Source organism: Borostomias antarcticus (assembly GCF_949987555.1).
Source record: "Borostomias antarcticus genome assembly, chromosome: 7".
NCBI lineage: Eukaryota > Metazoa > Chordata > Actinopteri > Stomiiformes > Stomiidae > Borostomias > Borostomias antarcticus.
Window position 1 is genome coordinate 26,116,758 of NC_140240.1, and position 67,500 is coordinate 26,184,257.

At 44.9% G+C, this 67,500-nt stretch overlaps 6 protein-coding genes across 6 annotated transcripts; 3 read left to right on the forward strand and 3 right to left on the reverse strand.

Annotated features, from left to right (window-relative positions):
• Positions 1–9,961: 9,961 nt before the first annotated feature.
• Positions 9,962–16,715, forward strand: ldlrb (low density lipoprotein receptor b; the record flags this gene model as incomplete). Its single annotated transcript, XM_084441410.1, has 18 exons — positions 9,962–9,989; positions 10,087–10,209; positions 10,396–10,518; positions 10,764–11,150; positions 11,324–11,446; positions 11,987–12,109; positions 12,450–12,572; positions 12,768–12,896; positions 13,108–13,279; positions 13,511–13,738; positions 13,844–13,962; positions 14,068–14,207; positions 14,694–14,835; positions 14,970–15,122; positions 15,225–15,428; positions 15,545–15,625; positions 15,741–15,913; positions 16,173–16,715. The coding sequence occupies 18 exons, from the start codon at positions 9,962–9,964 to the stop codon at positions 16,206–16,208; spliced, it is 2,607 nt and encodes an 868-aa protein (XP_084297536.1). The 3' UTR covers positions 16,209–16,715.
• Positions 16,716–23,708: 6,993 nt separating this feature from the next.
• Positions 23,709–31,773, forward strand: ap1m2 (adaptor related protein complex 1 subunit mu 2). The gene is made up of 12 exons (XM_084440549.1): positions 23,709–23,871; positions 24,824–24,980; positions 25,198–25,265; positions 25,431–25,561; positions 26,042–26,189; positions 28,473–28,599; positions 29,610–29,752; positions 30,014–30,085; positions 30,486–30,644; positions 30,819–30,944; positions 31,274–31,349; positions 31,541–31,773. The coding sequence occupies exons 1-12, from the start codon at positions 23,830–23,832 to the stop codon at positions 31,564–31,566; spliced, it is 1,275 nt and encodes a 424-aa protein (XP_084296675.1). The 5' UTR covers positions 23,709–23,829; the 3' UTR covers positions 31,567–31,773.
• A 1,204-nt stretch (positions 31,774–32,977) lies between these two features.
• On the forward strand, positions 32,978–34,907 carry cdkn2d (cyclin-dependent kinase inhibitor 2D (p19, inhibits CDK4); the record flags this gene model as incomplete). Its single annotated transcript, XM_084440586.1, has 2 exons — positions 32,978–33,118; positions 34,518–34,907. 2 exons carry the CDS (start codon positions 32,978–32,980, stop codon positions 34,905–34,907), a joined length of 531 nt encoding a protein of 176 aa, XP_084296712.1.
• Positions 34,908–40,091: 5,184 nt separating this feature from the next.
• On the reverse strand, positions 40,092–43,198 carry LOC311310919 (volume-regulated anion channel subunit LRRC8C; the record flags this gene model as incomplete). Its single annotated transcript, XM_084440515.1, has 2 exons — positions 40,092–42,383; positions 43,058–43,198. The coding sequence occupies 2 exons, from the start codon at positions 43,196–43,198 to the stop codon at positions 40,092–40,094; spliced, it is 2,433 nt and encodes an 810-aa protein (XP_084296641.1).
• A 2,109-nt stretch (positions 43,199–45,307) lies between these two features.
• On the reverse strand, positions 45,308–60,376 carry keap1b (kelch-like ECH-associated protein 1b). Its single transcript, XM_084440537.1, has 7 exons — positions 60,339–60,376; positions 56,397–57,914; positions 54,638–54,883; positions 52,269–52,945; positions 51,656–51,861; positions 48,885–49,061; positions 45,308–47,070 (listed from the first exon to the last, which is right to left on the reverse strand). Exons 2-7 carry the CDS (start codon positions 56,700–56,702, stop codon positions 46,805–46,807), a joined length of 1,878 nt encoding a protein of 625 aa, XP_084296663.1. The 5' UTR covers positions 56,703–57,914; positions 60,339–60,376; the 3' UTR covers positions 45,308–46,804.
• A 4,891-nt stretch (positions 60,377–65,267) lies between these two features.
• s1pr5b (sphingosine-1-phosphate receptor 5b) lies at positions 65,268–66,482 on the reverse strand (the record flags this gene model as incomplete). Its single annotated transcript, XM_084440523.1, has 1 exon — positions 65,268–66,482. The coding sequence occupies one exon, from the start codon at positions 66,480–66,482 to the stop codon at positions 65,268–65,270; it is 1,215 nt and encodes a 404-aa protein (XP_084296649.1).
• Positions 66,483–67,500: the final 1,018 nt, after the last annotated feature.

The window sequence follows — 67,500 nt, forward strand, 5'->3', positions numbered from 1 at the left end:
AGGGAGGAGAGAGAGGGGGGAGGGGGAGGGAGGAGGGAGGAGAGAGAGGGGGGAGGGGCAGGGAGGAGAGAGAGGGGGGAGGGTGTTTCCGGTCTTCTAGGAACCCACTAACTCTTCCCCGAGTTTCTGAACTAGATGCTGAGATCTTTCAGGGAGGAGGGGCCCCCGTTCTACACCCTGAAAAAAACAGTAACACAACACGGGGTGGTGTTAGTCTCGTTCACTAGACATGTGCCTAGTGAGTAGGGGCTAGTAGTGTTAAGTTTGTGTATGTGTGTGTGTGTGTGTCTGCGCGCGTTTTTGTGTACAGTATTTGTGTTTGTAGGCATAGTGACCTGGTGGCTATTGGTGCTGATTGTTTATAGATGCAGGAGGGCAATCCTACTCACACTCAGCCATAAACACACTCACATAGAGTTTGTGTGAGTGAGTGCTGCAGCTGTCAGATTCAGCTCTAATCTTATCTAGAGCTCTGGTAGGGTTATCTTACCGTTGTTGTTACCGTGTGAGCTTCTTGTCTTTGAAATCGAGAGTTTAACATGTTTTTGAAAGATTTTTCAAGGTGCCCACCCACATCCATTGTATGACCAAAACAGTGGTAGAACAATTATCAGACTTTCTCAAAAGTGCTAGTTTTGTCAACGTTTTGATCTGAACCATTGTATATGATCATAAGTAACCTTAAAACATTTTCCCTTTACTAATCCTTTAAGCACAATGTAGGCCTAATGGGTAGTAAGGCATTCTGATAGACATTTCCTACCTGAACACACTTGGCCTTCCGGTATCGCTGCCTGCAGCATTCCTGGCACAGCGTGCCTCTTCTCAATTGAGGCCCACGCTTCGTTGTGTGGGCCTATGTGACGCCGTAAAGGTTCATCCGTTGAGTCAACGCGCGATGCAGGTAGAAGATGGCAGAAGAGAAGATGAAAGGTAGAATCGGGAATGTTTATCATCAGTGAAGAGTACTGCGTAAATATAGGCTACTGCAGGAAAGTAGCAGCAACTTTTATTTTGATCTTTCCTGAAGCCTCTATGTGTGTGTGTGTGTGTGTGTGTGTGTGTGTGTGTGTGTGTGGGTGTGTGTGTGTGTGTGTGTGTGTTTGCTGCATATAGTACGCTTAAACAATTGTCAGAAATCGACTTCCTGTGCGACCGTGTTGCAGTGGGCGTCGTCACACACAGGTAAAGGAAGTCCCAAATGCAATAAAAACCATGTTCTGGTATCAGCTGTTAATGTGCAGGCTTCCATACTAGCATTACATGGATGTGTCACCATTCACGTCCTGCCTGCCGCACACAACAACTCTGATCGGAGGTTTCTTTGTATGTTGATGTAGTGTAAGAAGGGCTACGTGTCAGAAGGTTGGGTTTCGAATACTATAGACATGATCCACTGCTGACAGACAGAGAGCTGTATACACACACACACACGTGCATGCACACATGGATAGATAAGAGAGGTGTGGTGTCACTGGGGGCGTTTTAGAGTATGTAATCCATCCGGCGTGTCGACATTCCAGCAACACCTCCCACAGCCGACTCCCTGCTCCGCCAGGGACCTGGTGGTGCTAGTAGTCCTCCTCCCACACTCCACTCGAATGCACACACACACTATCTCTCTCTCTCTTTCTTTCTCACACACCACACACACGCACACACAGACACATGCGTGCGCACACGCAGAGAATCACCCCATGGAAACCTTTCCTCTGATTCACTGCATAAACATTAACAAACCATCCCCCTATTCAAACACACTCATTCTCCATACCACTGGACCAGATCACTGATGTGAGAGACTCTTTCCAACCTCACTGAACAGATTTACTCAGTGTTCCCCTCACGATCACCAGATATCTAGAATATAGCATGTAAGCAAAAAACTCTTCAACCCAAACAAGTTTAGATCATGTGCTCCTTCTCATATTTCTTCGTGCTGGCCTACTGTATAGTCTCATGTTCCACAAAGTACGATGATTAATAAATGAACAACATATGTAGCCAGTACTGTAATATGAGCAGGTTTTGCCCATATGGAATGAATAGCATCATTCACACTGTCATCTCCCTCAATGATTGGTAGGTGAAGTCCAGAAAACATCTCATTCCTTGGGAGGAATGCTACAGTAGTTCCCATGGAAACTTAAATTGAAACTGATGTCCAGCTGATGTCCAGTCCAATCAGGGGGGTTTCAACCAGACAGGGGACCACCTGTTAGCGGCAGCACTGGACCTCTACAGGGATCAGGGGGATCTCTGTTCTGAAGTCCACTGGCCTTTCATCTTTTTGTAACTGTATGAATGTCAATAAACAATGTTTGGGTCAACAAAAGTATGTAAGTCACTGACACCAATAGTTTGTCATCAAGCAAGTTAAGATACATTCCTTCATGCAAAGTGCAAAGAAAACTTCGTTAAAACGATCTAAACCTAATATAATATTATCTAAACCTTAATGAAAGTAACAGAATAGGGGAACAATTCCCAAATGCAAAAGCTCATTCATAAACGAGTCAAAGTTTCATTATCAGTTAAAGTGTGTGCTCTTCTTTTCCAATAATACTATAGCATAACATGCTTGTTCTGGCACATGCAAACACACGCACACACACACACAAATACACACACACACACACACTGGACCTAAGTGCCCTCCCTCTCACCCTCTGAGCCCAAAAAAGTCCTGGGAGATCCAAGTCAAGACTAAGAAGAATTTATTCTGAGTTATAATGCTCGGGTTGTCCCTCCTCTCTGTGTTTACTGTGGTTTATGTATGACCTTAGCATGTTCTTATGGTTTATGTATGACCTTAGCATGTTCTTATGGTTTATGTATGACCTTAGCATGTTCTTATGGTTTATGTATGACCTTAGCATGTTCTTATGGTTTATTTATGACCTTAGCATGTTCTTATGGTTTATGTATGACCTTAGCATGTTCTTATGGTTTATGTATGACCTTAACATGTTCTTATAGTTTATGTATGACCTTAGCATGTTCTTATGGCCCAATTGGCAGTCTATATCCCACCGGTGTCCAGATTCTCGCCTAGGCTGTATGTCGATGTCATCACTGACCTACTGCCTCAAAGGAGGCACATGTGAGTGGACTGGTAACATCTGCTGTCCACACACACGTGCTCTCTCACACACACACACGTGTACACATGCAGTACCAGTCAAAAGTTTGGACACACCTCATTCAATTGAATGAGAAAGTGTGTCCAAACTTTTGACAGATACTGTAAGTAGTAGTGGCAGTTTATTCATCCCTGGGGAACACACAAATTATGCTGTCGCTCCGTAGCGTGTGTGTGGTTGTAGGTCTCTCTCTCTCTCTCGCACACACACACGCACAAATACACTGTCGCCCCTTCTGTGTGTGTGTGTAGTTCTCTTTCTCACTCTCTCAAACACACACATGCTCCCTCTCACACACTCCCCCTCTCTCTGTCTCTCTCTGTCTCTCTCTCTCTCTCTCTCACACACACACACACACACACACACACACACACACACACACACACACACACACACACACACACAGTGGAATTGGGTGAAGCAAGGACGCCCAAGCGAGAGAGTGATAACAGGAGCGTTGCGGCTTTACTCTGGCTCCACCCCCATGGTGCTCGTTTCAAACATCACACCACTCTGCCGGTCCCGCCCATTCTAGGACCACATAGAAATGGTCAGATGTGACTCAGAAATCGAATATTACCCTGGCACCCGTCCTGGAAGGCATAGCTACTGTGCTGTACGTGTCCCTGAAGACCGAAACAACACCGAATTTTTTCTTGCTTCCATCAATTCTAGCATCCCTCAAGAGGCGCCTACCTGTCAACTGAGTGATAGCTCATAGCTGTCAATAGGACAGTTGTGTCAATTATTGATAAGAAACACTTCAAAATTGCGTGAAAGCTCAAAGATGCTTCTGACTCGGAGAGAAATCACTGGACTGACATCATGTTGCCTGTTAATGCTGATTCACAGCCTCGCATCAGGTAAGCGGAATATGCAGCAAATGTCTTCTCGATAGGATGCAAGAAATAGATGCGCGGTTTAGAGAATGGGAGTTGGATTTTGCCTCGGACTTAATGCTATACCGTTGAACGATAACAGCTACATTGATAACCATAATGTTTAACATAGCCTATAAGCAGTAGGCTATATACATTTGTTTTATCTGCACTGATTCATTTGTTTAGTTGTAGCTTTATCGGTAATTTTCTTTAAGCTATATTATCCTTTATTAGCCGTACCACAATTCTTTGAATTGAGGCTCGATGTTTAGTCTACATCCCTCTATGTGTCCCAAACTGAACTTGAGAAAGTGGTTTACGGGAACCTAGGCTATCTGTGTGTTGACATTGGCAATCTAACGAGGCGAAGGGAAACCCTCCGCCGCCTAAATCGGTGCGAATGAATGAATCAGCAGGCTATCTTGTCAACGCTTTTTCGCAATTCCCTTTTGTTCTATATCCCCCTTCCATTATGATAATGATAGTTTGTATGATTACAATGGTGTAGCTCGACGAAAGTAAGAGTAGCCTAGCCTGTATATTTTTCACTGGTTTGCAATGTATGGAATCTACGCTCGGGAACTTGATTGGCTGCTCTTCAAGTGGCATGTAGCGGGAGAACCAATCAGGAACAGATCTGGGTTTCGTCACAGAGGCCTGCGAGCGTGGGCGGGACATGAGGAGAGAAGCCGGCCGGTTGTCAAAAGACGAAGGGTGTGGCAGATCCCGGCATCGGGTATCTACTGTATCTGGTCCACGCTACACTGTCTGGAGGAACAGGATTTATGACTTCCTTTTTAGCTTATTTCCGCGGCTTGCGTAGGCCTAGAGCAATAGTTAGCTTGGAGCAGTTTCACGTTGGCATTTGAATTTGCGAGCTGCTCCACAACCCCAGGCAAAAATAAATAAATAAAATGCCACAGAATTTGCAATAACTGTTCGGATGAACACCTTTTGTAAATGAATGCATTTATTAGGCTATGTAGGCTACTCTGGTATGTCCACAATCAATTAGCCCATCAAACGTTAATTAATTGAAAATTATAGATGATGAAACTGTATGAATTATTGTCCGTGATGCGAAAATGTGAGCTTAATGCCCTTTAGGCTCTGTGCAGTTCAGTTCTAGTCTCGCGACTGACTCGTAGGCTACTTAGTACCAAGTCTAGTTCAGTTCTGTCCCAATTCTGTCCAATATAACAATATAATCCTTTGAGGGATTTTAAGATTTAGAAACTTCTGGTCCAGTTTTTCCTTTCCAGGGTATTTAGCCAGCCAGTAAATCGGCTTTTGTGTGTGCACAGTCTCCAGGCTGTGTGTGTGTGTGTGTGTGTGTGTGTGTGTGTGTGTAGAACGATAAGACATGAATCCAGCTTGTCTACTACACTGTACATTCCCACGGCACTGAGCCCCTTGAACATACCTGAAGTCTTGTATTAGCTCTCTGAGCTAAAGCCTATGAACTAGTGAAGAGGGGTTGAATCCCGCCGGTTGTACTCCCAGCACCCAACCTTTCTCACAATAACACACCAAGTGTACTCATTGACCTCATACAGATATTGTGGTATTTGTGGATGCATACCTCACACAGATGGAAGTGAGTGCAGCTGGACCAGCTAATATAAACAGAGTCTCATAGATGAAGGAGTATTAACCAGAGGTGTCAAGTTGAGCTGAAGGCAGAAGCCGGCGCTGGAGCCTGAGTTGCACATGTGTGCTGGTTGTACATTAACCCCTTGGCTGTGGAAACCAAGCCTGACCTTTCTGAAGATTAGCATAAATAATCACACACCTCTAGCCTGGCTCCAGCCCAACACACCCCTGCATGTGGGCGTGTGCTTTTTGTATATGTGTGTGTGTCTGCCTTAGTATGTGGGCTCTTGTGCGTGATGTGTAGGTGTGCAAGACTATAAAAAGAGCCTTGTCACAATGGGCTAATCGTCAAGGGCATCGTACTGACAATTCCGGCCTTGCGTTTCACATGCACAGGCCCTTGGATGAACTGTTTGTTTTTTTTTGCTTCCCTCTGGAAAATGTACTGGTAGGATCTATGTCCATCCCCCTATTGCTCTCTGTAAAGCGCATTGTGTACGAAATGCGCTATGCAAATAAAGTTTGATTTGATTTGATGCACGGGCGCCTGGTTTGGTATCTTAGACACTGTCACACATCGAACCCTTCCATACGCAGGCCTATGAACCAGAGCTAGTGTGTACATTCTTCTCTCCCATCCATGGCAGGAATACCGAACGATGGCCTTACATGGTTAGGTTACCATGATGAGGCGGGTGGGGCCGGTCGTTTTCAGGCGCTGTAAAAATAGCACCAGAGAGAGCCTGTCTCCTAGCAGCCAGCCTTGGTTGTGTAATCAATCGAAAAGGTTCCTGCCTGTAGCACATTTTATAGTTGTCCAGGATCTGGATTTGTATCTCGGGAGCCAGTTCTAACCCACACACCGTGAGAAGTGGAACATATTGACAATATGTAGATTGGACCAAAGGCAGTAGCAAGCAAACATATGAGTACATTGTTTATTGTTTATTGAATGGATCCCTATTACAACGCTCTGTCCAGCAGATTTGGTCAGCGGGGGCCTCAGATTTGGAAGGGTGAGGGAAATGTCAATCAGATGAGTTACGTTTCCCTAACGACCAATAATTTGCTGAACAGCAGTGCTCAGGGTTGCTTGTGCCTTTTTGGTGAAATGGGATTAGAAAGTAGGCTACAGTAGCTTTATTTGGTGCGAAAGATAGTTTCCAATGGAACCTTGGAACCTATGAACAACCTTTCAGAACAGAGTACAGCTTTGTTGGGGAAGCAAGCGAACTAACAGATGGATGATTCTCTCTGCTATCTAAATGATCTTTGGTTGGATCCGTCACCACCTGAAAGACAAACAGAAATTGGCATAGAGTGAATCACCAATGTACATACACTATACCTTCCTCATAGATAAGAATGAGGAAGGCTTGTCTTCAGTTCTACAAAGCGGGCCTTCATACGATGGATGTTGGACAATTAGAGGAACCAAGCCAACAGTATGTCATGGCTATCAATGATAATCAATCTCTAAACCAAGAGAGAGAACCACCAACACACCTCTCCCCTCTCGTCCATGCTTGGTCACCATGCAAAACAGATGGGTTGCAGATCAATAAAACGCATGAGATAAGCACAGACAACAGGACACACACCCATAGTGACAGAAGGATGTTTGCGATGCCGTATTTCGACTTTCCCTGCCAGGCCTTCAGTTAGACTAATATTAGCCCAGCCGGAGCTGACTCTGGTGCCTCATGTTCAAAGCTAGACTGTGGGAGGAAGGTGGTTTCCACGCAGAAATGGCGGGGTTGTTTTTTTCTCAAAGAAGGTAGGTTTCTGAGAAACAAGGCCTACTTTACGCGAACGACAATGGAAGAACTCTGAACCACAACTATGACACCACGGTTTCACAGCATAGAAATGAGAATGTGAAAAGTTGAAATGAAAGTTCTGGGGTTCGTCATACTGTAGACCATTGCCTTTCCTGGGAGGCTTGTGACCCATTTGAAGAGGGTGACTATAGATTTTGAGTTAATAAAAACGTTGCCTTTAGAGTGTCCAGTTTCCTGTCCTTTGAGAGAAAGAGAGCAGTGGGTGTGTGTGTGTGGGGGGGGGTTCGAGAGTTTGGAAGTCAGCCAGGTCGGCACTTGACCCACTTTTACATCTCCCTCTGGAAGTAATGAATGAGTTTCACAGATAGGCCTTTTCCACCAAGAGGGAACCGGTTCGGTGCCGGTTCGCGAACCTAATTTTGAATGGTTCCTAGAATTTCGACCAAAAAGAAATGAGTTTGGGAACCCGAAAGCTGGTTCCGAACCGGCACCACAAAATAGTAGGTTTTTTCAGTGCGAACCGTGACGTCATCATGGGCGTGGGCTGACGTACAACGGTTCGGCTCAAAACTGGTTGAAACGCGGGCCCGTTCTCTGGACAGAACCAAGGTTCCAGGAATTTTGAAACGAACCGGTTCACAAACCAGAGTTCCTTTGGTGGAAAAGGGCTAAGAGAGATAAACCATGAGAGAGACACACACACACAGAAATCCAAAGAGGGCCAGGTGCAGAGACAGAGGGCGAGAGATGGAGAGGGAGACAGAGAGAAACAGATTGCGTACAGAGGGAAACTTCTTGATTTTCACTCTCCCTTCACACTTTATGTCTGGTGGGAGGGGGGGGGGGGGCACGTCTCGTACAATCCCAATTCTCCCGAATCGTCCCAATTCTCCCGAAGAACAGCTGGAGGATGGAGGAGAAACTGTTCCTGGAAAGCCCGCTGGCTGCACAAGTGTGTATAGATTCATTGGAAAAGTGATATATTAGCCAGTAGTGTGGGGGACACAGAGATGAGGAGGAGAGTATACCTTCTTCTTAATCACTGCGGCCTTGTTATGATCAGAACCTGGCCGGGCTCGGCCGACGATGTCCAGAGACAAGATACGGTACACTGCAGGCCTCACACTTTTGTTCTCTTTCTTCAAGGGCATGTTAACATTGGTAGCCTGCCAGTGATTGAGAAAAAAAACAGCATCCTCATCCACTCTTGTCCACTCTTTTGAAATCCATTCCGACAAGGATGTGTGGATGTGGTTACTATTACAACTGTCAGGTCGGTTCAGACTTCCTGCTGCTGCTCCTCCCCAGCCTCCTTCTGTCATTTCAGGATATGAGGAATGTCACTCAGGGGCCAATCAGCAACTGGTGGTGTGATTGTTTGACTCCTCCCCTCCCCATTGTCTTAAAGGCACAGTTGACTGACTTTTCCTTTTGGCATACAGCCGGAGGGTGCCGAGGACTATGACAGGATATTCTTGTCACCCGAGAGGAGGGTCATAGTGCCATAGCCCTGAAAGAATGGGCGGTTTCTGTGTTTTCTGCTCATCATTTGCCTATCTGCTCTCACTTCGGTGTGAATGGCCTCTTCCCTTGTACAGTTGAGGTCAAACCGCTTTGGCCACATAGGGACCCAAAATAAACCGGGGTCATTTTGAGGTCATATCCCTTTTAAGTGTTAAATGACATACAGAAAAGTGCCATTGCAGTGTTGGCATACTGACCCAGTGTTGGCATACCGTCCCAAACTGTGGAAAAGTTGGGTTTTGCGTTATTCCTCATTCCTCACTCCTTCCCTTCCTCTATGTGCATCTCATACCCTTGCCTCTGGGTATGAGATGCACTATACAAATAAGATTTGATTTGATTATCAGTTTAATGAACGGCGTCCTGACCCATATGCCAAACACTCATATAAGTTGATGAGATCCAGCAAGAGATCCAGGAAATGCCTATCCCTTCCTGTGGTGAAATACTCGACATTGTAATCTTACCTCATATCCGTTTTCCTCAACGCGGAGGTCTCACATCTGGGAAACACTCTGTGTCATCATAACTACTCCTAGAGGGAGCAAAGCACTGAAAGGGGTGTGCTTTCCACACCCACAGTCCTTCTGTAATCTTTATGGACTTCTAGACAATCAGTAGTTGGTGTTGAATATTTAACCTCCATTACCGTGTCACCTCGTTAAATGGTCATTGACTGTAACACCTTTTCCGTAGTAGCCTACTGTACTTACTGTACGCTTGCTGTCGTCAGCAGGAGGCTTTTCCATAGTAGACTTGCTGTGTCATGTGGTAGAGTAGGCGTAAGTGGTATTATATTTCCCTATTGTAAAAGAATACTCCTAGTGTACTCTACGGATAACTGGAATATGAAGTGTCTTTAGTTGTTCTAATTGAACAACAAATCCAACACCTAGGTGGGAAGGTAAGCGGCACAGGTTTATGAGCAATCTATGCTCTCTGCTGGTATTGGCTACTTCTGATCGGTCTAAATCTCATGCTACAAACACACACACACACACACACACACACACACACACGGACAGACAGATGGACAAACATGTCGCGTATAGAAGTGGCTACAACCCGTAAAAATGCCTCATTTCATTATTAACCATATATTACATTCTATAATTAATTACTGTTGATTAAATACTGTATCTTTTTTGTTGTTGTTGCACCCAGACGCAGCGGAGTGCAGCTCGAGGCAGTTCAAGTGCGGCAACGGGAAGTGCATCACCAGCCGGTGGATCTGTGATGGCGGTGACGACTGCGGCGACGGTACCGACGAGCTACCGGCCTCCTGCGGTGAGTCGCCCAACGCCCCCCCCCCCCCCGTATCCATGACTACAGTACCGACCGCCAACTGTTGTGCCTGGCGGTCGATAGCACCTTACACATTGGTCAGCCTGTGGATGACCGGTCACTCTAGCTATAATTCTCTCTCTTTCTCTCTCTCTCTCTCTCTCTCTCTCCATCTCTCTCTCTCTCCAGAGGCCAAGACCTGTCTGCCGTCAGAGTTCAGCTGTGGCGGAGCTCTGAACCAGTGCATCCCCGGCGGCTGGCACTGCGACGGCAAGGCGGACTGCGGCAACGGTGCCGACGAACTCGGCTGTTGTACGTCTGACATTGATGTGACAGTACTGATAACTTGGAAGGAGGAGAAAAAAATCCCATGATCCTTTTCGTTTGCTTTCTCTTGAATACTCGGGCAGAAGCATGAGTGTGAAAGCAGCAAGTAGTAGCTTAATATCTCTCAACAGTCAAACTTTCGGATCCAATGTCTAGATACTGTTTGATGCGTGTGTATCACCTGCCCCCCCCGATAGTCCATAATCTAAAATCCCTCTCCTTTCCCCCAGTTGCTAAGAACTGCACTAGCAGCGAGTTCCGCTGCGCCAACGGCCAGTGCGTCTCCACCGCCTTCGTGTGCGACGAGGACGACGACTGCTCCGACGGCTCCGACGAGGCCGCCTGCCCCGCCCCCACCTGCAGCGTTGGCTCCTTCCAATGCAACAACACGGTGTGCGTGCCGGCCCTGTGGGCGTGCGACGGCGACGCGGACTGCGCCGACGGCTCGGACGAGTGGCCGGAGATCTGTGCGGCGCGCGGCGGCGGCCGGGAGGCGAAGGCGCCGGTGGCGTGCGGCGCCCACGAGTTCCACTGCGGCAGCGGGGAGTGCATCCACGGCAGCTGGAGGTGCGACCTGGGCATGGACTGTCTGGACCACTCGGACGAGCTCAACTGCAGTAAGGGTCTCTCTCTCTCTCTCTCTCTCTCTCTCTCTCTCTCTTCTTTTTAATCTTTGCTGTACTGCTCATTGCTCACACTTTTTTTGGACTCGTTCACCTTTTCTCTCTTTATTCATCCTCATTTACAATTGTATCTCTCTCTCTCTCTCTCTCTCTCTCTCTCTCTGTAGGTCAGCCCACTTGCAGTCCAGACCAGTTCCAGTGTAACGACGGTTCCTGTATCCATGGTAGCCTCCAGTGTAACCAGGAGTACAACTGTAGGGACCTGAGTGACGAGATTGACTGTATCCAAGGTGAGTCCCACATCCAGACTGTTCCCTCCAGTCAAATCAAGGTTCTGTGTGTTTATACTGTACAGCGTCTATATAGCCTATGTAATATATATAGAACTACTGAATGTCATATCATGCATTTTCATCCACACAACATCTTCCTGATTTCTGACCTATACTAGTGTGTAACGTTTGTGCTACAACCTAGCTATGTGCTCGCAGTGAGTGAAAATTCTGTGTCGGGAAAAATTTAGTCTGCTTCACATTCATGGTTTGTGGGTTTGTGTACGCCTACACGCCCAAATAAGGCCGAACCGGCACCAAATTATAATAATTATTATAATTGCTGTATCAGAGCCAACCAGCGGTCTACAAAGATGCCGTTTTCACAGAGGAGCTCAAATACTCATCCCTCTCGATTTATCATAGCAATATATAGCAATATTTAAGTGTTTAAAATCTTAAATACTGCAGCTTTATGCATTAAGTGTTCAATATCTGTTTTTCGTGTTTTCACGCAGGAAATTCCTGAATGCAGTACTGTCTTTTTCTTTCCCCCAGTTAACAAGTGTGAGGGCCCAAGCATGTTCAAGTGTCGCAACGGGGAGTGTATCAGCATGGACAAAGTCTGCAACAGGCAGAGGGACTGCCGAGACTGGTCCGATGAACCTGTCAAAGAATGTGGTGGGTTGAAGCTCGATACCGATATTCTTTTCTTGCTGTAATACTGTAACACTTTGATACTTGCTCTTATCTCTCTATAAGCAATACTATTAGCTGTTGAGGCTAGATACTGTACAAGACCTATGTACTCTTTTCTGTAGCTACCAACCAGTATGCACAAGGGGAAAAAGACTGTATCCTATCTAGGAAAATATTACACGCACAGCTGGCGAAGTAGCCCCAGTCTGGCTGGGCACGATGGTTAGTGGTTTTGGAGAGTGAGGTCACCGGTTTGCTACTTCTCAAGGAAAAAGACAGTAATGGACGCCGAACATGACGTCTTTTTGTCTTAACTCTGCAGGCAACAACGAGTGCATGAAACAAAATGGCGGCTGCTCCCACATCTGTAAGGACCTGAAGGTGGGCTTCCAGTGTATATGCCGTCCAGGATACAGCCTGATGGCTGACAAGAAAAGCTGCGAAGGTGAGAGGGCTTGAATGACGTCCATGCAATGTCGGCGTGACGTTGAACGCCACTCTAATCACTGGAATTGACCTAAAAATTGTTAGAAACATCAAAATGTGCTCTTAAAATGTCAACTGTTCCTCAAAATTGACCTCGAACGACGGAAACTAGAATGAAAATACTAACCTTTGACCTATTCTCTCCCATCTGCAGACATTGACGAGTGTGCCACCCCTGACATCTGCAGCCAGGCGTGTGTGAACATCCCAGGCAGCTACAAGTGTGTGTGTGAGAAGGGCTACGAGATGGACCCCAGGACGAAAGTCTGCAAGGCCGCCTCAGGTACTATACGCATATGGGACATAACTCCTCTTGATTTAGGCATTAGTCTGACCAACGCATCCCATCCTAGCTCTTTTTGACCTCTGCTGTACTAACTCCGACCTCATCATCCTCACTACTACACTAAACTGCGCTAGCATTACAGGAGATGTAACACTCAATGGTCATGTCACGTGATGTCATGTGACGCCATAAACTTGTGCTCTCCCAGGCACCGTCCCCTATCTGTTCTTCACCAACCGCCATGACGTGAGGATGATGACCCTGGACAAGAAGGAGTACACACTGCTCATCCCTGGGCTGAAGAGACCGGCCGCCCTGGACATGGACATGCCTGGCAAGATCATCTTCTGGTCCGACCTGTCCCAGAACAAGATCTACAGGTGAGAGAGAGAGAGAGAGCGGTTGGAGGTGTGTGCGTGCGTGCGTGTGTGGTGTGCACGATATGTAAACACAAACTCTTTGTTTTGTTTTGTGTGTTGGTGTGTGTTTGTCTATGGGTATATATTTGTTGTGTGTGTGTGTGTGTGTGCATGAAGTGTGTAAGATGAACTCTTCAATCACCTTTGTTTACCCAACAACGCCGGCTCATCTTTGCTCCTCCCCCTCTCCAGCACCCACTTGGACGGCGCCAGTAGCCCCTCCCACCACAGCGTTGTGATTGACAGCCGGGACGGGGCCCCGGAGGGCATCGCCGTGGACTGGATCCATGCCAACATCTACTGGACCGACAGCGTCCACAAGACCATCTCCGTGGCAACCACGGATGGCTCAAAGAGGAAGACGCTGATCACGGAAGGCCTGGAAAAGCCCAGAGGCATCGTAGTGGACCCTGCCAAAAAGTAAAAGCATTAACATTCGCCTACTACAGGGCCTACTATGCTATAGACGGTGAAGTCTAACTGTGTGTGTGTGTGTGTGTGTGTGTGTGCGCGCGTGCTCTCCAGTTTCATGTATTGGACTGACTGGGGCACAGAGGCCAAGATTGAGAAGAGCGGTTTGAACGGAGCGGGCCGCGTCGCCTTGGTAACGGACAACATTGCATGGCCAAACGGCATTACTCTCGGTAAGAGTAACATTCAGCATCCGACAACCAATATTAAACATATCTTTATACAATACATATGTAATCTAACCCTCTCTCCTTCTCTCTCTCTCTCTCTCTCTCTAGACATAGTGAGCCAGCGGTTATACTGGGTGGACTCTAAGATGCACACCCTCTCCAGCATTGACGTCAACGGAGGGGGGCGCCACACCCTCATCAGCGACGCCAACAAGCTGAAACACCCCCTCGCTCTCGCCGTCTTTGAGGTGGGTGGCGTCAAAATGGGGCGGAGGGTTGGAGGTAGCTCCGCGTCAAACATTTTGTCAGTGGCGTGAGCCGTGGAACGGGAAATGAGATTTGAAGGTAGCGAAGGAAGAAACAAAGTGTGAATTTTGGGCGAACTGTCCCTTTAATCAGAGCGCGTGCACAGACCCCAGATTGCCGGGTCAGTCCAACCTGACTGCGAAGGCTTGAGGGGTATTAACAGGGGTCACCGTCTCACGTACACCTGCTCTACTTACGAGTTTAGCGTTGCTGGCTCTGGGCCATAATACTCCCAACAATCCAGCCCATGTCTGGTGCTCCAAGGACAACAAGCTTAACCGATCCAGGCCAAAGAGTACTTCTATGAACCCAAAAGTGGTTGAGTGGTTCTTCTTTGAGTTAAGAAAAAGTACGTTCTGACAGTATTTTAGCTATTTGCTTGTATAGTTTTATTTATTTATTTATTTATTTGTCACTTCGCTTTCTAGGAGAGCGTTTTCTGGACCGACGTCAGCAACAACGCCATCATGAGCGCCAACCGTCTGACAGGAAATGACATCACGGAACTGGAGAAGAATCTGTCCCAGCCCGAGGATGTCGTTCTGTACCACAACTCCCAGCAGCCGATCGGTACAGCGACTAGCTGCGTGTTTTTACAGCAAACTACAACGTCCGACTGCTCTTTATTGAGTTGAAACGCTGTGCCGTGAGGTTTAATGCTCTCTATCTCTCTCTCTCTTCCTCTCTCTCTCTTTTTCTTGCAGGAAAGAACTGGTGTAGAGAGGGTAACAGTATGAACGGGGGTTGCGAGTTCCTGTGTCTCCCCGCCCCCCAGATCAGCCAGCACTCCCCCAAATACACCTGCGCCTGCCCCGATCACATGGCCCTGGCCTCGGACATGAGGAAGTGCCAGTCGGGTAGGTGTTTTCAGCCAATGGTGCCGATGTCCACAATAGCCAAGGATGGTCAGATTAACCGTTGGATCTTTGGTGACTTTGACCCTGTTTTAACCCTAACAGCTTCAGCGACCTCAGCTGCTACCGGAAAGGAAGCGCCGGTCCCTGAGTCTGTGCCCCAAAAGCTTACCACCAGCACCACAACTACAACTACCACAACCAGAGCTGCCGCCAAGACTACAACTACCACCACTACCTCCACCACCACACTGTCTGCGCAGCGCGACCAGCCTCAGAGCACAGTGAAGTCTGACATCAACGCTCAAGGTAGGCGGCTACATCGGTGCTGGGCTGCGAACAGTTGATTGATACGCACGTATCTTGAGGATACTTACTGTACATAGAAAGTAAACAAAGTTGTTTTTTTTGCTCCGCTCTTTCAGGACGGTTTGGAGACTATGTTGCGATGCCGACAGAAGCTCAGTCATCTCACCCTACTGCTCTCTACATCGTGCTGCCACTGAGTAAGGAAACGCTTATGTACTTCTCTCTATCTAATGACAACATGACACCGTTAGTGTAGGAAAGCATACCGATCTCAGCAACTGACATTCGGACCTCCTTCCTTTCTCGCGGCAGTGGCGTTGTGCTTGGTGGTGCTCGGCGCCATGTTCCTGTGGAGACACTGGCGGCTGAAGAACACCAACACCATCCACTTTGACAACCCGGTGTACCAGAAGACCACGGAGGTCCACGAGGATGAGGTCCACATCTGCCGGAACACCAGCCTGGACGGCTACGTCTACCCGCAGGTACGTTCCACCCAAATACACATGCAGGGCAGTACTTACCAGTGTTGTTCATTGGTTCTGCGTTCTAGCATAACACGAGTTAACCTCGCTTTTGTGACTGATGAGGCAGCTTATTGTGGACTTGTGTTATAATGCTACGATTTTATCGTAGCGCTTAGCAGTGGGAATTGTTAGGAGCTAAGGTGAACGGGTTACACTGGTGCCGTGACCACAATTACGAAAGAGTTTTGACCCGTATGACTGTCTGCTCCTTCTGCAGAGACAGATGGTGAGCCTGGATGAAGACATGGCCTGACCTTGAAATGAAGAAGGCTACTGTACTTAAAGAGATTTTTTTTTGTGTGAAAAAGGTGACAAAACGAGTTTTTTTTGTGCGTCCCTGGTGATGCTGCTGCTGCTGCTCATTCTTTTCCCGCTCCTGTGACCTCATCGCGTGGCTTCTGCTCTGACCTCACCACTGTGCCGTCCGACACACGGGCAGACCAACGAAAGAAAGAAATATACCCCGTTTCTGTGGAAACGAATGTAAATGAACGGAAAAAAAAAACAGGATCCGCGACAGCTTGAAGAAAAAGGCCATCCTTTTGTAGCATTCGTTGCGCGCGGTCTCGTGCAAGAATGGAGGGCCATGACTCCGCAGAAACCTCTGATTTGAGAATGAGACTTTTTCGACTTGAAGGATAAATGCACAGTTGAAGTTTAGTCCTCAATATTTTCCCTTAAGTTGCTCCTTTTTTTGACTGAAGTTCAAAGACAACGGAGGCAGTCTAGGATCCTTTGACATGTTGACGTTGACTTTCTTACCAGAGTGACTTTCTTACCAGAAGACAACTATTCTTACACAGCTGAAATTCACCTTTTTTGTTTTTATGTTACATATCAAGTACTAGTCCGTTTATGAACATGCATCTATAACCGTGTCAAACATCTAACTTGGCACAATCATGATTGTGCACAGCACTATAATCTACTGTATTCAGCACTATAATGTAGACTAGTGTCAAGCGCATGACAACAACATTGTAATGTCATGTATGGTACAGTAGCTGTATGTACTGTATGTGGACTTGCCCTACTTCCATGCTAAGGGACATTTAACTATGGCTGTGGGGCTGTCATCGTTACTGTGCCTTTCCCATCAATGCAAGCATTACTAACCAAACATTAGTAACGTTGCCTTACTTTAGCTGAAGAGATTCAATGTATGTGGCTGCCTCATGACTTCCGCCATCTGTGAACTGTTATGACACCAACTTCCGAGGTCGTTCTTGCCTTAGCGCTTTTAACGCACACAAAAGTTGAAATGCCTTGTATGGTACCTGTTGCCTGCTCTCACTCACACTGTGGGTGGGCTCTAGTCTAGCTACAGTAGGTTTGTTATATTTTCATCAGTTTCTCAACAGTTTACGTGCACTAAACAATATTGTAACATCAAAAGCGAAATACTTATCTTGTGCAGCACTCTACAAGCTGCATCCAAATCAGTCAAATTTGGGTGGGTGGTTTTGAAGCTATTATGCAGATGTTATAGAATTTCTGCTCAATTTTCTCGAAGAGTGAATCAATGAAGAACGCATTTTTCTTTTGTAGTGTCCTTGGGTGGATTGCTTTGGACAAAAGAAATTACTGGCTGTGTGGGTGTGTGCATGTGTCATTGCATTGAATGACATACTGGAGATATGACACGATGAATGATTTTTGTAAATAGTTTATGTAAATATTCTGTAAATACCCTCCCACCATTGTTGTGTTGCTTTGTACATGGTACTGTGAAGCTAAATGTTTTGTATATATTACAGATTCATTTATTTATTTCTACATATTAGAACATACAGTATGTGGAGAGCTTATGGTCACATATGTTATTGTGAATTGTTGATGTGAAATTATCAATGTTGATGACAATCATTCATGAAAATCAATTTTAGTTATTTTCAATCAAAGCTGATTTGAAACATTTTCTTTTTAGCCTAGGCTCCAGTATATGATGTCCTCAGACACCTGTGCAGGTAATTATGATAGATACGCTGATAAACTCATTTTTGGGGAATATATTGGTTAAAATAAATGAATAATTATATATATATAATATATGGATTGTAGCTTTGATGTGGCACACATTGTAAGAATAATGTCAAGCATTAATGGGATAGCATTGTACCTTTTGCTCTACAGTATGATCATTTTATTATGTTCAAAACTGACTGGGCAGTTGTACAAGAGTGTACGATGTGTGAAACTCAATTGACTTACAGTCATGTCAGTTTAAGTTGTAAGAGTCTGTAGGACTGAACACGAAAGCAGTCTGCCTATACAGTATGTACATGCACATTGCAATGTTAGCTAGGCTTCCCTGTTCTCGTCCAAACTGACCATTGGTTTGTTCCTGTTGTCTGTGTGTTTTTTGATAATAAAAGACCAATACCTAATTATACATTTTCCAAGTATCAGTCTCTTTGCTTTCACTTATCAGAAGTGACACCATGAAGACTTGTACTGTACATACTGTATTTCACAACAAAATGTTCTTATCCCTGACTACAGCCCTCTGATAACATGGCCTCTGATTTCATTAGTTTGTTGTTGTTGTTTGTTGTTTTGTAAGTTGCGGGCTGTTAGATTGATTCTTGCTCCTCTTCCCGTCATTCTCTGCAGTGCAGCTCTGTTGTACTCACGTCGCCTGCCAGGGTCTCACAGCGGGGAGTACAACGTGTTTGTGCCTGAGACAACTTAAACACAAAATGTTATTCCTCTCACCGGACGAATTCCACTTTCACTTTTAGTGGTGGAACTACAGTATGAGCTGAAGAGTTGGACTGTGGCGTTCAAGTATGCGTAAATCCACGCTTCGATTGACTGGCACAGTACCTCAGCCTATTGAACAGGTCAGGGTCAAACTATAAGGTCAATGACCTCTTCATTCATTCTCAGTGGGACTCTGTGTCAGTTGAGAGAACAAGGACAAAGCAGGAGCTCCAGACCTCTGGAACCAACTAGATGGATAACCACCACATATTAGTCTTGTAGCATTACAGGGCAGCAGGGGGGGTAAGTAGGCCAATTACAGTGCAGATTGATTGAACATTCTGTGGTCTCTTTTAAGTGGTGCGCTGTGCACTGCCCACAAGCCCTCCTGCACTTAACACTGTTCAAAAGGACATGAAACTCTATACCAAAACCATGTCATGAATAATGGGTTAGGTATGTCCATGATGTGTCATTACTCTGGGGACGGGTTCCAGATAAAGAGTTTATTTAAATGTAACTCAGGAACACCCCTAAACACAAAAATAAAATAATCTTCAAAACTGCATAATGTTGGGGGGAGTTGGGGGAAGAAGAAAGCATATCGGTTAGACATTCACTGTATTCTCCACTGCGAAAACATGAAAGCCAACAAATGACATGAACAAGCTGTGGGATGCCTCTGCCCTGTCTGCCGGCCAGATGGCCTAGTGGCCAGCCACACCCTAGGGACCCCCCCCTCCCACCTAACCTCCCCCAACCACCAACCACTACCAGCCATCCCCCAATCATCATCCATAATTCATTGCTAATGATCGTCTCTGTCCATTCAGGATACGACGCATCGGCACTCTGATTTGCATAATTCCTCTGAGAGGGAGGTCAGGATGAGAGGGAATGGATGAGTGCTGTCGATAGTCTCTGTTGGTGGGGGTGGGGGCCACTTCTTTCCTTTCTTCCTTCCTTCCTTCCTTCCTTCCTTCCTTCCTTCCTTCCTTCCTTCCTTCCTTCCTTCCTTCCTTCCTTCCTTCCTTCCTTCCTTCCTTCCTTCCTTCCTGTCAGTGTAAGAAGTATTGGTTAAAACATGACACCCCTTCCAGTAAGCAGAGGGAGAATACACTAAAGCACCTGTCAGCTTCACACAAAGCTAAAGCCTTGGATATCAGCTCTCCCCCCCGCGTCTCATATTACAGAATGCAAAATGTGTTCTCAAAGCAAAACATTTCCCTCCTGCTATCACTAAACACAGGTTCTTTCTGGGAACAGTACTGCAATGCTATATCTGTAGGGCAAGAAATACTACTTTTCAACCATTAACAATAGAACATTATCCTGGGTTCTCTTTTATTTCTGTACTATTGTGCAAATAAACTAAATTAACACAAGTGTGTAAACTGAATTCTTCTGGAAGTACAGAAAATCAAGGCCGTTGGTTTCTGACGTAATTCGTCAAGGACAAGCACTGCTTTCCATTAACAGCATGAGGAATGCAGCGTTACCTGTTATGTCGCTTGACCTGAACAGGGAGCTACATTCTTTAAAAGGAGCGCTCTGCAGGGCTGACACTCACATCCGGTAGTACTGTAAGTCACTAGTATCGCCTCTCTGCGTCATTCTACAGGTATTTCTCTTGAGGGGAATATCTGGGGGGAAAATCATGTTTGAGCAACTATACAGTATACAGTGACATTGTGGTGTTGGTGATGGGCGTACATTTCAATGTTTTCTGTATGCTTGATGTGTGCTAAACAAATTCCCCTCTGGGGCAATAAAGGTTTCAATTCAATTCAATTCAGTAGATCAATTATTGTTTCTCTGTTGAATAAAGCCATGGAAGCTACACTGATGGGAATCTCACAGGCCTGTTCATATGACACCTGTGTTCGTACCCGTTCAAATCAGCAATGCCACCCTATGAGGCGTGCCCTACCCCCCACAGGCTAGATACACACACCTGAAACCCAGGTGATGAATTACAACTGAGACAACATCACTAACTTCTCATTTACACCACCTCACTATTTACATAAGAGCCTTCCGCCGCCTCCCATTGGCCGGCGGCGGCCCAGAGGGGAGGGGTTTAAGCTCACACCACTCGTGTGAGTCGTAGGCGATGGGGAGTGGCCTGGGACGAGACAATGGGAAGGGGATGAGACGGCTAGAGTTCCCCCGGCCTGGTAACCAAACAGAGCACTCACTGGGCTGGGTTACAGGGTGGGCGGTGATAAGGAACAACAAAAGACAGTCTCATCTCCCATCTCCCCACGTCAAACTCGCCAAACCACCGATGTCTCACACTCTGCGGCAGGTGCACTTGACACGCCACATTGCAGAGCCAAATCAAACATCATTGTTTCTCTATCTAGAATGTTCTATGGGGGGCTGAAATATAATAGTGGTCCGCATAGCCTGGACCTGTTGAACTTGAATTAGTCTTGAAGTTAAAGCAGCTTTTTGAAAGAAACTAACAAGATGGTTTGACCGTGGAGATACAGTGCCTACATTGCGATTTGACCCATAGGCTCTCTTCTATGATTGGCTGATGAGGGTCCAGCTGGTGTTTGGTGTTTACAACATGTAGGACACCTCAACATCACCTGGGTCCACATGTATACATAAAACTGAGTCCTCTTGAATCCCGAGTAGACAGTGAGTTGTTGGTTAAACTCACTCCCCCAGTATAAATAGGGTAAGCTAGCTTGTCATCGGCGTAGCAAATTAAAACGGTGTCTGTCCGACGAGAGACCTGGGATCGAATTCTACCCTGGGCATGCCGAAACTGGTTACACACATACAGTATCAACTTGATCTTGCAATCTGTCTGCGTATCGATCGAACTATAGAAGTCTATGACAAGTCTCAAATACCTCCATCCGACCCCCGACCCCTGCCTCTACCTGGACCCAGGCACACACACAGACATACACCAGTCCTGGGCTCAGATCCCCTTCCCCTCACCCTAACCCGGGTCCGTATCCTTTTCCTACCCCCTCCCTACCACAACCCCTGCCTCTATCTGGGCCCAGGCACATTCACGCACACACAGACATACACCAGTGTTTGCCATGTCTGTCCTATGATGTTTTTAGCCTGTCTTACTGGGAAAATGTAATTTAATGTAATTTATTGCTTTATAAATGTTCTTAGATGGTCGACAAACATACTCCAGGAGCTTGCTCAATCGCCTTGTTGAGAGGGGTCAGGGAAGAATTTTTCCAGCTCACTTTTCTGGCCCCCGGGTGATACTGGTTTTTTGCTTCCCTCTGGAATATGTACGGGTGGGACGTATGCCCACCTCCCTTGTTCTCTGTAAAGCGCATTGTGTTGCCTCTGGGTATGCAATGCGCTATACAAAGCTTTGATTGATTGAAATATGCACATGCAGTAGCAACAAGCTACTGTTTACAGTAACAGCCGTGGACGCCGTAGAGGGAAGAAGTCTTTTGTTTCCCCCATGCCAGTCTGACCTATGAAAAGTTCCATTTTGTATTGGACCTCAGGGACATATGGAAAAGCTGCAGACTACAGTCATGCTATTTCCTTTCCAGTCAATTCCAGGCCACTCGGAGAGAGAGATAGAGAGAGAGAGAGAGGGAGAGAGAGGGAGAGAGAGAGAGCGAGGGGGGTCTGAAATAGTGGTAGTTAAAGGGAGGGATTTTAATGTTTACATTTTTTCCCCTTGCCTTCCCCTCGTCCTGATGGTAGGCCAACTTTTTAAGTCTAGGTCGAGCAGTGTGAGATGCTAACTTTCACCTGGGCGAATAATATACAGTACTTCAAGCAGGGTGAAATTTAGTGTAAATGTGGGATATTGTGAATGGGTAAAGTAAACAATAAGTTGGCTTAAGGGGAACGCATACCTCATCTTGGGTTCGACATAGCTTATGCCTCATAACTGATACAATGCAACACTTTATGACTTAAAGATAAAACCTTTGTGAACGAAGCATATGTTTCACTAAGGCATCGACTTTATGGCTCAGAAAACCTCGTTTGTAGAGGAAGGGTTATGGCTTAAGAGCTAAACTCCAAGATCACATGACATTCACGTTTTTTACACTACAGATCAGCCTATCTATAAAGAGAAAGATGTGGAGATAAATGAGTCAGTCTCAAAGGCCAATGTCTTAGAAGGAATTCAATTAGACAAAATCAGGCGCAGGTCTGACAACGATGACACATCAACAAAATGTCTACAGACATTTTCAAAATGTCTAGAGACAAAAAAACAAAATAGCGGTTTATAATCGTTCTTAAACACTTACCGAATGAATTACAGGGGGAGGCACCCCAAAAAAGTAAGTAGGCCTATGTCATAAAGAATACATGTAGGCCTATTTAAGCTTTCACTCACTACATCATAGTGCAGTTTAATTTGTAAATTAGATATAGCCTACAGTACAGCACATCACTGCACCCTGTGAGCCGTTTCGGGGAGTTTAGCCCACTTGAGATAATCTCTCTCTCTCTCTCTCTCTCTCTCTCTCTCTCTCTCTCTCTCTCTCTCTCTCTCTGTATATAAATATATATATAGCCTATAGGCTAATGCACGCTTTCTTGTTTGTTTTTCTTTTAATGTTCCTCGTTCCCCGTTTAAATAAACAATACATGCAAATATGTTAAGTTAAAGTTCAAAGTCACATGCCACATCACAATGAGCAGTGATATTTTTTCCCGACTCCTAAAATGTGCACAACAAGGTAAAAAAAAAAAAAAAAAGGACAAACAAATACGACATCGTATAAACCAAATAAAAAAAATATATACATAAAAGTATATATGTATTGCTTAATTCGTGTTTTATTTAATTTAAAACAACAAACAATGTATAACTTTTATTACTGAATAATAGTTTTATTGACACAATAGTTCAATAGCCATGGTAAATTATGAATATGTGCCGCCCTCTCGTGGGTGATTTGAGCAGCGCAGCCTCTCTCCTTCACAGGTGAGTTCAACGCTGGTAAATGTTTTATCTAGAACCCAGTGACGTTACGTTGGCTCACGACATCTTCAGGAAAAGGAACTGTGGAATCCGTTTACCAATAGCATACACTAGTCTGGAAAAATACCCTAATGGCAAAACGAAAAGAGTGAAGTTTTAAACATTTATAAGATTAAGTTTTTGGAGACTATAAGACTCCTGGGCTGAACTTTTAAATACAGGAATCATGTCGGCGTCAGCTATATTTGTGCTGGACCTGAAAGGAAAGGTAAGAGCATTTCTAATGTTGATGTCATTGATTGATAACGTTTTTACATGGACAGTTTAGTATGAACTGGCTGTCGCACTCTCTTTTGATAGGGATTTTGGTCGACAGTTTTCAACTGTTAGCCTAGCTGCTGCTGTAAAGCATTAATAGATAACCAAGAGTCGTTAAAAAATTAATAAGTAGCTTGTTGTTACAGCTCCATCGTCAAGGAGAGTCACTTCCGTAGGTCAATGGAAATTCTCAGGCCTACCTGAACAGTTTTAATCAAGCAGTGAAAAGGCAGCCTCAGCCTCAAAAAGGATTGCAAATGATAGTTAATAAGTGTGTTGTTGCAAGTGCTGACTGTCTGTCATTTTGTTCCCCGCATTTTGTTCCCCGACAGTGACACATAGTGTAGCCTATGGTAGACGGATGTAAATGATAGGCTACTGGACCCCTAGATATTTGCTAACTTTTATTTTGTTTACTGTAAGTTAGTAAAACCTGCTTTGTCCAAACAGGGCATGTCATTCGAGACACTTCCACAAAAGAAAGGGAGGGGATGGAGAGCGTGGTTTCAAATGACCAAAATGTGCCATTTTAGTCATGACTTTAAACCCTTCAGTGCTGCTTAATACACCTTTTTTGCACAGTAGCCTATGGGCATTCACTAAAAGTCCTGGTCTCGGCCAAGAAAGCATCAGGTTTGACTCGCTTTGAAACCAATCTTGGTGTCTTATCTGGCAAGGCATTGTCAAGCCTGTGCGTGTTTTCTCTTGTTAAGAGATAGCGTGGATAGAATTGAATACTCCACATAACTGCATAGAATGTAACAGTCTGGGCGCATGATCCTATGATATCCAAAGTCGGTTGAAAGCAGGGTTCTAATTGGTTAGTAGTCTTCTGTGTTCTAATGCTTCAGTTCATGACTCTGTTCATATGTGTCACCCTCCTCATCATCCTCGCCTCTCAGGTTCTGATCTGCCGGAACTACAAGGGCGACGTGGACATGGCCGAGATCGACCACTTCCTGCCCTTGCTCATGCAACAGGAGGAGGACGGGCTAATCTGCCCCATCATGTCGCACGGCAGCGTCCACTTCATGTGGATCAAACACAGCAACCTGTACCGTATCCTTTTCACCAAGCAGTTCAAAGTAGAAAATTCATTCTCTATGAAGGCACCAGCTGTCAAAATAGATCCCTTATTACTCTCTTTCAGCTCCTATGAAGGTCAAAGTCCCCCAAACAAAACAGGACCTATGCAAAGTCAAACTTTTAGCAAAAGATTGAATGATTTGCATGAGTGTGTGCTGTGTTACTTCCTCCCCTTGACATGTTTCCCCAGTGGTGGCGACTACCAACAAGAACTCCAACGCCTCCCTGGTCTACGCCTTTCTCTATAAAATAGTCGAGGTGAGATGTGTGTTACCATCGTGAGATATGACAGGAGTCTGACACACCTGCCTGTAACGCTCATGCTATGGTACAGTAATATGACCCAGCATGCTATTTGGGGATTTGGATGTTATCCAGTATTTATCGTGAGGTGTGTGTGTGTGTGTGGGCGCATGTATCCAGGTGTTCACAGAGTACTTCAAGGAGCTGGAGGAGGAGAGCATTCAGGACAACTTTGTGGTGGTCTACGAGCTACTGGACGAGCTGATGGACTTTGGTTTCCCCCAGACCACTGATAGCAAGATTCTGCAAGAGTGAGACTCAACACACACACACACACACACACACACACACACACACCAGGGCTGGGTATTGGCAAGGGCCTCACGACATGATACGTATCACGATACATGGGTCACGAGACACACGATACATTGCGATACAATATGATACAATACATATTGCGATACATTGTGATATAATTTACAGAAAATGTAAAAATACAGCTGAAAATACAGCTCCATCTCCTGCACCCGAGAGGGAATATTACAAGGGCATTTTAAATTAATTTAAAACATGAATAATGTATCTATGATTTAATTATATCCTTCATTGTACTGTATATATCTATATCTATTGCATGTCTTGTTCTGTATATTTTCCTTGTGCTATATATATACATAATTATGTATATCATGTATTAATACTATACCGTGGAAAATCGATATTCCACACCCACACACACGCACACACAGTTCAAAATCAGGTCTCATGCATCTAATGTGGTTTTGCAGGTACATCACTCAGGAGGGCGCCAAGCTGGAGGTGACCAAGACCAAGGTTCCCACCACCGTCACCAACGCCGTGTCCTGGAGGTCCGAGGGCATCAAGTACAAGAAGAATGAGGTTTTCATCGATGTCATCGAGTCCATTAACGTGCTGGTGAGTGACACTATGATATCTGGATGAAACAATTCTCAGTTTTTGTTTTTTCCCCCAATTATTTATTCATGCAGTTTTCTCATTTTAACAATAGAGGATAACTCAAGGAAAACACAGGACGCCAAAATATAGTCAGAGGTCCATGAGGCGTTCCCATATTTTCAGAAAGTCATCCCCCTTATTTCTCAAAATATAAGTGCACTGTTCCAGTCGTAATGTTTCATTCAGAATAGTCTTAAAGTCACACAGAAATGAAAAAAGCATTCTGTCCCATTTTGGTTCACATAATTGGTCATAGTGTTCACCTATTCTATGATGTATGCCAAAAAAATTACAAAATTCTACTTTTGTTGTAATCTTATATCAAAGTATATCATTTCTTACTTCCTAGAAAACGGTAGGTCATGTGCAATGACGACAACAGGTTCCTTAGATTTTAGGCCAATAATCTCACGACATCCACCCGTCAATCAACATTATCCTTCCATCGAATCTGTCTAAAGTTCTTAAAACCCGTCCACTTGTCAATGTTCCAATCAAATTCCTCTAAACATATGTCCCACCCTCATAGCTTGTTTGCGTCGGAAATATGTCAAACTACGGAAGTTAGATGATCTCAAACATCCGTTTCTGTGCGACTTTAAACAAGCTAAATGCTGGAGGACCTTGTTGTTTCCAGTTGAGCAGGATGCATTTCTTCGTTATGTAAGATATTAAGCCAATCCTCTTGGTAAATGTAGGGTCTAGTGACCTGTCCAGATCCATACCAAAAAGGTACCGTACAGGTGTAATGTCCAGTGAAAATTCCAGAACACTAAGGGCATATTCACATATGATAGTGTCAATGCGCATCATTGATGCGCACCAAAAGCGAAAGTGATACATTGTTTTAATTTCTCAGCTACTGCGGTTCGCTTTCACACAGCACTTTCTTTACTTTGGTCCAAATGCAGCACCACAAGTCACATGAAAATGCACACCTGAGTGTGATTGCTGTGTTCACACAGGCCTAAACGAAGCGCTCTCGGGCCCAAAGCTCATTTGGTGCACACTAACTAGTGTCTGTGTGAATACACATGTGAGTCTGATCAAGTACCGGTTTCCAAAAGTGTTTTAACTTTCTACAGTCCCAAAAGACATGCATAATTGACCCTTTACATGATTTACAACGTTGACAATTAGGGGATGAATTAAGATACATTCTACATAACCGGACTGGGGTAAGGTACACCATGTACATAAATGTATAATTCTGTTCAGTTGTCTTGAAGTAAAGTAAACACATTCTTAGAAATAGTATTTAACTGCTCGTCACTAAGATCACATCCCCGATCCTCCTGCCATACTGTCTTAAGTGGGATAAACGAGGAAGTGATTATGATCTAACAAAGTATTATAAATGAAAGAGATTTTTCCTTTAAGTGGTGTGGAGCTTTCCAGAATCTCCTCAATACTAGACAACCCCAAAGAGAGTTGTCCCGTCCTTTCCAATGTGATAATTAAATGGCGAATTTGTAAGTATTTATAAAAATCCTTTTTTGGAATTGCAAACACTGATCTTAGATCCAAAAAAGATTTCAAGGAAGTTTCATTGAACAGATTCTGAAACGTGTAAACCGTATTCTTTCCATTCGGTGAACAGGGACTTTCCAATTGAAGGTGGCAAATCTCAATTGGAGGATAGAGGAGCTAACATGGAGATTCTGGTAGATTCTCGCAGCTTTGATTCAATTACCACCACTGAGCATTTGTATATTATTTAGGGATGAATTGTCCATGATGGTCAGAGGGGCGTAGCCTACGTATTAGTCTACCTTTCAAATCCAGCTGCATTTGAACATTATTTAGCGTATAGTCGTAGCTAAATGAAAAACTAATTTAGGTAATACAGTTTGCCGTTTGTGTAATAAAAACTTCTGTGAAGGGAGAGTTAACGTTGAAGAAAGTGCCACCAACAGCTCGCTAGAGTGCAGGACTCTACTCTCTACACAATACTTGAAAAGTGGAAATCTGCAGTCAGTGACCAATCAGAGGCCAAATCAGCCTCTCCACACAGCCCACTATCTGCACGGGCCAATCAGCATCCGGTTGAAAATCTGACCGGATTCTCATTGATGTCCACGAATATCATACTGTAGCTTGTTCCAGAAGTTCTTGCCGTAGCGAGAGCTTCTGGGTGCTCCGAACAGTGATACGGTGGCTCCGAACAGTGATACGGTGACCAACAGCGTTATGATCTTGAGGACTCAGATGACTGATACTGAGTCTGTGTTGGTCCTGTAGGTGAACGCCAACGGCAGTGTGATGAGCAGTGACATCGTGGGCAGCATCAAGCTGAAGACCATGTTGTCTGGCATGCCTGAGCTGAGACTGGGGCTCAACGACAGGGTGCTCTTCGCCCTCACTGGCCGTACGTACACCACACACACACACACACACACACACATCCACACATATAGTACTGTATATATTGATTTGATTTGTTTATTATAGTATAATAATACAGATAAACAATATTCAGCATATCTTGGAGGTCATCTTCTGTTTCGGCTAGAAGCACTATGTCATCTGCGTATAGGAGGATACCAAGCAATATACCTGCCACTTTAACACCAAGTTTAGCATCCTTAATTTGTTGGGTTAAATCATTAATATATATAGCAAATAGAGTAGGTGAGAGAATATCTCCTTGCTTCATGCCAAATGGGGTAGGGAACCAGCCAGTCCGAAGATCATGAACCTGTACACAGGCTACTGGATCCTGGTAGAGGGCTTTAATAGCTCCATAGAATCTACCATCAATTCCCATGTTGATTAGTTTAAAAGCAAGGAGATCTCTATTCACCCAATCAAACGGCATCTGAAAATCGATAAAGCAGCCAAAAGTTGGTTTTCTCTCCTGGATTCTAGCCCGGACCACTGTAGAGACCGTGTAGATGTGATCTATACAAGCTCTGGCTTTCCTAAAGCCATTTTTTTCATCTGCCAGCTGACCAGACAATTCTAGATGGTGGGTAAGGCTGTTGTTTAAGATACAGGAATACAACGTACATACAGTGCTAATTAGACTAATCCCTCTATAATTCAATGGGATTTTGGGATCAAATTTGGAGGATTTGGGGATGGGCTCGATTATAGATTTGTACCATACAGAAGGAATAATACTATTTTCATAAGTGGAAGTGAATGCATATACAGTACAGATTGTGTGTGTGTGTGTGTGTGTGTGTGTGTGTGTGTGTGTGTGTGTGTGTGTGCGCGCATTGCGTTGCCTCTGTGTATGAAATGCGCTATACGAATAAAGTCTGATTTGATGTGATTTGTGTGTAAATGTGTGTGTATGTGTGCGTGTGTGCCTGTGTGTGTGTGTGTGTGTGTGTGTGTGTGTGTATGTGTGCGCGTGTGTGTGCCTGTGTCCAGGGGACAAGGGGAAGACCGTGGTCATGGAGGATGTCAAGTTCCACCAGTGTGTGCGTCTCTCTCGCTTCGAGAGCGATCGCACCATCTCCTTCATCCCTCCAGACGGGGAGTCTGAACTCATGTCCTACAGAATCAACACTCACGTGAGTGGTCGCATTCCGATCCTCCGATGTTCACACACCTCTCAAAATACATTCGTATCGCTCTCATGTCTGTATGTGAGGTCGTCCGTTACCGTCCATCCCCTCGTCGATAAATCCAACTATAACATTTTGACCTCTGACCTTTATTACCTCAGCCGGCTTATCCCAACAAAGTGGCGGAGCTGCCTGCTGGCCGAATTGTTCGCCTTCGCCTGTCCCCTCTTTCCCTATCCAGAACTAACTGATATATTTTTTTCACAGGTGAAGCCCCTGATATGGATCGAGTCTGTTATTGAGAAGTTCTCACACAGCAGAGTTGAGATCATGGTTAAGGTACGTATAGTATATACATGCCATTATGGTTGGCTACGCACAGTAGTGTGGTCAAGGGTAGGCCTATAAGTATACGGAGTATCTCTGCTTCTTTATCCACAAACACACAGTATACCCACTTCTTATCCTCCACTAATGTAAAAGCGGAACAATTTCACAATGTTTGCGGTTATAGTATACCCACTTCTCCAGTCACCACTGGCTACACATCATGTAGGCCTAGGCGTAATACACAATGTACACTTGACACGCCAAGACATACTGTACAGTGTAACCAATCAAATGACTCATTGTTTACACTCTTAAGTAGAATTTTTTGAAAACCATATGAATTCATTGTGTAAGCTTTATCGATTCTCTACTGTTCTTCAGCTGATAACAGTTGACTTGTGTTCCATAGGCGAAGGGCCAGTTTAAGAAGCAGTCTGTAGCTAACAACGTGGAGGTGAGGGTGCCAGTACCAAGCGACGCGGACTCCCCTAAGTTCAAGACCAGCACAGGCCACGCCAAGTACGTCCCCGAGAAGAACCTGGTGGTCTGGACCATCAAATCATTCCCTGTGAGTAACTCTCAAGAACACTTCTTAAATAGTGTATAGATCAGTGTAGTATATAAGTACTGTCTTTCTTCTCTCTTGTGAGGCACGTTGTATTATAATCTTTGTATGACTATGCGCTACTGTACTGTATGTCAATAAGGTTTGTTTGAGTGTTTGATGTAATTCTGGTTCCAGGGAGGGAAGGAGTTCCTGATGAGGGCTCATTTTGGCCTTCCCAGTGTGGAGAACGATGAGATGGAGGGCAGGCCTCCAATCACTGTCAACTTTGAGATCCCCTACTTCACGGTGTCAGGGATACAGGTGTGTGTGTGTGTGCATGTGTGCACGTGTGCTTGCGTGCGTGCGTGCATGCACACTGTTCATTACTGCACCCTGCACAAGTTCTGCAGCAGTACTGTAGAACTTGTATGACAACTTTCACAGTGCAAGGCTCAAGCTAATTTGGTTAGGCAAAGCATAATTGTCCAGAGCCATTCAGACATATTAAGTTACATTGACCTCATGCCTCTCTCTCTCTCTCTCCTTCTCCCTCTCCCTCTCCCTCTCCCTCTCCCTCTCCCTCTCCCTCTCCCTCTCCCTCTCCCTCCCTCTTTCTGTCTCTCTCTCTCTCTCTCTCTCTCTGATACCAGGTTCGGTACATGAAGATTATAGAGAAGAGTGGCTACCAGGCGTTACCCTGGGTTAGATATATCACACAGAGCGGAGGTAGGCCTATTACACATTTAGAGACCTTTCATTTGGAATGTATATTTAAAAGATGTATATATAGGTTATATACTATGTCATAATGTAATAGTAATAATACTATGCCTAATAATAATGATAATAATAATAACATTTTTATAGAATCCATATTTTTCAACATTACTTTTCTTCCTTCTTTTGTTTCATTTTAGATTATCAGCTGAGGACTAACACCTAAACCAAAGGATGGCCCCTTTCTTGCTTCCAGAGATCATAGCTCTACGATCAATTTAATTCCACTCTTAGAAAAGAGTTTGCCATCTTGTTTAATCATTGCTTCTTCTTTTTTTTTTTAAACAACAACATGGCGACTTTTCAGAATAATTTATTTCTCATCATACAGTGACACACAGCACACTTGTGCCGAATAGGCGGTGACACAGAACACACACCCGATGAAAACGTCCTCTGCATTTCTTTCATCCAAGCTATCCTCCATGGGCAGCCAGGGGCAGTGGGCAGCCTCATCAGTGATGTCTGGGGAATGTGCTATTACTGTATTATAAATGTGAAAATAAGTTTCAGCTCTATATTTTAATGCTTTTAGGTTAATAAAACTGTTTATATTAAATTATGGATTCTTTTTTCCAAATACTATATTTAATTCAAGTACTGATGGTATTGGTCTTTAAAAACGATTTAATTGTATTCTATTCTTTTAATTTGGTGACTTGACATTGATATTTTTAATCTATAGTAAGGCTAGTTGCCTCAGCCTCAAACACTACATTAATAACCCGCCTTTTTACACGCTTTCACTCGATTTACTATGAAAAGTCAGATATGAATGAACTTTTCTCAAATCGCCCGCCTTCTGCGCTCTTTGTTCTTATTAGTTAACGGTAGTTCTGACACCACGGTGACGGTGTAGCAACCGGGGTGTAGCTCCGCCTTGTTTGCCATATATGGAGTGCTAGCACTCATAACACAAGCGCTGATTGGTGGAGATATTTTCTGTCTGAATGTTTGGAAATGTTGGTTGGGCAAACTGTACTAGCGTAGTCTCAGCGCGCAAATTAAAGGTCCTGCCGCCTTGGAAATTATTAAACATTACCCAGCTATTTATTTGTTGTGATTTATTTGAAAGTCATTGTTGAGCAGCAGAAGGACAGGAAAGTAACGTCCGGGAGCTCATGATTGACAGGTAACCAAATCTCAAGTGAGTTTAATTTTCCTTTTAGACTGCCTTGCAAGCTAACGTTAGCGCATAATTAGCTCTACTGTCATTAGCGAACGTTAGCTAGTCTAGCATTATAGCCAGGTACGCAATAAAGACAGTAAAGTTACAGTGGGTAAGCATAACTGAAATACTTAAAGATACATATTGTTCACGCCTTGCTTCATCAAGTTATCTACTTTGTTGAACCTCACAAATTAGCCAGTTGTGTCAGTATAAATGCTAGTTAGCTAGCGCTAGCTACGTTAGCTACCTAGCTAGCCAGGCTGCTACACAACCAGCTCATACTTTAGCTAGCCTAACGTTATCCACATTGCTTAACAGTTGATGTAATTTAACTACTTAACAAGTTATATAATGTCCTTCTTCTTTTTTTTCTTTTTTTTACAGGGAAAACAGAACGCCTTCCACCATGGTCCTGAGTCAGACCGACGCGGGCAGGAGTTTGACGGCTGCCGCAGCCAAGGGGGATACGAGCGAGGTCCGGAGGATGCTGGAGGAATGCAGGGTGCATGCCGACACTGTCAACGAGTTCGGGAAGACGGCTTTACAGGTCATTTCACCAGTTCAAAAACCAACACACACAGAATCAGAATAATTGTTTGTTTTTTTATTGCCATGCGATTTTTCAACATACTAGGAATTTGCTTTCGGTCGTGGTGCTTACGGAGACAACATGATTGGAGGGACGAGGCAGGACAGTGCAGTGCAAAGACAGGACAAGGAAGTTTACTGGAATGATGAACAGAATGAATTGATTTATGAGCTGAGGGAAAGTTATCCTGGCAGGAGACTCTGGGTGTGGCAGAGTCTCTCCCAGAGCTCAGCAGGCCCCCACATGGTACCTGGATAGTAGATGGAGGAGCTGGAGAGCAGAAGTGGAGATGGGGAGGGAGTGGTATACAAAAGCAAGCGAGAACAGGTAGGTTTGGTGGCTTTATAAACTGGATAATTGTCTGGAAGCTACCTTGTAGGCATGGTGGTAACCGGTGCGTCTAGTTGAATTGATTGTCTCGGTGTTCTCTCTCTCCTCCCGAACTCCATTTGTCTTCGCTTCAAAAAGCTAGCTAGCTCACATTCAAACTGGTTTGAATTTGTAGAAAATAAACACCATCCTGCCCACGGATTAGTTTAGTTTATTCGGACAGATTGCTCACATCATGTTCTGTCTCTTATTTCCTCTTGAGGACAACCAGGTTACCAAAGTAATATCCACTCAATCATTCTTCTATCAGTCTCAGTGTCTTCCTGTATGGGTCTTGTTACAGTGTCTTGGTTCGCTGTTTCTCCCTTGAGGTATAGTGTACAGGACGAGTGTACATGGAGTATGTTGTGTCTTCCTACTTCACCCCAGGGTTCCCACGGTCATGGAAGTCCTGAAAAAGTCATGGAATTAGAAATTTCATTTTTCAGGGCAGGCCTGATAAAATATCCCAAATATTTCTGGAAAAGTCAGAAATGTGAAATTTGATGGTTCTAGCAATGAATTTGGTTTGTAAGCTTATCACATTAATGTATATTTGTAATTCTTCAAGTTGTAGTCCACATTTATGTTCTCAATTTCACAAACAACAAACGAATCTCAAGTTTACATCATTATATAGTAGTTTTAATATTAAAATTCTGAAATATAGTAATTGAAATTGGTTAAGTATTAAGAAAAAATAATTGAAAAGTTTTGTAGTGTGACAGGTGTGTCGGAGAAAGCCAATGGCCAACTTTAGTAGGGTGAAAGAACTCCCCTACACTGCCTTCTTCACTTACAATGAATCAATTTAATATGTACAATGTTTTGGTCGTCTTTATAGATTAAAATTAGTGGGATCCCAATGTCTTTCCCCCTCTCTCTTTCTCTCTCTCTCTCTCTCTCTCTCTCTCTCTCTCTCTCTCTCTCTCTCTCTCTCTCTCTCTCTCTCTCTCTCTCTCTCTCTCTCTCTCTCTCTCTCCCTCAGGTGATGATGATGGGCAACTCCAACGTGGCTACTTTGCTCCTGGAGCATGGGGCTGACCCCAACATCCAGGACCGGCGAGGAGTGACGCCAGCACACGATGCGGCACGCACCGGCTTCCTGGACACTCTCCGGGTCCTGGTGGAGTTCGGTGCCTCCGTCAACACGCCGGACCAGAGCGGCGCCCTGCCCATCCACGCCGCCGTCCAAGAGGGCTTCCGGGATGTGGTGGAGTTCCTGGCTCCGAGCTCCGACCTCAAACACCGCAACACCAGGGGGCATACGGCAGTGGACGTCGCCCGGGAGTCGTGTACGCCCGACGTGGTGGAACTGCTGGAGAGGCAGCTGGACACCTGTGTGTTTCAGTCTCACTCCACACCCACACCTTTATAGTTTGGCAATTGAGTTTCTATGAGACTGGAGCAGGACATATCCCCTACCCATCCCCCTCTCACCTCAACCCAGCCCATATACAGTGTCCTCTCAATCCTGGTGACTTGAATTTATTACTGTGAGGGATGATTTTAGTAACGGGGAGAGTTTGGCTTTGGTAAAGTTACCAACCGACCGACCATTTCTGTCTTGGCAGCTTACCAGAATCAGTAATGGGTGGACTTGCGGACACCTGTTTTTGCACAGAACAATTTAGGCACCTTAAATGGTAGACATGTTCCCTGTGGATGGGGAGTGCACACTTGTAAATAGATTTTTTCTGAGTTTCTTACCGATTGCATTATATTCTTCCTGATTTGTTTAGGAAATGTAACAGTTGATATTTGGGGATTTAAAAAACAAAAACAGAAATTTGAAACAAGAAATTTGACATGGCGTACCATGATGATTGCGCTTTGCATAGTTGTTTGTCTTTATTGCATTTTCTTGTTGTATTCACATCTATTTATTTATTGAAATACTCTTATGAACTATTATATATAGCTAGATTTATTGTGGAATGTTTTAAAATGTTATTTATACAAATACTTACTTTTCTATTGAAGGACGGACGCACAAAATAAAGTGTTTAACTTTACCTTTTGTTTTAATTCTTCTTTTTTGGAAACTTTAGGCTACAGCCAGACAGCAATACGGTTTGAACTGAATCTGCTTTGCTGTTCATAGCATCTTCAAGAGAAATTTTGTTCTAATCTATGACCACAAGGGGTCAGCGGTCAACTAAAGAGCAAAACACTTTGAATTGCAGGTGTCATTTGAACACCCATTATATATACTTTTCTGTAACATATTCTCACAGGATGTACTCAAAAGGTAATCATATCCATATCATAGACACATCATAAATTTGCTTTCATTAAGAATGTGTCAAATCTAATATAAATCACACCTACTGCGTTTTTATGGCAACACAGACTGTTAGCTACTGGGTACAGTTGCTAACCAGAGCTAGCAATGTTCATTGTATCCTTCATTCGACACAACATGCACACAGTGTTCAGCTCCAAGGTGAGTCAACAAGGACATTTTAAAATTGCTCTACAAAGGAATGCGCTGAAGAGGGAAAACACAGAGGTCAGATACTGTATCTGGAATGAAACAGGACTGAATGAAAAAAAAAGTTTGGTACATGTTGGTCTGATGTTAGTCTTGTTTGTTTGGCACAGTATACTAGAAGCACAATGGGGAGTTTTGTTTGCCTTAGGCACTACATGCCAAATTTCACCTGCCGCATAGGCTACTGAAAGAGTTGTGACTCTACTTTTGTCCCCTTCATCCTCTTGGCATGAATCACATGTCATTAAATTACAGCCTTAATGAAGCCCACTTGGCTCAATCAGAGAAGAGTATCAAGTATTGATTTAATAGGCAGAGACAAATACCATTTACAGGGTTACAATTACATACAGTCACCAGGCAGACTACTGAGAACAAACAAAGGCTACTATAGGCGTGGCACCACTAACACTATACTCACCCTAGGCAAACATTGTTATGGTCTGATAACAGAATAGATCAGAATGGGCACACCCAAAAATATGCTTCATGTACTGGCCAAGAAGGGAATATTGCCTTTCACAGACACACACACACACACACACACACACACACACACACACACACACACACACACACACACACACATAGATACCTCATTACATTACATTACAGTCATTTAGCAGACGCTTTTATCCAAAGCGACTAACAATAATTGCATTTAACGTAGGAAGAGCCAATGTACTACTACTTGCCAGAACTCACAAGTGCATCTTCTTTCTAAAACAAACAAGTGACTAAGAGCATAATCTAGTGCTGAAGGAAAAGTGCAAGAATCACAATCTAAAGTACAGTGCAATATAATATAATAAGTGCTTAGGTGGGAGGATTGTTGTAGTACTTCTTGAAGAGATGAGTTTTGAGCCTGCGACGAAAGATGGGCAGCGACTCTGCTGTCCTGACATCAGTGGGCAGCTCATTCCACCACTGCGGGGCCAGGACAGAGAAGAGCCGTGACCGTGTCGATCGACCGCAGGAGCCTCGGAGTGACGGGGCAGCCAGTCGCCCTTATGTTATGCTTATGCACTTATGTTAGTTTGCTTTGAGTCATGAAGGGAAATCTATACTGCCATTGTACTGAACAACATGCTCTATTAAAGTCATTTGAGTGAATTGTATTGTACCTGTGTTATAAAATATGACTGGGACCATTAACCACACAACAGCACACTCATCTTTCTCACTCTGCCAGGATTGTTGCGCCAGGGCCAGTGACTGAGACTATTGATTTACATATTTGGCCTCCCTCCATGAGAAAGTATTCACATCAGTCTCCAATCAATAGTGGAAGGAGAAAGAGTCTAAAAGGGGAAGCTGAAAGTTTTCTCTCAACATGAATTGTGCAGATATCAAGCTTCTACTCTTGACAGTATTTTAGGCTATCTATTGGGTTTGTATGAGATAGGCCTAGTGGTTCAAAAGTATGACATGATAATGTGATACAAGGTTATTAACTGACGTAGGATTTTCCACCATAGGGTTAGGGTTAGGGTACCTGCACATAACATTCCATTACATCTGTGTTTGGGTGGTGATGCCATCTGATAAGACAATCAATCATGTGCAAACCAACACCAAATCAGTTCTGTTACAAAGTAACTTAAACACTACACTGTTGGTGAACATTAATGTAACATTGACCTCCTTGATAATATAGGGCACCTTTTATGTTCAGAGTCATGGGATAAGAGCCCATCGACACTGGGACAAAATGAACTAGCCTTCACACAGGCATAAGAAGTATCTTTAGAGTGACAAGACCGGCCTGTCTCTGTTTTGCATTAGGATGACCAGACATTCTGGAACACACCACCAACATGACACCCCAGTTGAAACAATAGACTTGTCAACCCGTCGCAAACACACCTCAAACTGCGTGGTATCGACACCACTCTCTTTGGTTCGTCTAAAGGCCTTTGTGTCAGGGTCATGAAGGTCATAATAGTAATTGTGTCTCACCCAACCGGGTCAAAGGTCACTCCTGTGTGTCATTCCTAAACTAACTAGTAAGTTGCATCAGAGAGCCCAGGAAAATGTTGCATAGTAAATGCTTCACTTCTAAAGTAAATTATTGAATTTAGATTTAGACTGGGTGTACATTGACTTTAAAGCAAGAGGCTCTGGGCGCTTATAAAGCAATACATGGACAGTTTATGAAGAGAACCCCCCCTCCAGTATACCAAAATCCCTTTGAGGAATAATGGTAAAGTGCTATGGTATGTATAAAGCTACAGTATGGATAAAACTATGTACTGTATAAAGCTATGTATAAAGTAAATGGAGTCCATTCATTCATCATTATCACTTCCTGATTCAGCAGTGCAGAATCCTACTGTATGTATGTCAGGCCTTGTAAGAGCTCAACTCCCTGTTCTCCCAGTGACTCTGTCACTAAGGCAGACTAAACGTGAGAGGAGGCGGCCTGATTGGCATGATAACTGCAGGCACACACACACACACACACACACACACGCGCACACACACACACACACACACACACACACACACACACACACACACACACACACACACACACCAGCCCGTGTGACCAACCCGGCTGTGCACCTTAGGAAATTTCCACTGGGTGCTTTCTCTCTCTCCACCCCCTGTCAGCCCCCCATCCTCCCGTCTCAATTCTAATAGGGGACAGGTTTACCAATGGCTGAGTGTTTGGGAGTGTGGGCAGGGCAAGCCTGGGTGTATTTGAGTATTACTGAGGTATGTCCCAGGATCCACTGATACCATCCCCTGTCATGGAGACGCAAGTCAGGACAAGACTCCACTCAGGTTCAACTTACAGCTGCAGCTTGGGAAGAAGCTGAAGTATAGCAGCAAATTACTACCACAAAATGATGGGATATATATTTCAACAACACCCCAATTAGCAAGATGATAATAAAAAAAAAAAATATATTTTTATTTTTAACCAGTGATTTGAGTTAATATTTGTGTAATGTGTATAACATCTCCAAGTCTCAATGTCTCCAACTACAATACTTACTGTCTACTAAGTGATGTTGTCAACAACCTCATGCAAACGTAGGGCTGCACACACAGGTAGTAAAACACAATGTCGCAACAAAAAGAAAGGAATAAGGACATCTGCCCTGTTCAAAGTGCATTGTTACGTACTGAACCACAAACCACAGTCATCGGTGCAAAACAGTACTACTGCATTGACATTTGGAGACCTTTCATTTGTGTATAGTACTACTTGCAGTATGCAGTTCAAATTCACATCATCAAAAATAACATGGAGTCTAGTAACCACCCTGGTGTGAAGAGGTGGAACTCCCAAGATACTAACATTGAAAGCATTTCACACGGGTTTTGTCTCATCTCCAAAGAGAAGAAACACAAGCCTCTGTGCTGTATCAGACAACACTTACAGTAGTACTGCAGGCTATTCATGCAGCTGAAACCTGTTGAGCAAGATTCCTTGCCCATCCCTTTGTGCCCTGTGGTAGGAAGCAGTTGAGGTAAACAGCAGAAAAATTATAAGACTAATCCCAAAACACTCTTTTCCGATTATACAAATTCAGCTGAAAAGACAAAGACATAGGGTACTTTTATTTGTATGCCTCGCTCTGAACCATATCCAGGTCTTTACATATTTGCTATTGAATAAAAGTGTAAGTTTACCACAAAATACCTTCATTTTCTCAATTTCCCTGTAAGGTGTCATCTGTGAGTCATTCAACAACATCATACTGTACACATAACAAAATCTGTTACAATAGTATCAATTTATGTGCAGTCCTCAATACCTGTCGAAAGTATCTGCATTCAAAACTGAGACAGTATTGGTATTCAGAAATGTATAAAAAATGTTTAGTTATGAGATGTTTGAGATTAACTTAACCAAAGTATGTTACACTTTCTAATGATTATTCTGCTCGGATATTAAGGCATCCCCTTTTAGAGTTGCATCCTTGTTTTCTCATAGATCTCATGGATTAAGCTTTCTCTTTGTGTCCTTCCAATCCAGAAACAGGCACTTAAGGTTATTTTCCACAAAATACCTGTTTCAACCACTCTGTTGTTTGCCACGAATAAGCCGTCTACTCCTCAACTCTCAGTCATCCTGCTTCGTATGTCCGACGGTATTTGATCCAGAAGGTTCTCCTCAACTAGCATAGCACTGAGCTTCAGTAAGGGACAGTCCCCAAGCTCTGAGGGCAAATACTCCAGGCGGTTCCCTTTCAGTTCCAAGCGAACCAGCTGGGCCAAGTTACCCACCCTGGGGTTAAGGGATGACAGGCAGTTGTTCTCCAAAGACAGTGTCTTAAGCCTCTTGCAGGAGAATAGTTCCTCCGGAAGAGATTCCAACAAGTTAAAGGCAGCTGAGAAGTACTGGAGACTCTGGAGAATGCCGACTTCAGGGGGTAAGGATGTGAGCTGGTTGTGGGAGAGGTCCAGGTGCCTGAGCTTAGTGCAATAAAAGAGTCTAGAGGGCACCTTGCGAAGTTTGTTCCAGCTGACGTCCAGTGTCTCCAGCGAGCGCAGCTTGCTGACATGCTCCGGGATGTAGGTGATGGAGTTGTGCCACAGGCGAAGCGTCACCAGACGCCGGCAGTGCTGCAGGCTGAGGATCTCCTCCACCGTGGCCAGCTTGTTTTCCCTCAGGTCCAGCTCCTGCAGGCTGGCCAGGCTGAAGACGGCGCTGGGGATGCGCTCCAACCCGCAGGCCACCAGCTCCAAGGAGGCCAGGTTGGTGAGTTTCTTCAGGCTGCTGAAGGCCTGGAGTTTCACCCCTTCATTGTAGATCGCTAGCCTATGGAGCTGCGAAGCCACGTCCCCCACGCTCTGAGGTATCTTAGTGAGCTGGCTGCGGAGAGTGAGGACCCGTAGAGCCTTGAGCTCTCGGAAGGAGTCCAGAGAGGCACTGCGGGAAACCTCGTGAGTCAGGGGTCCGCTCAGGTGCAGCTCCTCCAGGTTCTGCAGGGTGTACATCCACATGGGCACCTGCTCCAGACCCTCGAAGGTGAGCCGGAGAACCTTCAGTCGCTCCTTCAGGTGGTTCAGGGCAGCTACCTGAAGCTTAGCGGGACAGTGGATCAGCACAAGTTCCTGGAGAGACCCTAGCTGGGCCACACTGGGGGATATGGTGACGTTCGTCAAGAGTTCTAACTTGAGGGACTCCGTCTCTGGAACCTCGAAGACGGTGTCGGGAAGCCCTGGCAGCATGAAGAGGTGGAGCTCCAGCCGGTTGCTGGCATTCCGGGCGACACGGGCGCGGAGCTTCTTGACTGTCCACTCGTGGTTGAGGTTGACCTGGCGAAGGCGGCTCTCGCTGACTTCTGAGAGAAAGACAGCGAAGCGTTTGGAATAGAGGGCATCGTACCTGTCGCAGAGGTGCAGCAGGAACGCAAAGTCATTCTTGACATCCGGAATATCATTGATACCGGTCTCCAATCGGACCTGTTCAAAGGAGTACTCCTTGAGAGGCCGATGGAACAGCCAATAGAGCGAGTAGATGCATAGAAGTCCATAGACCCCAACAAAGCAGATATAGCAGTAGGCCAGCTTAGAGAAGAGATGAGCTTTATTGTGGTTACAGCAATAGATATCAAAGCCAGTCAGATCCGGAGGAACCAAGCACCGAACTACAATCTCAATGTTGGGCACTAGGGCGGCGCTGTAGATAGTGATCAGGAGGAACTTGAAGACCTTGAGGGACGTCTGCAGCACATACATCAGATAGAGGAGGTCAGCCTCCTCCACGTGAGTCCTGAACTTCTTGACCTTCTCAAACAGAGCCTTAGCCTGCTCTCCTTCCTTCTTGTCCAGCAGGGAGGCAGCTGGCTGTAGCTCTGGGCTCTTCTTTTCTGTGTTAGACTTGACCGAGGAGGATCGCAGTAGCCCGACCGTCTCCTCCTCCGCCGGCGGCCCCGTCTCCGGGGCGTGCTTCGACATCGTGTTCTTCCGCCAGATGACCATCTTCTCCTCGCCGCGCTCCTCCGACACCTCACTGAGCGCCCGTGTGGTCCAGGGCGAGTCGAAGCACTGCCCCAGGATGATGACGAAGAGTTCGATCTTGCTCGACGTCCCGGGGAACTTGAACCAGAAACTGCTGGCCACCATGAAGATCATGGTGTGGATGACCACCAGGTAGGGGAAGTACTTGCCGTACCAGTGGACGGCTCGCTCATAGCAGTAGTGGTTGACGAACACGTACTGGTGGATGTCCAGGTTGTTCTTCCGTCCGGTCACCTCGCGGATAACGGGGCTGTGGGACTTGGCCAGGGAGTGCTCCCGTGTCTCGTTCTCGCCATAGCCGCGGATGTAGCTGCAGTCGATGGCCTCGGGGGTGGGGCTGGATAAGTGGCTAGGAAGGCAGGAGATCTTGTCTTGTGTGAGCTGAGGGGAAGAAGCAAGAAAAGCAGAATGTGTGTTATTGAGAAAGACAGATAATGGAATATATCGCTATTTACCCTAGGATTTTTTTTTTTCTCCATTTCTGCTCTAGTTGATACCAAACTGTAATAAAAATCAGGAGGCAAGATGCCACATTAAAGACAGAGTTAGTGATTCGATCTCATGCTTAACTGGGCCAGACAGGCCAGAGGGTGGATGCAGAGTTACACTTTCACTGTTTACTTTAACTTAGAGGTCAGATTCAAATGTTTCGGTAAGTGGCACTACATTTAGACAAAGACCTACTTATAATGGTTTTCAGAATAAGAATTCGCTTTCCTCAGGGAAGTTTCTACTTTCATTTTGAAATGCCACATTTTAAGGTATTAGGCTTATGTAGGTCATTTGACTTGTTGATTCCTCACATTTGAGTTTTTTAACTAGGCTCTTTTTTTAACGAAGCACATTAAAGGCTTTGACATTGTGGAAATGAAACAGAGGGTATTATGTGCTCTATGCATGAATAATCACAAACATGTTAATCTGCAACACAAATACTGCTTTGCTATCTATTTGCTTACACCTAATGACATATTGACTGAGAGCCGCTCCCCCAACCAAATGTTACAATGTAGTAAAACTGGTCAGTGCATGTGGTTGGTGTGTGTGAGCCCCACCTGTAAGGTGCATCCGAAGACTCCGATCATGAGCATGGCAATGCACAGGTACTCAGAGAACACATCCCACCAGGGCTTAAGAACCCTGAAGCGGGGATTCTGTTCTGAGGCAAAATTCCGGAACTCGCCAACTGGGATCATCTTGACTACTGTTGTCAAAGCAAGGAAAGAAGGGACATTATTAGTCACTGGTAAAAGATGAACCCAAACAGAACAGCTCCATTGTACAGTCAAAGATTTGCCACCATTATGACAAGCTCATTATAGATCAAAGCTAATGTACCTTAAAGCATCTGCATCTAAAGACGAAGGACATCGGCGGTCAAAGACCCTACTTTGTGCTGTATTTAAAACTGTATCAATGAACCATGCATAGGAAATGATAGGCCAGCCTGCCTTTCAAATACTGTAGAACAAAGTGGAAGAACTGGTTTGACAACAATGGCTGACCAACAAAAAGGACAGGGTTTTAGGGTAGGGATTGCCTACAGTAATCTGAGAGGTATTGAAACATTGATCAAAATACTTTTGCCTACTGTAGTAATTTAGTCTTCTTCCTGTCATGTTTATTTCTCTGTCAGTGTTTGTCTGAATTTGAGGAGGACATCTGTGTAGGCCTACTGAACAAATTAGGCTACAGTGGTCCATTGCATTTTGTATTGACAGAACACAATTGGGACAGACAGAATTTAAGTGAAAATGTAGGCTATGTGAATTACTTACTATATGTTTCTGTGAAAACCTCTGGAGGAATTGTTTTTGCTAAAAAAAACTAAAAAAACAACCTAATTGTACACAGTATGACTTCCTCATGACACATTGATTCCTGTGTGTGTGTGTGTGTGTGTGTGTGTTATAAAACAATTTAGCCTATATCTGACAAGACATGAGTCAATAAATTGCTAGTATCAGATTATAGAGTGCCAAACCTTGTGAGACAACTATTCGGATATATTAGGATATTTAGGATATTAAATCCAGACAAGGCGTTTACATTATACAGTATGATATTTTTCCCAAACTGTACATCCATGAATATAATATGGTAGCTCATTATAGCCTATACAATCAATGAGTAGCATACAGGCTAATTGAAAGAATCAAAAAGTAATTCAACATGCGCCTGAGCTTACCTGCGCTCGCGCTGGATCCACAGGTGGTGAGTCAGCGAGCTCTCCCAACGGTATCATGAGTGCAAAGCCATCTCTCTGAGGGATGTTTGGGGGAGACTGACTGGGGCGGGGGGTATAATCTCCTTCTCTTTCTTCTGTCCGCCCGATTATTGTCCGTGATTCGGTCCAAAGAAATTCACGAGGCGTCGAGCGAGCTTCTCAGTCTTTTCTAAAGACCACGCTGCTACCCACGATTTGTCCACAGGTAGGAGAAGCACCCTTACCTTCCCAAAACAAAATCAAGCCTGACGAACTAAGCTACTGAGTTTACAATTAAAGACAAATAAGCACGCAAGGTGATTTATAATAATGAGATTATTGTATCCTGTCAAGGGGTTCAGGCTTTGCACACAAGGAAGGAAGAAGGATTCTGTACGAGCAAGCCTCAACAAACCACTTCACATTCCACTACCAGATTCAGCAAGGCTATGCCAGTGTCAACAGTTATCAGGAATGGCCTTTAATATGACTTAGCCTACATGTTGACAAGACTTGTAGTTACACAAGAAATGTGAATATATATATATATATATATATATATATATATATATATATATAATGCACATACAATGTGTGTGTATATAGACTATATACATATGTAGGCTATATAAATGTTTCATACTTTCTTGTGTAGGCCTAACTAGGCTACATAAACATTCATATTAAAGGCCAAGATAGCTGTTGACAAACTGGCATAGCCTTGCTGAATCTGGTAGCGGAATGTGACACTTGCATATGCCTGTACAGTGTGTACTAGGCTATCCTGATATTTCAAAGTCAGAATAGGGCCAGCTTCATGGACCTGATCATGTCTTTATACACGTTTGGGGCGAGTTTGAATACTTATAAAAAAGACCTCGGCGCCATCTAGTGGGCAGATGTGTGCATAACACTCCACAACGTCAACTTAATTATGAAACCCAATAAACTAAAATGAAAAGGTGAAGGCTGGCCAACTTAAAACATCTGGTAATGATTGAGTGTCTTTTTGTTTCACTGGATAAAAGAAACCTACAGCATAGTGGTACAATAAACATATACCTTTATTCATATACAATGTGTATTTTGTACAGGGCATTGTTTGCTGAAAAATGTACAAAGCAGTCTTTAAATATTCTATTATTTTTCATTTCCAACTACTGACAAAAGGAAAAAAGTCCCTTTCAAACTGAAGCAAATTTTACAAACGTTCAAATTTAGCATTCACAGGCATCTCTAAATACAATGCATGCTCATTAGCAAGACACAATATATCAAGAGTCCAATTTCGATACAAAGGTGGAGTCAGTTGAAGCAAATGACAAAAAAGGACTGGAACAAAATAAATAGAAAACTGAGCTCTTGAATTCTGTACAAGACTCCTGAAGAATATCAATGTACAAAAAATCACTTAAAAAAACCATTGTAGCTTAAACCGCTGTTTACAAATACATTTGCTTAAGCAGATCTTTTTTTCTCCTCCGCGTCATTATTCAAATACTCCTATAGGACAAAAATGGTCACTTCTGTTCTAGGGTAAGGCTGAATGGACTGAGTAGTGTTCTCATACTCATCCACACATTGTCCTGATGGTGAAGGTCATTAGAAGTCTCCCAAGATTCTAAGTACTACAGTTCCTCCCTTACCCATGGTCATCCTAGCTCCTTATCCCCTTAGGCCATTTCAAAGTGGACCTGAACGAGTTAATTAGTCATAAGAGACCTTGCCTAACCATAGGCCATCATTCTGCCATACTGCTTACACCAATCAAAACACATTGAGATCTGCTTAAGTGAAAAGTGGCTAGAGGGATAAGCACTAGTAGAGGATGTGTCAACACGGGGTCCATGCTTTCTCCCTATTGGTTTCTGATGCTACAGAGTAGACTACAACCAATATAGCATAGGCTCCTTCTTGGGGGTGTCCTGGCCCAGGGCTATACACCCCACCGACCCTCAGAAGTGCCACCATTGTGTCCCTTCACCCTTACTGTACCTTACCGTACAGGCACCTTGGGGAGTTGAGTTCAACGATGACAATAATCATGCCCTAAAGACATGGTAATGGCACTTGGCATTGTGGAACCACTCCCAGTTCCTCCTACATTATGACATTCTCGTAACTCAATTTTCTACCCCTTTTTCAAAACAATGCGTTTCTAAATTGCCCCCCACCCTTTTTTGATTTGGTTTGTCTGCACAGGCTGGTCTTGAAGTAGAAAAAGAGCCTCTGGCTGCTAGTCCTGCAGCCCAATAGGCCAGCAGCGTTTTTATATGTTCAGCCCTTTCCTCCCATTGGTTTAGAACAGAGAGACATTGGTCCAACAGGGGGCGCTACAGTCAGTCCGTAGAAACAGATTGAACGCAACAAGTTCTATGACCAAACAACTCCAGGTCTATGACCAAACATGTGAGTCAGAACACAAAGTGAATCAACGTCCTGAATCAGACAACGAACAAACTTATAAATCACACATTTATCAGTCTTCACTCAAATGACAGGTAAGGATGAAGCAGAGCAGATGGGGCCTCGTAGACTTGTGTTGTCGTCTAGAGCCACTCCTCCATGGAAGACTGTCGGGGGTTCGTTGCCAGACTCAGGTCCCCTTGCCAAAGGACCCACAGTGCCGCGTCATGTGATGGGAGCCAGAGTCCCTCGATTGGTAGGACAGCGGCGGCGGTGGCGCCCCGCACTCCCTCATGGGGATTTGAGACGGAGCCAGTTCCTTTTGGCAGGGCTCCATGGTGACGGCCACGCCCACGCCACTCCGGCCCGACGTCATGCGCGTCACCTCCGACCACGTGTCCGTCTCCGGCTCGTAGCATTCCACGCTGTCCAGGAAGGTGTTCCCGTCATAGCCTCCTGTGGAGGCCAAAATATATATACGAGTTTATAATTGAAATTAATCAAGGTTGTTGTTGTTGTTTCAGGGGACAGATACAATAGAAAAATGAAATAAAAGAGAAAAATGAAATATGAGAATGGGGATTTCGCACGAGGACAAACTGTAATTTAAGGGCCAAGACGGAAAGTCCCCCACTCCCACCAGTCTGTGATGACAGGCTCAAAACTTCTTCAAGAAGTACCGGTACTACCAGGATCCTACCTCTTAAAGCACCTATTGTATTTATATTTTGCTACTCATGCACTTTGGCTTTATCTCTAGATTATGCTCTTAGAGATGGGACCGATCCAGTCCAGACGTGGTTCATGGATCAGGTATCTGCCTGACGTCGCCGATCCACATACAGACCCAGATGAAGTGAAAGGGATCCGGTATTCATTCATTCAATCATAGGCTAAAGTTCACGTTTTCCTCAGTCTAGCGTCTAGTTCACCAAACTAGCCTTTGCTTACGTTTGCGAATGTTTGGTGCGAAAACAAATGTTATGCTGAAAAAAAGTTTTAAATAGTTTGCAAAGAACGTTCGCGAGTCAAAGTGAAAGTCTTGAGATGCAAGCGCTGGTCCAGATGGCTACACTAGACGGTGGCGGAGGATTTCCAAAAGCAAAAGCGCATATTTGGCAATATTTTGTATTTAAACCCAATGCTAATAGGGAACCTGATAACATTATTGAGGCAATCTGTAAACTAGAGCAATTTCTCCCTCTCCTTAATCTTGTCGTGTCATAGTGAAATATGACACCGTTGCTCCCTACTGAGGCTGAGACCCACTCGGTTGCACATCATCCCAAGCTTATATTTTATTATTAAATTGTATATTTTACAATTGACTTTTTATTTGATGAAAGTGGGTGCTGATATGAGAAAACGATTATACTGTATAGACTAAGTAGGATTATTTTTTCATTGTTAGGCCTACATCCAATATACAAGTAGCCATATATTGGGTAAAATTGATGTGTAAAATTATAATGTTTTGGCTCCTCAACAACAGGATATCCTAATAATAACTAGAAAGGGTGCTAAGAGAGCACAGGGCTCCACGCATTAATGCATTTTGTTGGTGTAACTCATCATTTTGTTAACTGTAAATGGTTAAAATCACACCTCTGTTTATATGTAATAGCTTACCACAGGATCCAGGCTAAGAAAATGTGTTTTTTCCTAACAGTGAATGAAAACCAGATACTATTTTGTTTTACATGCATAGAAAGATGTTTTCTTAAACAGCAAATATATTAAGTTGATCCAGGATCCAGGCTAAAAACTGTAACTTTTCCTAATACAGTGTTTATCTGATTTGTTTCTCATGAATCAGATATTATTTTACATGCATAGAAACAAAAAATTATATTGGTTGCTTAAACAGCAAATGAGGTTGATATGTAAATTAATATCTAAAGCTGATTTGACATATGTAACGAAGAGCCAACGTTCTCTCTAATTTAAAAAAAAACAAAAAAAAACCCGGCCAACAGGCAGTAAAGTAGACGTACAGATGAAGTGAAAGGAATGGTCCAAGTACGAGCAGATTTTGTTTTCTTTTAATTCGTGTATCCGCCCAGTGATTTAGATCCGCTCCAAAATTGGATAAAAGCGTCTGCTAAATGACTGTTATGTTGATCAGGCTAGACGTGTGTGTTCTCCCAGGCCACGGCGTCGACACCAGCCTCCCTTCAGAATACCGCAGTCGGACACCCAGCCGACGCAAAGACATTTTCAAGAGTTTAAAGAACCTCCCTGGAAGAGAGACCCTGGTCGGAAACACCCACCGAGCACATAGATGCGTCCGTGATGCGTGGTGACGCCCAGGGCGCTGCGCCGGTGTCTCATGGAGGCGGTGAAGCTCCAGGTGTCCATCTCCACATCGTAGCACTCCACCGTGTTCAGCTGGTTGGTCCCGTCGTAGCCGCCCATCACATAGATGCGGTTCCCCAGGGCGCACACACCTGGCGGATGGTCAGAGGGAGGTCAAGGGTCATTACGGACACGGCATCAATGAACAGTGCCGTTCATTGTTATCAAAAACACTGATACATTGATGTCTAATTAAGCAATATCACATGAGAGGGAGTGTTATACTGAATATGAGCACGGCTGTGATTTGTGGCCACAGGCAGGGTGATATTCAGTAGAACAGCACGAAGTGTGATATCGCTTTTATACAACAGTTCTACACGGGTCATTTACTGTCCATTATACAACGGTATAGATCCGGTCCATTGTCTCTATTGGTCAGTTTGCATTCCAGCCGTGGCGATAACCACGATATCCCCACACTAAAATGGAATGTTTGCACAATATCAATCCACCTCGTATTAGTAGCCGTGGCAGTGTCCAGATCAACGTTTACAAAGATGTGCTGTAGCATTGTCGTTGCCTGGCAACGTTCCCTTTTTCAGCGGAAGTATCCGCAAATGATTAACAAATAGTTCCATTAAAAATACATTTTAAAGTTCGTATTGTCTTTCTTTTTGAAATATTGACGGATAAATGTGGCAACCGTTGTATAAAAGCATAATGGAACTCGAAGCCGCGCGATGTCCCGGATATGGCCACGGCTAGCGGGGCTAGCGGGGTGTAGCGAGGTGGATTGATGTTAACCACTCCCGCTAGCCGTGGCGATATCCGATATCCGCCCACTGCTTCTCGTTCCATAATGCCTTATTAATTAACAGTAATAAACAACAGCAGGTTATTAATCGTTTCTTTAATCATCTTTTTGGCTCCGCCAACACAAAGAGTTCCCCAACTGGACTGTTGCCAAGCAACCTGAACACGTAGACATGTACAGACACTTTCCTGCACGCTAGCTTGCTACTCTGCATTCGGCTGATGTCATATTAGCACACCAAGGTTTGCTTTGAAGTATTCCCTCCCTTTATCGTCTTCTGACAAACATTCAACATTTAACTCAAATGTTATTGGAAATATGTTCGTCTTTGTGGTGCAAAGTTTGTTACAATCTAAGATAGATAACAACCGACCTTTAATGTAATTGATTATAGAGCACCAGGGGAGCGGAGTGATACATCCTATAGTTAAAGGTCCCAGTGTTTATGTATTATACTCAATATTAGCACTCATGGAATGCCTCTTGTCCAATCAAATTACTTGGTCGGAACTAACTGTTGGATAATTTATAATGGTATGTTTGAAATGCTTTGTGTGACATTGACATGTGAAGTGACCTCTATCATAGTTGACTGAAGCCTGGTTTAGGGTCAAAGCTGCGCCATGGCATAACCACCACCGTGTTATTCCCCCGACTGTCTGTTCAGGCGCCATACTTTTGATACATCAATGATTTTACAGAAAACTGAAAAGATATGTGTTTGTTATTTGTTTTAAATCAATGAATCAAACAATTTCTTGAACAAAAAGGCCAGTTATTAAAGGATTGAAACTTTTTCTTAGAACAAAATAGCCTGTACAATGTGTGTAGTGCTGGCTGCACAGTCAAATGATTTTCTAATTAAATTTTCCACAGATGTCCACGCATCAGACAGGCTGTTGTGTCGGCAAATATGTCCATTCTCCAATGACTCACAGCAATAGCCTACCGTAAAATGCAAAAAATCAGGTGCTTTCACGTATATTGATTCTATCTAAGATTAGATTAATATTTAATCTAACAATTAAAAGTACTTAATATAAGTAAAACAGAATAATAATTATTTTTTTGCCTCTGGCAATGGAAGCCCATTTACAGCATCTGTTTATGAAAATAAAACAGTCTGTTCTGACTCAGAACCCCAAAACATGTTCTAAAGTAGAAGAAGAATTAAACTTTTTATGATGGGACAGAGAAATAGGTCTAAACGAAAGAATTGTGAGTGCAAACTTTATCGTCACTCAGCAGCAAACCGTCAAAAAGTTGGTCAGACAGAAATAGTATAATAGTTGTGGGTGTGAATTGTATTGGAGAAACAACCACCAAGGGAAACTGCTGGAATCGCTCTCATGACTTTAGTGAAAGTGCACAGATCATCAAAATATAGCCTACATGCTGCAGAAAATACGCATTCCCTATATTCCTTCAAATATTCTTGACTCTTACAATAGGAAACAAAGTGGCACATTGCGTTGTATGAAGGCACATTGTGTTATTACAGTCAATGTGGTTTTTCAGCATGAGGTAGGCTACTCAATGCTGCATGTTGAAGGGATAAGCAATTTACAGGCCTATCCAACGTTCATTTGATATGAACTCAACGTTGGAATGGCCGGATTCCTATGATCAATTAAAAGGTATTAACGCTCCCTATAAACTATTAAAGACGTGGCTATTTCAATGGCATTAACACATATTTAAAGTAGTATTTACAGGACAATATGACCGATTATAATCTATCCAATGTATCAAAGGTGCCAAGCAATCGAATAGAACTGCGACAATAGCCTGGTGCGGCTCTGGACTGGCGCGGTTTTGGGGGGAGGGACCCTCAAGCCTCTTATGCTGGAGTCGCTAGACTTTCCTATGGTGTGTGTATTTCTGGGTAGGTCTATTAAAGCGCAGTCCGTTTTTTTCCTTTTTACGCACCTGCCCCCGAGCGTACGGTGTTCATGGCGGCCATCGTCTTCCACTCGTCCCTCTCGGGGTTGTAGCACTCGGAGGAGCTGAGGCGGTGGGTGCCGTCGAACCCGCCCACCGCGTACAGCAGCCGGTTGATGACGGCCACGCCCACACCGATGCGCCGCGTCAGCATAGGGGCCACCAGCTGCCACTGGTCCCTGTCTGGGTCGTACCTGTGGATCAGGATGGACACACACACACACACACACACACACAGACAGATTATAAGTGACTGGCAGGAGGGATGAGATACTGCCAAACAATCGTCTTGTGTTTTTGTTTGTGCTGGCTGGAGACATTGATACCATGTAATTTAGATAACTTCTTCCTTGTCTATTTTTGGCTCACAGAAAATTGTACTTCCCTTCCCTGACCTTTTAAAAACTTAATAGGAGTGCGTCTTTTTGATACTTTGCTAACGTAGAATGTAACTACAACTACAACCAAGCAAACAATGCACTTTAATTAAATAGGATGGCTTCATCAACTAAGCTCAACTAGAAATTCAATTAAGATCATACAGTAGCAGTCCCCGCCTCCCTCACCAGAGTCAGCCAATCAGATCCCCACCACCACTCACCTCTCCACGCTGTTGTGATGGATACACCCGTGGGACCCCCCCACCGCGTAGATCATCCCGTCGATCACGCCCACGCCGATCCGGTTCCGGGGCACGCTCATGGGCGCGCACGGCAGCCAGAAGTTGTTCATGGGGTTGTAGCAGTCCAGCGTGTTGGAGTCCATGTTGCCGTCGGGGGCGTTGTTCCTCCCGCCGACCGCATAGAAGAGCCCGCTGATGACGCACGCCGCCAGGCCGCTCCGGGGCACCTGGAGGTCGGCCAGCCGCAGCCAGGCGCCCGTGCAGGGGTTGTACGCCTCCAGGTAGCTGAGCGACTGGCGGAAGTAGCCCCCGGCGGTATAGATGAGCTGGGGCACCTTGGGGGTCCGGCAGGAGATGACCTTAGTGGGCTTGTGGAGGGTGAGGTCCTGGAAGATCTGGGCCAGGTAGTCCTTGCACTGGGGGTCCCACTCCAGCGACTGCAGCTGGGCCTGGAGGAAGTGCGGCGTCAGCGAGTGGCAGCGCACGGCCTGGAGCAGCGCCTGGACGTAGGGCCGGCGGTTCTCGCGGTCGTAGCGCACCCACGCCACACAGGCCTGGAAGACCTCGGACTCGCAGCGGACGTTGAGCTCGTCGCGGCTGATGAGGGTCACCAGCTGGCAGTGAGAGAGGTTGAAGAACTCCTCTTGTGTCGCCACCTGGGGGGGGGGGGGGGGGGGCGGGACTTGATTTAGACCTGGGCCGCGTTCCGAATCGCATACTTCTACTACTTACTACCAGTACCTACTACAGCTGCCCTTAGAAAGTACATACTTTGCAAGCAGTAGTCATCCAATTGGGACAAACTACCTTGTCATAACAACATTGCCCCTTGAAATTTGCCCACATCCGTCGCTGTCAATAACGCGACATTCGTCTACAGCTGTCGCGACTCGCACATTTCCGCTGCGCACAGGATTGTGGGTCAGAATAGCCAGAAAAGCCTGCTGGCTTGCATACTGCAAAATACGACCGGATGTAGTAGGACATCCTGGTATTTTTGCCATTCTGCATGTGGCATACTATGTATTGGGACATACTACATCCTGTTTTGGCATACTATATAGTAGGGTAGTATGCGATTCGGAACGCAGCCCTGGTGGTCGCCCGTGTAAAAGAGGTCTCGGAGATGCATTGGGTTGATTAATTCTAAAGAAACTTGAGGATTGTGAAGGACTTGAGAGCGGAGATTGACTGGTATTTTCTGAGGAAGTGCTTCGGCACGAAACGTCACGGAATAAATCTACTAGCTATACGGGAGCTACAGTGTGCAGATTCCTTCCTGTTTTGCGTATTTTCTGTTTCATTTCATAACCTTATGTTACATTCCTCTGCCGTTCATTGTAATCACTCTTGAAGATGCGTGCGCCTACACTCACACTTTTCATTTTCATCACTGAGAGAGGAAGAATCTAGAAGACCAACCGATCTACTGCGCCAGTTTCAGTCTGACTAATAGAGAAGTGGAGTTATATACAGAACTGTAGGGCAGGTAAACCCACTTCACACCTCGGCCACTATGACTCATGCCAACACACTCACAGGCTACCACACACAAATGTGTCAGACAGACTACAGAAACCACAATTGAACAGCTAAAACTGTTTGGTTATGTTTTGGTCACTATTTGGTTGTTACACCAAGCCCTGGCCTATAAGTGCCTTTGGTGGGACTAAACTAAACATGATGAGTCAACTAAGGAAACAGACTGTGCTGTTGCGGTAAAAAAAAGACTTAAGTTCAGAACTGTACTGGCGAGGGGAGGGTTACAAACTTATCTTTACATCCCCGGAACGGGATTGTTGTCATAGTGATAACGTTGGCCTAAAGATAAGATTGACTCACCCTCCCCCATCAAAAAAAGATTACATAGGCTAGATTACATAGAATCTGCCATAAAGTAGTTCCCCTGAGTAAGTGTTCCTGTGTTATCGCATAAGGAAACTAGAGATCTTCTCTACTGATGCACTTCCAGGAGGAGGACACAGAGAGAGGACGCAAGGAATGGCCTTTGAGATTGTGATGGAAAAATGTGCGACAGAGGTGAGACAGAGGTCGGAATATAGGCAGCTGTGTACACACAGATATGCAGATACGCGCCTGTGCTCGGAGACGGCCGTGTTTACAAAAGCGCCGTTCAATCCTCAAGCCCCATTACGCACGGCAACAGCAATATTTATTTTCTAAACATTTCCGCCAATGACGTTTCTAGAACAAACCCAACATTTCTATAAAAAGATCAAACCGAAGACCTAAGACTGAAAGGACACCTTGCAGTTCCTGAACTTTCATATGACCCGGTACGCCCTCCATTCCACTCGCTGTACGTTATCTAGACGTGCACCACGGACCTGGCTGAAGTTCATGTAGATGTACTCGCGGGCCTTCTGGTGCAGCTCCGTGCAGCCGATCTGCTCGGCGAAGTTGGCTATGCCGATGGCGTTGCTGGGGTCCAGCTGCTGGACCAGGAAGTCGCAGCAGGCCTTGACCACGCTGTCGATCTGGTACATGACGGCGCCGTTCATCACGTGGATCACGCACTTCTCCCCCACGGAGATGCTGGCCGTGTACGCGAACTCGATCAGCCTGTCCATCACCTGGCAGAGGGTGGGGGGGGGGCGTGGGAGGAGAAAGGTCTTAAAAGGTGAAAGATATTAAAAGGTGAAAGATTGGTTCGGTATGTTTTGCCGAAAACAGGGACTCGCTTTGGGGAACGGTAAATTAGCAGAGTCAAAGCAAGTGCCGTAACTCTGAGCCAGCCAACCACAGCGAGCCAGGCCTTATCATAGCAGCTGGGGCTATAATCAAGCATTCATTATTCAAAGTATGCCGCTAACACGCTGACACTTGCTCTGTGTGTGTGTGCGTGTGTGTGAGGCAGTGGACACCAGGGACAGATGACAAACTCCTGAGCTCACTGAGCAGTCAGCACCAGCTGGGTCAATTGTGTGTGTGTGTGTGTGTGTGTGGTTGGCTACCAAACAGTGTTATCTGTGCTGTACAGTTCAGGAACACATGATTAATGAGGTCAAACTGATAATTCAATGCAATTTAATCAAACACAATTGAGTCATTTCTAGGTCCTTCCACTGGGTTCCCGGGTCGATTTCATTTGTCTTTTGGACCATGACTGTCTTTGGGAATAATTGCTGCAGTCTTGTTCTTTTGAATTGAGGTAATGTATTGAATTGCAACTGCCGCCGCTACTCACCACACTCAATAGCATTCCCATCTTTAATGTACTCTAAGGTACAATTGTATTGACAGTGTCTTTCCAACCACAGTCAAAAGCTCCCCGTCACCGATTCACATTCTGAGTCTGCGGCTTTCAGCTCCCTGAACTCCGACTTTGCCCCTGACCCACTTAACCCTGAAATCGAGCACCTGGGCACCATATTATGGCTGTTCACTTCTTCTCAAGTATACTTTGTGTGCTTTCCCAGACCAAGGTCGAAATACTGTTTTTGAAATACTTCTGCTTGCCGTTCCGTGCACGGCAAAATGAAAACCGTCGGGGCTGTTCGCAGATATGCAAACCCCGCCCACTTTACACCCCAGGCAGACGTCAACGTGACTGAGAAGGATGGGCTGCGTTCCGAATCGCATACTTTTTACTACCAGTACGTACTACAGTTGCCCCTAGAAAGTACTACTTTGCCAGCAGAATGCATCCAATTGAGACATACTACCTTGTTAGAACATTGTGCCTTGAAATTTGACCTCATCCATCGCTGTCCATAAAGCGACATTCGTCCAAAGCTGGGACTCATCAAACGCCTGTCTGTCACGGCGCAACTCGCACGTGACATCATTTCCGCTGCGCACTGAATTGTGGGTCAGAAAAGCCAGAAAAGTGTGCTGGCTTGCATACTGCAAAATACGACCGGATGTAGTTGGACATCTTCATATTTTTGTGCGTACTGCATGTGACATACTAGGTATTGGGACATACCACATCAGTTTTCGTCATACTATATAGCGTGCAAGTACGCGATTCATAACACAGCCTTGGCGTTTTGGTATTTCGACCCAGGTCTGGTGCTTTAGTGAACGTCTGAGAGTTCACCCCCCCCCCCACCCACCCGAGAGCAAACCCCCGCGCCGACTCACCCTAGGATGGATCCCCTCGATGGGCACCACCTCCATGCCGCACTCCTTCAGGCCATTGGTGAACATGGCGCGGAAGACGGGCGAGGACGAGGCCAGCACCACCTTGTGGGCCACGAAGTCCACCGCCTCCAGGTCGTTGTAGCGAATGCGGAGCGTCACGTCGCACAGCTGCCGCTCCGTGCGCAGCTCGTTCATGATGGCGAAGGCGGCTGCCGTGTGGCTCTCCAGCGTGTAGCTGAAGACGCGGTGGCCGTTCCGCGTGGACGGCGTCACCAGCGCCTTGCACTCCGTCAGGCTCTCCGTCATTTCCCCCCCGCCCGGTCGGTCGGTCCGTCCGTCTCCTTTCGCGCTCACTCCTCAGAAACGGCGGGCCGCGCGGCCAGGCATCCTCACTCGCCAGGGGGGGGCGGAGCAAAAATCTAGGGGAACGGTCAACACTGGAGGGAAACAGGAGAGGGGATCGTGGAAGGTTCCAGGCTTTTTTCCCTCGGACCCTTCGATTTTAGGAGGCGTCGGGGGGGGGTTGGAGAGTAGTTATGTCTGTCTCTTTATCAAAGAGTTCGTAAAATGCTTTTTTCGGACTCCCAATTTATTCCAAGACTCCAGCCATGGCATATGTTCATGTGCGAGAGTCAACTGAGGTCCTTCGCTGCTAAGTACCAGTCATGTTTGTTTTTCGCTGTGCTACAACTTGGTCAGAGCGCCAATGTAATTTATTGCATCATTAAAGTGTTCTGAATTCCCCTTGCACTATGTCCAGGGGTAACCTTTGCTTTTTAATTTAAAGGAACAGTCAGACAGAAAGGGAAAGAAGGAGAGAGAAAAAGACCAGGTCTTATAGCGGGAAGAATGCAGCAGGTCTGACTGGACCAGAGGAAATAATTTGAGCTGTTGTTTTAGCTCTGCTGTGTACTTTGGCGACAGTAGTGTTATTCTCCAGAAGGGTAGTCCAAGACGCAGAGGCGGTCGGGACAAACAGAAGTACCACAAATGAGCAACCTTTTCCCGAAGGCCACACTGAATCCTTCCTACTTCAGTGAAAATAAATTTCCCAACTCCCCCAAAAATCCACTGTGTCAAAGAATGAAGGCTTTTTTTAAACACTTTTTCCTGTGAGGATAAACAATGGTAGGTCAAACTTCTCTGCTCCGGGGGGTAAAAAAATAGACTAGTTGACATACATACGACCGCACTCGAACAGTGGTAGTAATCGATTGGACACTTGTGCTCTTAGGGCTGCCCTTGCACCAAAAGCTGGGGAGAGGGAGAGGCGCGGGTGGCTTAGGGGGGTTGTAAACACCGTGTGAGAGGGGTCCGGTGCCAAAAGAGTCGTCAGCGTTGCTCGGGGGGGTCCTCAGGAATGCGAGGGTTGGGCCGATGACTCCGGGGCGAAGCTTTCCAAGACGTGGCCTAGCTCAGGTGACTCGGCCGAAGCTTTCCTCGACGTGGCCCAGCTCAGGAATCTGTTTGCGCTGGTGTGTTTACTGGGAACTTAAACTATTGGGAAAAGTTGGGAACCTGCCACAGAATGAAAAAAAAGACAGAGAGAGTGAAAAGAGAGAAATTAACAGTGTTATCATACAGTATGCACATTACTGAAAAAAACACTTGAGATGCTCTATTCTCTTGACTGCCAATAAAGAGCTACAGCTTTCATACACCAGACCAGTGACTCAGACAGGGGAAATTGGACCAATTCAAAGCACTCGGTCAGTCCAAAAGTCGATCAAGAACAGATACCGAGTTCATGTTCAAGATCATTCAACTGTCACACCCATTCCACTGACAACTCCTCCTCAGAGGGTCAAAGTTTTCTCTTAGTCATTGTGAATCAGCTCTCATCTGGTCCTGTCGTCTATCCAGAAAAAAACCCCACCAGCAATAATCTTAGTTTGTTTCAAGATCCAAATGTTGTGAAGATTTACAAGCAGCACTGGGAGATATGTCCAGATATCCCCCTAAAATTTAAAAAAGATGGATCGCACACTCCATGGCTCCAATGCAAATGGAATACTAACCCATGACCTACCAGCACAAGGCTTATGCCTGCACGCTTCTTTCAGACCTACACCAAGCGTATAGTGGGCAGTGTGTACCAGGGGTTGTTTGTGGACAAGACCCCAAGGGGGCTTGATCGTCTCCCCAGATGGCGAACGTGGGTTTGTGGGAAGGGAGAAAGAGATAGCCGGGGCTTCTCTGTTGCGGGTGACGCTCTCCATGAGGGAGACGGAGCGAGTTAAATTGGGAGCTAATTTCTAAGTGGTCAGCGTGACTGGCTGTTTGGCTCTGTCCTGTGACTAAAAGATAAGAGGGGAAGCAGGAAGGTATGTACGCCTAACAAACCACACACACACACACCCACGCACACTAGGGAGACACTATTCAACAAATCATAATTAGCAACGTCAGTATGACTTTTTTCCTTGTGCTCAAACTTGCAGCACCACTGTGAAATCAAACAGTCACTGCGTCAGAGTTACTCGGCAACAATTGTGTTACAGCAGATGTTCTGAGTTATATAACGCATCCTGTAGATTGTGAACAATCATTACCTGAAGTTGTGATAAGAGGCTAGACAGAAGTGGAGCTATGCATAACTACTATGTAGGCAGGCCCAATTGTGCGCCCTGCTATAATCAGAAGTGAAACCAAAGATTGGTAGGCTATAACGTTGGAATTATTTATTATTGTTGGGGCTACTGGCATGGCCACGTAGGCGATCTACTTTTGATATCATAACTTTATTAAACGAGGCCTACACAACGCCTGACTGAGATTCTGGCCCACACACACATTAATCTATGTGGCAATAGCTTTTAGTGAAGTAGGCTGCACTCTCATAGTGACATTTCAATGGTAGCTCTTCTACAGCAAGTCTCTTGGAAAAATGTTTACGGGAAAACGTGTTGCTCAACTCTCCGAGTATCCCAAGTGTAGCCGAGGCGCTCACTCATGCACGAACTCACCACTTCCAGGCCTACAAATCCCCGGTCTAGAGTTGTAAGCCTACTTTCCCCGCGCCAAATGTTGAATGCAACGCGGTGATGTAAACACTGATTCCGTCCGACTTGCGGCAATGATAAAATGCTCTCGTAGCAGCACGCACAGTTAAGACAGCACACCGAAGATTACATCTGCACTGTTGCCCAAGAGTTGCAGTCGCTCGAGCGAAACTTTAGTTTGGTGATTATTTGAGGTAGGATTGGACATTTTAAATCGAACAACTGCAACACAGCAGCGTAAATCGAACTGCAGCGGCTCACTTTACATGTTCGAGATTGAAATAAATAAACATCGATTCTCTTCTTTACACTTCAAGGCTATAAAAGTAATTGGCAAAGCGCCTTCTTCGGTGACTCATCGTCAACTCCAACTAGATCAAGCTGATGAGGGAGGCAGCGAACTGTAGCAAAACATGACCTAGAAGTAAGACCCGTCCTTTATATAAGACTAGTCCTTTATAAAGTTAGGCAGAATGTGCTAGGCACGCTGTTTTATGATAGCAATCAATTCCAAATTTCGCACAAATGGCATATTTTCCTTTCGACAGCAATTAATGCATTCGTGTTTTGCTTGGTCACAACAGCAGGCTATATTGAAGAAGTGATGGCATGCATTGACATTTTAGCTAGCCTAACGTTACTCCACTGTAGCCTAACGTTACCGCGAAAAGCCCACGTCTTTTACGTTGTTTTCACTGACGTGTAATCTACCACTGACAGTAAATCCGCCTCGTATTTAGATAGTGTACAGAACAGTCCAACTGGCCTCGCAGACAGTAACTGGTTCAGAGCCGTGAACGAAATTTTTGACAAAGCGAAATCCGAAATATCATTCCTGTAAAGCAATTGCTATGGCACATAGGAAGCACTTGTAAAACGACAAATTATTTGCGTATAAAATCAATCGCACCACCTCAGTTAAACAAAGGAGAAAACTCACATAGCTCCATTCCGTTCTTCTGTCGCCGTCTGTGCGCCACACAGGAACGGGGCAAAGCTGTAACTCACCATGACTAAGCATAGTACGAGCCTCCTCTCGATGTCAAAATAAGAGCGGGCTTCAAGACGACATGTATAGACATGTACTGGTATTGAACTCTGCACAGAGGGACAGGACTTTTACAGAGGAAGGGTTCCAAGAGTATAGGAAGAGAATGGCCACTTACTTTGACAATTTGCCAAAGCCGTACTGTCAATCAAATCTGTGCAAAATAAGGTCAATTAGTCGAGACCTGGGTGAAAAAAGAGATAGCCTGTTAGAGGCATGTGGAAAATGGCTTTATCTAAGAATAGGATTTATCAGAGAATGTGAACGATGCTGAAATAGCAATGCAACAGAGAGTGCTGGCTGTGCACTTCTGAATAAAAGCTATTAGGCTACACGTAATAAAGCCGGACGATTCGTTAAATTGAAAAAATATAGTTGCATAGCCTAAAGCCTGTAATTTTCACAATTCCTGACCAAAGTAGCATTATTCGTGCTATATAGCACTATGCAAAAAATGTAAAACATGAAAATATAATTTACCCAACCTTCGAACACTCCTGTCTTACCTTACATGTCCAAGTATCCAACATTAAATGTCAATTTATCAAGGTGTAGAGCTCCACTCTAGCTCCAGGTGCTGACAACACAAACGTTTTTCCTTATGAGCAAATATGTAATGCAAGCAAGCATTTTGTTTCACGCCAGAATAGAACCACAGGATGGCGCTATAAGCCAACTTTGCAGGGCGATTGATTGATGACGATGGGTGAAAAAAACAAATTACATGCCCATGAAAAAAATCTTAAATGATGAGGGATCCAATGTGAGGGATTCCTAGGTGGGGTCAGTCATCACTAAACTGATTGTTGTAGGCTACACATAGGCCTATCACTGTTGATGATTCTGAGATCACAACTGACAGTATCCTCACACACGCCTCCAGACCCAGACCCAGAGTCTGTTACAGAAACCTACAGGGGCCATTATGTACCATCCATCCATCCATCCATCCATCCATCTTCATCCGCTTATCCGGGGTCGGGTAGCGGAGGCAGCAGTTCCAGCAGGGGGCCCCAGACATCCCTTTCCCTGGCAGCATCAACCAGCTCTGCCTGGGGAATCTTTAGCCGCTCCCAGGCCAGTGCGGAGATGTAATCCTGGGTCCATTATGTATAGTCATTAAAATCCATTCACATTGATAATCACGTTGATTTCTCATCGAATGAGAAATCAACAATTCATCTTCTTCGATGTTGAATCCTCCATACGTGCATGTAGTGAGAAAGCTATAAATATATAAAAACATGGTCTTGTGTCAGATTTGTTGTAGGCTAGGTCTTGGAGGTCATATTTATCATGTAGCCTATCATAATTTAAACAGGTCTGATATCCCCACCATGTGTTCCCTCTTCCCTGCCTATTAGGCAAGAGGAACTGTATAGAGACATTATGAATTTTCTGTGTGTTAAGCTGTAAAAGCCTGTGTTAGCTTTGAATGGGGTTGAATGTCAAGGAGCAGCTCAGATGACAAGTGTGTCAGCTTCTGTGTAGGCCTACACAGTGACAGCATAATGCTAGGTTGTAGCCTATGTACAGTAGATTAAACCCATAGCGTATGTCATGCTTCAGCCACTTGTCTAGCTTTGTTGACATGATCTTTGACACAGTCTGAAAGCAGCGCTGAAGCAAAATGTAATCTATATGAGACTCTTTAATCTCAGGGTCGTGGGTTTAAGCATTTCATTGTACCCGTATCATGCAGCCTATCATTATGACAAAAAGGCAAGATTTAATTTGGTGTTACTGATAGGGATGAGGCGGTATGGATTTCTGCATTACGGTACGGTACGGTATCTAGTTACACGGTACGGTTTATGGTATTTCACGGTATACGGCATTTCACCTCCCCAACACAAAAAAAACTAGTATTTTACTTTTAAGGAACTACTGTATAGTGCAACACATGATGGAAAATACACACTATTGTAAATAAGCTCAGTTTATTAATAGCAATCTTATATTAAATTATAAAATTAACTGTTGCAAGCAACTTGAAATGTGTAGTTTCAGCAGCGCATTATTGTGTAATACCGTAAACGTAATACCGTAAACACAGGGAATGTCACGGTTCTAATACCGTGGACATTTTATACCGCGGTTCACGGTTTTACGGTATACCGTCTCATCCCTAGTTACTGATAATAGTGACAATAGTGTTTGGAATACTTACATGGCAAACTGAAGTGATTTAATCATGATTCATGCATAAAGCCAATTACTGTTTTCCTTTTACAAAGGTTACAATGCTAAACCTACAGTAGCCTACTACCATGCTTTTGAGATGGGACATTTCGTCCAGCCTGGCTTGCCACATCTCGGTTCGGCAAAAGACACCCCTTGTTTAGAAAGAACATGACAAGTGCAAACAGAAGGTCTCTCTGAAGTTTACCAGCGTGTCTTGTGGTTCACAGTGTTGAGATGACCCTGTCTTATTTATTACCGATGCTCAGGTCAGTCTCAGGAAGAGGATTGGGTCACAGGTCTAGTCTTTGAAGAGAAGGTCCTTTGTTCAGCGCCGGAGCTCTAAAGCATTTGAAGTTGGCAGAGGAACTCAGTATCTAGGGCAATGTCATTAACAGATGTGGAAACGGGGTCCGTTTCCTGTGGTGTTGCTTTAAGAGCTGGTCTTCCATTCACCTAGTACTTCACAATGGGGAACGTGCACTCACAGACTAACACACTCTCCACTTACATGCATGCACAGGGTGACTGGGGTGCTCTTGTGCACGCAGACAGACAAACAGACAGACAGACATGGCATCTTACAGCAGGACAATGACCCAAAGCATACAGCCAAAGCCACACTGGAGTGCCTTAAAAACAGGAAAAAAAGTAAATATCCTGGAATGACCCAGTCAAAGCTCAGACCTCAGTCCAGCTGAGAATCGGTGGCAAGACTTAAAAATTGCTTTTCATCAACAGCTCCTGTCCAACTGAGCAATTTTAAAAAGTGGGCGGCAACAGATGTGCAAAGCTGATCGAGACTTACCCAAAAGACTCACTTCTGTCAAAGTTAAAGTATTAACTCTAAGGGGGTGAATACTTGTGGAATCAATTATTTTCATTTTGACATTACAGAGTATGTTGTAACACAATAAAATGTGAAAAAGTCCAAGGTGGGTGAATACTTTTTATAGGCGCTGTACGTCCAGTAAACACATACTACATTTCTAAAAGAGTGAGCATTCACTATTTCAGATTTTTCAGAGACATTTTTTATTGTTCTAAGGAAGGTAGAAAAAGTTTTTGGTACAAAATACATCTAATTTACAGTATAAAAACATGAAATTATTTGGAAAAACAAAAATACAATGCTCTATACACAATGTACAGTACAAAATAGCTCACCATCTCAAGCATCAAAGATGGCAAGATCAAAGAGCTGAACAGAATACACTTTTTTGAAATGCTAAATGACAATTCCATTTCAATACATGTTCAGGTTCCCCCACACAATCCTCTAGCTGTGAATTGATACTTTGGGCTTTTGTGACTTATAACTGCATTACACAACTATGTCATGTGTTTTTGATTCATCGAGGGCAAGCACATTCTTGTCTACGAGTCAACTGACAACAGCAGCTACTGTAGTTTGTGTAACATACTAAAAAGTTATGCAAATCTCAGATTCTTTAGGTACCTACTTTTTACAGTATTTGACCTGGTCTTCAAAGCAGAAACACCAAGTTAGTCTAATATCAATAAAATAAATTAAATTACTTATTTTGCTGGCGTTGCTATAATCAAATAATAATCTACATACTGTATCATATCGCCACAGTTGAGCTCATTATGGCGAGGTTGTTATTCTACTGGTTTTTGTACTGGTGGGTGTTGTGACATTTCAGAAATGTAATAACCTAGAAACCACAACCACACAAACTTTCCACCCGGTTTCCTATCAAGTTCACTTCAGTCTGCCACCTGCCTTTCTAAAACAGCGGTACTTGCCCTCCAACTGATATGCCTATTTTACATTTCTCCATTTCCCTCGCTCAACCCTACCAGCGTTGTCTAGGTAAGGTTTCATTGTTTGTGTGTAAAAAGCATCTGGTGTATACAGAACAAGTCTCTCTCCACCTCTCTCTTTCTACTGTTTAGGTACAGTCTGTGGTCGGTACAAGTGATCAGCACCTGTCTGAAACACTGAGGATCTTCAAGCCAGCGAAATCCCGGTGCTCACAGACATATGAACGAGTCCATGCCGTGCCTCCGGTGTGCCGTCACCGTGAGAGACACCCGAAAGCAGGGGACAGAGTGAGACATAAAAGTCGCCATAACCACCAGACAATCTAGGATGGAATGTTCCTTTTACGTTTGAGTTCAGTCACAAGAGAGTCTAGGCTTAAGAACAGATTTTCCGGACCTTTTGACACCATCTATGGTTAATTCGAAGGCTGGCTATCTCTATGCGGAGTTGCTTTAGTGCAAATCGGTGATGGAAGAGTGTCTCTCAAAGAAAGTTTCATTAGTTCACACTTGAAACTCTTCCATCCGACATGATCACCCCCGCAACACTATTTGATGTGGTTGTACTGTACTCTTGCAGTTGCCCCACTCACAGCTGGTTGAGGCGTGAGACACAAATGTCCCAACTTGACGCTCTTAACACCTGCGGTTACAGCACGTCATCAATCATACCCCCTGCTGTCTTTTCAAGGACGTGCTCCTAAGTAAGCTAGCTAGGACAACGCCATACAGACAAGTTCTGTCTCTCCGGAAAGCTAAGCGACTTGTTTTGTGTCCACTCCTCAATAAGGAAACACACACACACACACATACGCACACACACTCCATCACAGAGCTGCTCACTTGGGCCCCTCAGACCTTGAAGAGCTTTGGGTAGAAGGCTTTGATAGAGGAGGGGGTGGCGATGATGTTGTTCCCGGAGGAGATGGTGGTCTCCTGACCTTCCAGCTTCTGCGAGGCCACCTCCGTCTTGCTGAAGCTGCACTCCAGGAAGGGGACCCCGATCTTTTTCACCTGTCCATCCTTGGTCAGCAGACAGGGTCCGCACAGCAGGCGGAGGATCGCCCTCCTCATGTCCTTGCTGGTCAGCGTGTAGATGATGGGGTTGAGCAGGGAGTTGACCATGGCCACGCCCAGGAAGTAGTCGGCCTTGAAGAGCAGGCGGCACTCGCGGGCGGGGCAGAAGAAGTCCAGCAGGAGGAGGAGGAACAGCGGCAGCCAGCAGATGATGAACACGCCCAGCACGATGGTGACGGTCTTCAGCAGCGCCAGGTACTTCTGGGACTTCCGCGCCAGGCCCTTGCGGAGGCCGGCAGCGCCCAGGCGCTGGCGCTTGGTGTTGGAGCGGACGATGCGGAAGACGCGCACGTACAGCACCACGATGGCGAGGAGCACGGCGCTGAACACCGACACGCAGCACAGGATGTAGCTCTTGGCGTAGAGCGGCAGCACCGTGGAACACTGGTCCAGACGGCGGATGCAGTTCCAGCCCAGCACCGGCAGGACACCCAGCAGCGCCGCCAGGGCCCAGCTCGCCCCGATCAGCGCCAGCATGCGGCCGCGCTTCGCCCCGTGGTAGGGCCGCATGGTCACCATGGTGACGTGGCGCTCGATGGCGATGGCCAGCAGGCTGATGATGGAGGCGGCGAGCGTGATGAAAACCCCGCCCTCCCTCAGGAACCACAGCAGCGGCGTCAGCCTGAGCGTGTTGGCGCCCGACATGACGATGTTGGCCATGTAGGTGATGCCGGCCAGCAGGTCTGACAGAGTCAGGTTCCCCAGCAGGTAGTACATGGGCAAATGAAACTTCTTGTTCCGCCAGATGGCGAGGAGGACCACGGCGTTCTCCAGGACGATGAGGAGACAGACCACCAGGAAGGCGATGCCCTCGGGCTTCAGGCCCTCGCGGTAGCGGTCCCCCTGTAGCTTGCCGGTGTAATTGTAGTGCTCCATGATGACGGCGTTTTCCTGGTACTCCCAGAAGAACTGGAGGAGGCTCGGGGAGGACGTGGTGGTCACGGGGGCAGTGGGGGACGCCGCCGCATAGGCAGCACGAGAGGCCTCCATCTTGTTTTGCCCGGGGTTCTTTCTTTATCTGGTTACAAACACATTGTCCTGCTCATAGTTCAATTGAAGGTTAATTCAAATCAAAATGCTATGAATGCCGATATCATCCTTCTTCTTTCTTTATGGCCACTAGGAGGTGCTCTTGGGCTCTGAGTGGAGGTCTCTAGGTCCGGATCCTGCAACAACAGGCACAGAGGAATTAAAATACAGATAATAACAAATAATGCAATCAATGTTGAAATGTACATTTACAAAGTACTGGCTGTCGGATCTTGAAGTTATTTATTCCTCACTAAAAACAAATAGCCTAGTTGAAAGTGTAGCCTAAGCAGAGCAATAGGGTAAACCACTTAAATAGGTTATTTTAAAATGTTTCGAGTGAGCGTGCGAGTTGAAAGACAGGTTATCTTAAATATGTCAAACACACCATATGCTACCTTAATTGTGTTTAGGGAGTGAGTCAATCATGTGAAAGCTGCTAGACAATCACCGTCATAACGGCTGGAGTAAATTTGGCACACATGTGGACACTTTCTGCCGGCATCAAGTCCATTGTAACAGTGAAGTGTTGATGCACACATGCATTTACTAAAATACATTATGTGGGGAAAAATAGCATGACCACGTGATTGGTCGAAATACATTGAAGCCAGAGCGATCACTTTCATCCCGATGTTTGTGTTAGAAAACCATTAGACTAAGTGAGATTTGAGTCGCATTCCTTGGAGTTTTGTCGTGCAAAGCAACCGCCTTCTCCCTCTTTTGTCATGTGTTAACATTTAACACATATTAACAAATGGCCTGAAAATATTATCTCACATTCAGTCTGTAACGCATCTGGGAAATTAACTTGACCAAAAGTCAAAACAAAGAGCTAACAGATATTTAACAATGCTGTAACTTTAGTAGGCTTCCATCAGTTGTTGAATCTTAATGTTTAGTGGTAGGCCTACGCGTTATTGTCATCAGTAGGCTATTCTTGTTTCACAAGCATGATCTGTCACCAACAGATGCTGCA

Excerpts from the sequence above, each read along its gene's own strand:
- ap1m2 (XM_084440549.1), top strand. The coding sequence starts at position 23,830 with ATGTCGGCGTCAGCTATATTTGTGCTGGACCTGAAAGGAAAG. Across the intron at positions 26,190-28,472 it reads TCGAGTCCATTAACGTGCTG|GTGAACGCCAACGGCAGTGT; the intron begins GTGAGTGACACT and ends TTGGTCCTGTAG. Across the intron at positions 28,600-29,609 it reads GCTCTTCGCCCTCACTGGCC|GGGACAAGGGGAAGACCGTG; the intron begins GTACGTACACCA and ends GCCTGTGTCCAG.
- keap1b (XM_084440537.1), bottom strand. The coding sequence starts at position 56,702 with ATGACGGAGAGCCTGACGGAGTGCAAGGCGCTGGTGACGCCGTCCACG. Across the intron at positions 52,946-54,637 it reads TCTACATGAACTTCAGCCAG|GTGGCGACACAAGAGGAGTT; the intron begins GTCCGTGGTGCA and ends CCCCCCCCCCAG. Across the intron at positions 51,862-52,268 it reads CATCACAACAGCGTGGAGAG|GTACGACCCAGACAGGGACC; the intron begins GTGAGTGGTGGT and ends CCTGATCCACAG.